This window comes from Pseudorasbora parva, chromosome 18, assembly GCF_024679245.1.
Source record: "Pseudorasbora parva isolate DD20220531a chromosome 18, ASM2467924v1, whole genome shotgun sequence".
NCBI classification, from domain to species: Eukaryota; Metazoa; Chordata; class Actinopteri; order Cypriniformes; family Gobionidae; genus Pseudorasbora; species Pseudorasbora parva.
In genome coordinates, this window is record NC_090189.1 from 33280736 (window position 1) to 33352824 (window position 72089).

Here is a 72089-nt window from a genome sequence, read left to right on the forward strand (position 1 = left end):
TGTGGGTGTGTGAGGTAATAAGGAGTTTGAGATCAAATGAGGATAGAAGGGAGTGAAAATACGTAGCATACGGTTTGTCCTGGTGGATGTTGAAATCTCCAAGGATTACAAGTGGTCTGCCATCCTTGGGGAATGAGGATAGCAGCACATCTAGTTCCTCCACAAAGGTGCCCAATTGGCCTGGAGGGCGGTAAATGACTACAAGATGGATTTTAGCAGGAGCTGTAACTGTAATAGCATGGTATTCAAATGAGTTGTTATTGCATAGAGAGGTGTGGGTTGAGTATTTCCAATTGTTTGTGATGAGAAAACCTGTGCTTCCACCTCTGCCAGTGTGGCGAGGGGTGTGTGAGAAAGAGAAGTTGTTAGAGAGAGCAGCAGGGGTTGCTAAGCCTTCTGGACAGATCCAGTCAGTCAAGGCCAGGATATTCAGAGTGGATTGAGTGGCAAAGGCTGGAATGAAGTCAGCTTTGTTTACAGCTGACTGACAACTCCATATTAGTGCAATTAGTGCAATTCAATAAGCTCTTTTGTTTCAAAGAAAACAAACAACGAGAGTAAGAAATTAATTTATACAAATTAAAGACATTGCAAATTGAACTATTTGCTTATCAGAGTGAAATGGTGATACTCTTTTCTCTAATTAAGAACACTAAATAGAACATATTGCCAAAGTAAAGAAAAATTAGAGTACACAAAATCCCCCAGAACGTTCCCATATATGATTCCCATGTGTTTAACCTAAAGAGAATATTCTATTTACATAAAGAAAACCTACCTGGCTAACCAACATGGAATGTTAGAATGGGAACCAAAAACTGAATGAGCGTGGAATCATGGAATTTGTTCTTAGGAAATCATTTTAATGGACGAGTGAATGTCTTCATGTTTTTTAATCGCAGGGATAGATTAGTGTCACACACATGTGTGCGTCCCGGGTGATATAAAAAAATGAGGACATTTCATTCTACCGAACTACCCGCAAGGGCTGAATTACTACTCATACAGATCAGTTTATTTGACAAATTAAAACTGTGAGTAAACACATTGCTGTTTCACTTGGTCTACACTATCTAAACTGCATTCGAGTTATAATGTTATTCTGTGTGTTAGTTTGTTGGCTGTATGAGACTAGCAGTAAGCTACATCAACATTAGAACATCGTACTGATGATATTCTAATATTTCATCATGTTGAGCTACATAAAATGTATTCGTTTTATGTACATTTGCTCACCTATAGACAAAATGAGAAATCAAAAGAGGACCAGTATTGTCGTGGCATTTTCAAGATGGTGAGAGCTTTGCAACAAACTTCAACTTAACAGAGATGACATTCTTGTGCTTATAGATAAGCACAAGAATGTCATCTCTGTCAAGTTGAAGTTTGTTGCAAAGCTTTCGCGAAAATGCCATAACGAAACTGGTCCTCTTTTAATTTCTCATTTTGTTCCAAAGTATGCTTGCCATGGTCCATAATGTTTGAAAAAAAAACTACAGCAGCTTGCTGCGAGACTTTATGCAGTTGTCCAGGTCTGTTGCCATGGTTACGGGCAGCAGTAATACTGAAATAGAGGGTAACGTGAAAATGGCGTCATTGACACGTGACTTCCTCACATGTCCCTGTTCTTTGGTAAAAAACACAATTTTCTCATGATTTACAAATAGTTGGAAACATTTCGGATATTGTAAGTACTCAACTGAACAAAATATATAACACTGGCATAGTGTTTTTTTGATATTGCAAAAATCCTACATAGTGCACCTTTAACTGGGTCAATAACAACCTACTGTAAAAGCTCTTACCCCCAAAAAAGGTAGCCTCCCATACAATCCCAATTTTTTTACAGTAGTTTCATCTTGTGCATAACAGAAATGCATAACAGAACAGAAATCCTCTAACCCTGATACAACTTACTTAGAACTTTTTGTTGAATAGAATCTAAAGTGACTTCTCTAACTTTATTCACAATAAGGTATTTATGTGGCAATAACCAAACTTTTTTCCAGTCCACAATGTTGACAAAATTGCTCCAACAAGTAATTAACTAGGCTACATAAGGTTTATTCGTCACCTCCTCCCTGTGGCTCAGATATTTGAGCCGAGGGAGGAGTGGTTGAGGAAACACGCCTCTTCTCATTTATACAACACCAACTGGAGAGACTTCAGGTGTCGGTCAGCGGCGCACACAAAGGCTTCGAAAATTTCACACTTTTTTCTTTTCATATCAATGATATTTCTTTTTTAATTTTCTGGACTTACACGACCGCAGAAATGACTCTACCACACTCCCATAGCGTGACGACACTGAAAAGAGTGACCGTCGCGGAACCGAGCCCCCAGAATTTCTTCACAACCTCTCCTGTCGGGGTAAGCGAAGGTTCGACGACTTACCGGACGGTAAACCTCACTGGAGCTCAGATGCAGCCATCCAGTCCTATCGGGATAAGCGACGGCTCGACTACTTACCAAACGGTAACTCTCACTGGAGCTCAGATGCAGCCATCCAGTCCCATCGGGATAAGCGACGGCTCGACTAACGTTACTTACCGAACGGTAAACCTCGCTGGATCGCAAATGCAGCCGGTCCAGTACATTAACAGCCAAGTGGAGGGGAACATGGTGTACGGGGGCGCGCGTTACCTGGTTCCCGTACAACAGCGGCCCGCGGAGCAATACGTTTACCTGAGCCAGGCGCCGCGCGTCATGCAACAAGTGTACGTTCAGCCCGTGAGCGTCAGCAGCGTCGACGAGACCGATGTCTACAGACAAGTAGTGAGTTATTTTTACTTACAACTTTCCCTTTTTCTTTACAGCAGTATTCCAAATGGTTACGTTCATATAATTAATGCCAATAGGCTAGTATGCACTCTCAATGTAACTGTTTATAGGGGTCCATCCAGCTAGTTTGGAAAAGTGAAGAAACTGAAAGAATTTTCCAAAATATGTTGCTGATGCTGTCGTGTTGATGTGTTTAATGTATTAGCACATAGGCTACTGTACTTCAAAAGTTTTAGGTTTCTTTAGCGCCATCTAAGACCAGAAAATGAAAATTGACATCAATATAGACCTACTAAGGTACCCCACCAAGTTTTAATGAAATGTACATTTCGCAGCTTACAAGAACACACACACACACACACACACACACACACACACACACACACACACACACACACACACACACACACACACACACACACACACACACACAATGTAGGGCTATTTATTTTAAAATTCATTGCAATATGACCAGTTTATCAGAATCAGAAAGAGCTTTATTGCCGCCAAGTGTGCTTGCACACATTTTTTTTTTCTTGGTGCTGAAGCTTCCACTGCAAATATACAATGCAAATACAAAAATAACAGAAGAATGAAAATTTTAAGAATACACATGAAAAATAGTATAAACAGTATAAGGTCACATTAATAATAAGTTACATTTAGTCAGAATAGACATTTATAGATTATGAACATTATTTGAATAGTATGAATACATATAAATAAAAGCAGATTTTGGGCCCCACTGACTACCATAGTAGTGAAAAAATACTATGGTAGTCAATGGGGCTCAAAATCTGCTTATATATAAACATTCTTCCAAATATCTTCCTTTTTGTTTAGCAGAAGAAAGAAATTCATGCAGGTTTGGAACAGCTTGAGGAAGAGTAAATGATGACAGAATTAAACATTTTGGGTGAACTAACTCTTTAAAGGGATAGTTCACCCAAAAATGAAAATTATTTACTCACCCTCAAGTTATCCTATGTGTATATGACATTCTTCTTTCAGACAAATACAATCAGATTTATATTAAAACATGTCGGCACAGGTAGTTTTTTGCCTCTTACCTCGATTTCACGCTGCATGTAAACGCATTAGCCTGCTTTCTGTCACTTATTGAAGTGCGCATATGTGATAGGTAACAAAAACGCAAACTTACAGCAGATTTAAATGCATCCAGACAGAGCGAGCTAGCGTTTGCATGAAATAAGGACACATATCACAAACGCAGACTTGTTTAAGACCCAGAAAATTGTAAAGAGGTGTTCTCTTTTCTCATGCAGCAGAAGTAGAAGAGGTTCAGTCAAAACGCTGCATAACTGCATAAGGGATAAAATGAGCCGTAAATCTCCCGCTGACACGGTGCACGCTTTATTTAACATCACAACTGACGTAACATTCGAAAAACTCAGAGTCAGATATATGGACATTATTATTTTTGACGGCACTACAAGGAAATAACCCAGTTTATAAATAGTCATGTTAACTTGCGTTGTCCGTTTACTGGTTTGCATGTAAACGGGGAAAACTTATTTCAATAAGCTGATTTTTTGGAGTTATCAGCTTACTGGTGTGCATGTAAACGCCCCTCTGTTACACATGTGCTTTATTTCTATACTGTTTATGTTCACTGAAGATATAAAAGACTGTTTACTAGAATACGTGCCAACTCTCATGCCTCTTTTTTAAATTTAAATCTTCATACAAGAAATGTGGGTCATAACTTTTTCCACTTCCACAAAGAGACAAGTACCATCCATTATGTCACCTTGTTTATCTAAATTTGAGGTAAAGTGTTTGTCTGGCTATCACCAGACCAAGCTCAATTTAACATTGAACATTGCTCTGGGGAGTTTGCTCTATATTTTCTACTGCGTGATGAAAAAAAGCTTAATTCAGTCCTTCAACCAATCAGACCACAAGAGGTGTGATCAACTGGCAACAACCTATTGCTTCTCTGTCTGTCATCGTGCAAAACCCACTGATAGAAGAGACTATTGCTGAGTTTACACAGTCTAATAAAGTGTAGTTTTACCTTGGGCAAAAAGCCATGTGTTGACTGTGAAACACAGTAGTGTTTACATTTGTATGTTGAAATTACTACAATTTTGTGTCAAACCATGTTTTTTTTTTTTGTTTTTTTTTATGCAAACTTGCACTATTACTTTAAATCAGCGCATACAGCGAAGTGAAAAGGATCACTATACTGCAGTAGTGTTGTCATGATACCAAAATTATGACTTCGATACGATACCAGACTAAAATATCGATATATCGATACTAAATCAAAACCACAGTAAAAAAAAGAAAAGATGCTTAATATGACAACAGAACTTGTTATTATTCATTGTTACTTTTTACTAAAAATTCATGTGGCCAGCATGTTCCTTAGGGTTGGGCATCGTTTTGATTTGAACAATTATTGATCAATTGATCAATAACTATTAAAATTATCTCAATGTATTTTTTACAATGGGGTAATTGTGTTGCAATAGCTTACACACAGCACAAAGCTTGATTTCGAATGGTAAATTGAATTTAAAAAGACGAGTAAACAGTAATAAAATAAGAACAAATAAACAGATTACAAACAATAGCACAAATAGATGCAATAGAATAGAAGATACAAATTAAATAGACTGCTTTTCTTTTTTTCAGGTAGGTGTAACATTCAGATAAGTAACTGAATAAAAAAAATGCATAGTAATTACATTTAAAACAACATTGGATAATGTTCTTTGTAAAAAAAAATCAATAGCGTACAGATTAAACTATTAAAGTTACACAAGTTGATCAGTCAAGAGCAGTTGATCGTTTGTCTTTTTGTAGTTTGAATAACAAATGACTGCGGTCCCTTTAAGACTTAACGGAGTGTGTCAACGTGTGTCAACTCCCTTTCGGTCGGAGAGGAGAGCGCTGCTGGTATCGATACTGTAAAAACTAAGAATCGTATCGTTTCAGATATTCCAGTGTCGATACATATCGAAATATCGATATTTTTGACAACACTATACTGCAGCATACGCTCCTGAAACGCATTCAATTCGCCTACTTATGCTATGCCCTAAACCTAAAAGTATGTATTCTTTTTGTAAAGAAAATGTACATACTTTTGAGTGTGCAGCAGAAGAGTAGGCAAGCTTTGGAACATACTACCTACGTTGTCATAATTGCATCTTTAACTGACAGCTCTGTCTTTTAGTTAAGTGCATCCTATCACCATTTAAACTGCCCTGTCAATCATATTTGTCACAGTTAACCCTCCCCCCAAGGTTTTTGATCATTTTCACAAAAGTTTAATGGCGCCCAGAATATTTTGTTGTGTGAATTTCTGAACATGCCCATGCTGTTTTATTATAGCTTCATGCATTTGTTTTTTATCAACTGATGAATGTTGTTAAGTTTCATAAAATAAAGAAAATGCTGAGAAAAACATGTTTTTGTCAAAGACTAGATCTGGGTCAGATTCAGAACAATGATCAAAACATATATGGAGGCTTGCACAGTCTTATAGTTCGTTGTATATAACATTTCATTCGGTAACACTAGGCAGTTTTGATATGCTGTTTAATGTTGGTGATCGTGTTATTTTACATATGCATATGATTATATAGGATATTGCTTGTTTATTCTTATTCTTCGCCTGTCTTTTGATCAGGATGTGTTTTTGATTGAGTACTATATATACTTGGTTATAACAGTGAAAACACGCAAAGTCGGAAAATAACCGCCAATGGCAGGAAAGCGATTTCTCACAAATTAATTACATTTCCGTCAATGGTGGGGAATGTTAAAATCCTCCACATTCAATTTAATTTAATTTCCTACCATATCAGAGAGAAATGTAGTAGCACGTTGATCTTCCAGTCATGGTCTTTCATACGGAGGCTCTCATGTTTGCAGTTTTCAATAATGATGAATTTTAAATTAAGTTTAAAAGTTTGGCTTGTGGGCAATATTAACCATTAGAGTGTGCACGGATCTGCACTTTAAATTCTAACTGGAAAATTTGACTGATTTCTAAAATGACTCTTATGATGACAAGAAACTTGATCATATCACTCACCAAAATTCATTTTAAAAATTAAATAATTATGATTGATTTTTGCCATAATAGCATCTAATGTCAGTTTTACCAAACCTCTATATATAGAATATAGAATACTGCAGCAATGATATGGTTTGTTGTTGAAGTCAACTTCACCCTGGTTCCCTCAACAAAATAAGATTACGATTAATAAGATTTTCAAACTCCCTCTGCACGCGATAGGATAGCGCTACAACCAACCAGTGCAACGAAGGTGAAACCGAGCTTGTTGATAGATTAAACATTCACCGTATTCGGTCGGCTAAAACTCCGAGACACATCTTCCCTTTTTAAGAATGACTTCAGTGCTGTTCGTTTCTCAGAGAAAAGCTTAACTCTAAGTCTTCCAGAGTCGCGGTCAAAGCTGATTCGAAAGACCGCCGTTCACCAGTTTCTGTGTTTACTAGAACCACGCAAACGTAACTCGGCCGTCGTCATTATGGCCCCGCCCACCAACTCTATACACAATGTGATTGGCCCGGCAAGAGTTTGCCGATTACAGCTCAGAAGGGTATTGAGAGTTGCTGAAGACACTCGCGGGCAGATTAGATTTGCTGCCGCTAGGGTGCGTCTAGATTTCTAGGCTAGGTTCAAGCAGGTCTAGCTAAAACTGTTTTAAGGAGAGAAAAAAAAGTAAATCAGAGCAAGCACAATAGGGTTCCTGCACTTTTGATGCTTGAACCCCTAATAATTACAAGCAGCTCCACAATACATTTTTATATTAGTATATTTAGGTAATTACAATAACTCAAGTAGTTACAGAGTAACATGAACAAACATTCCCCAGGTTTCACAGACAAGGCTTAAATCTAGTCCCAGAATAAAATGCATGTTTTAACTAAAAGTAATTTGCACTGACATATCATAAAATATTGTTTTGTCTGATACACATCAGTATTGTGTTTTTCTAAGGCATAGTTATAAAAGCTGCTTAAATGTCCTAATTCAACTAAAGTCTAATCCTAGCTTAATTTAAACCCTGTCTGTGAAACCGGGCTTGTAATGTAAAGTGTAAAGGACACATAGGTTATGCTATTTCTCAGTAACTATACAATTTTGAGTTGTATGAACATGTTTGTAGGTTATGCTATTTCTCAGTAACTATACTGTTTTGAGTTGTATGCACATGTTTGTTATCTCCATGTTGGTTTTAAACATATAAAATGTTTAATTCTATATACTGCATTTGATCACATGCAATGCTATTGTTCATGTTCATTAAACTGTAACTTTCTTTTTTCAAGTAATGGTGGGAATGTTCAATAGGTTTTTTGTAGTCAACAAAGTTTTTGTTTATTTAATGGAGTAAAAAGTTTGACAACTTGCTCCCCTATGAATAAAACATACACAATTATGAATATTTACTGTATACTGCCTATATTATACTTAAAATAACAAAATAACTTAAATGTTTGTTAATGTTAATAATTTGGTAACACTTTCTTTTTATGGTCCCTTGGTCGGTTGTTGGCTATAAGTAACTTTGCAACTACATGTAAAAAACTTTCATTAGAGTATTAGTAGACTGTCTGTTTAATATCTGCTAACTTTATTTTGATGCTCCCCAACAGACATTCCACCGACTATAAGTTACTTTGCAACTACATGTCAACATATTCTAACCCTAACCTTACTGTCTACTAAAACTCTAAATGTCAGTTAGTGACGACATGTAGGTGCAACGTTACTTATAATCAGTGTTGGGTAAGTTACTCTAAAAAGTATTTCATTACTTTCTAAATCCTATATCAACCTCGACTAGTCGAGTGATTCAAGGATAGACATGAAATGGCTCTTTTACTTAAATTAAATAAATAATATAAAACTACACAAATGATTCTTATTAAATTATACATATCAATTGTATTTTTATGTAACGGAAAAAAATAAGAGTGCTTATTACCCTGTTTAAAGGGAAAAGTAATTAAATTACAGTAACTAATTACTTAGTTACTAGTTACACCCAACACCGCTTAGTGCTTATAGTCAACAGAACGTGTTAAAAGGTCCCATCAAAATGATTTTCCTTCAAATTTTAAGCATAGAGGAAAAAAAAACTTTCATATTTCTTTGACTTTCCAGCACAAGACAAAACATGTCCAAGAAATCTGATTCATTCATGTTTTCTTTTTTTTTATTCAGAACATAAATGGACAAATGTCTGTCTCCAGCCAGATATCCAGTCCAGTCAAGAGCCCTGAACCATCTGAGGTAATGATGTACAACATGTACTGTGTATACAAACTGGAACATATTCACTAACATTTAAGGCTGAATACTGTCTGTATACAATCATATGGTTAGCAACTTAGCACACAAGCACACACACCTAAAGTTACCCATGACCTTTTGACTTTCATGCCTACACGGAATACAAAAGCAATAGGTACTGTATTGCACACACTTTCCTCTAGTTTTGTTCATGCCTCTGGCTTGCTATGAGCTGGGAGAACAAGCTTTAATGTAAGCTAGGCTTTAGTGTGTGTGTAGTTGCACGCACATGCTAATATGACAACAATTTATGCGTTTGATCACAAGCGTAGTACCTGCAGGGTTTAGGGTGTGTCTCACAGAAAGAATGGGCTCGGTAATTCCCAGAGGAGACAGTGTGTTAACGCCCATTTAGATTGGAACCGACAATAGTCATAATATTGCAATATGAAAGTGTTAGAGGGAGTTGCCTTTTATCGTAACTGTTGCTGAACTAGCCTGCAGGTGATAAAGAAGATAACAGGTGAATATTTGGAAGAGCTTAAATGAGCACTACCAAACAAGCACCTTAATTTATATTGTCATTATATATAATAATTTAATATATATAATATATATAAAAATGATATATGTGTATATTATGGATGCAACAATACAGTAAGTCAACGGTTCAATACATACCTTGGTTTTTGGTTCGTTTTTTTGCTATTCTTTTTTTAGGCAACAGGAACAGAAAAAGGTTAAGAAGAAAATGTTTTTATTGTAATTCTCTTTCTTTATTTTACTTAAAAGACTTGAAAAACCTTACTTAAACTTAACTTTACTTTTAAAAAAAACTTGTACACATTCCTGGTGTGTTATATATAATATAAAATAAATATATATAAACATTTAAAGTGGCAGCTCAGAGATCTACAGCAGCATTTAAGTACGAAATTGAATGAATAAATGTAGGCTGAAATTAGGCTGAAAATTACATGGTCTTCAATATGCAATAAACATTGATTGACAGCTACTATATATATTTTATTCAAGCGTGGTGAGTGATTTTTCTCTTTACTTTTTAGTTTTTTTATTTACATCATTTTAGAGGTGAGCTGTCCCTTTAAGGACAAGTGTTCACAATCGCTGTGCTGCTAAGACCTGTTTGCATCTTATATACAAACGCGCAATTTTACTTTCACTTTAGACATAACTAGGGATGCACGATATTATCGGCACGACATCGGAATCGGCCGATAAACGCTTAAAATATAAAAATCGGCATCGGTCGATATGAAAACATTATGCCGATATGCCTTGCCGATATGATAACGTGTTGATATGCGCCTGCAATAACTCACGTGTGCAAGGAGTGCTACAGATGAGACCATGTCAGCACTGCAGTCATTCTTCAAGTGAAAACAAGAAAATACATTGCATGTACAGTGATTTATATTGACTGTTTTTAAATGCTGCCTTGAATTTCTGAATGCACGTACAGAAGGACGTGACCGTCAGCAGCAGATTTGCCACGTTTTCACAACAAAACGAACCCAAAACAAGCCCAATCTCGTCTCCCCACTCTCTAGCGCGTTCGGCAGCCTCCACAGCAGCAGAAGCTCCTCCAGGTCCTAGTGCCCTCCCGCTATACAGCTATATATTTATACATGTAGTGGGTGCGCTGTTGTTACAGTAATACAATGAAAAGTAGAATACAAATAAATTGAAGTTACTTCTTGTTCAGAATAAACAAATCAGTAATTATGTCATAAATCACAAGCATGACACTTGTAAATTAAATACTTTTATACAGTGTATTAATCTGTAATAAAATTTTATGAAATGGATGATGAAAAATAATCCAAGGAGCTCTACAATAATTGTAGAATTAAAAGACAGCATCAATGGATGTCATGCCACCCCCACTTCATGTGCACAAACGTTAAATCCAAAAATACAATATTAAGGTTACAGCTGCATCTGGGGTGAAAAATTACTGACTTTATTATTGTTATTTTCAGAGCTTTTAATATACTCTTATCATAAAAAGAACTTTATTAAAATTTATTGATCTTCAACAAGAATCCTTTTATTAAGGAGACCTCAGAAATCTGAAACCAGAATAAAAAAAAATTGTTTTTGCTCAAAATGGTGTTGTTTCCAAACAAAGGGAAAAAATAAACATATATCGGCATCGGTATCGGCATCGGCCAAAATGAGCGGAAAAATATCGGCATATCGGATATCGGCAAAAATCCAATATCGTGCATCCCTAGACATAACCAATTGTTTAGAGAATTAATTAAATGCAAAACCAAAAAAAAAAAAAACACAATTTACAAACGCGTATTGAACCGTAAATGTTGTACTGAACGGTTCAATATTATATTGAGTATTGTGGCATCCCTAATATATATATTATAATATAATTATTATTATTATTATTACTTTTTATTTAATTTTTTTACATGAAAAAAAGAGCTGTGGTCACTAATGTAATTTTTTTTGTCTCTCCAAAAGTTAGTCAAATCAAGAAAACAATGGTGTCTGTAAAGTTCAGTGAATTGTAATTTACATTTTATGCAAAAATGTCTAAATTATTTTTGAATTGTACGTGAAATGCATTAAATGCTAAATGTAAAATTAGTCTCACCAGGGGTTTTTTTTAGTAAAAAAAAAAAAAAATCAAATAAATAATAATCTTGAAATTTGAATAAATGAACCATCAACTCTACTTTCCTGCAACACTGAAAAATAAGGTATTTTTTTATTTGGAAAAAAATGTTTTCATTCCAGTTAGGCCGCGTGTACAAGCATGATGTGGCAGTTTATCGTTGTGGTATTTGTTCCTGCTTGTTTTTTTAAATATGTGATTCTTCCATGGAAAACAATTGAAAAAAATTCTGGTCTTAGGGGAAATCGCTTTGGTGGACACATACTGACATTTACTCCAGCAATTGTTTTCTCTGTACGAATTTGCAGATCAGAGTTCATTCAACCGTTTACACAAATTTTGGTATCTGGCATCAGAAAAAATTATACTATTAAATTATAAATATTATACTTATAAGTTGTTATCTGTTCTGGGGCCATATTCACAAAACATTTTTCCTTGCATCTAAGTTCTTCTAAATAGCAGTAAAAGATCTAAGTGTTTCGTCTAAAAACGTACAACTTTGCTGAGACCAACTTTTACTAAGGAATAGAGAGAAGTCTTATCTAAGAGTAAGGGCGGGGTTGAACTCGTTGCTGTGTGTGATGTCAACACGCTTACTAACTATGCCCACAGTGATTAGCTGATGGGGGAGAGGTGTCTGTCAGTGATTTAATCATATAAACACTGTGGAATGAGGTGTCATGTTGCCATATTCAAATAAAGATTTTAAAATCAAAATGTTGCCATATTAAACCTGCAGTTCGTAACTTTTTTTTTTGTGTTAAAAATTATGCAAAATAAATTTTTGAGCAAGTAAATAACCAGCCAGTGTTCAAAAATATCTCTGATTCACAACAGTAAGCTTGTAATAATGTGTTATAATTTGAGTGGTACTGGTAGATTTCAGCTGGAAATATGAGCTTCTGCCATTTGTATTTGCGTCGTCATGTCTGTATGAAGGAGCCCGGTCTAGTAGACTTTACTTGAAGATTAGTGTGTGGATGCTGCAGGTGACGGTTCGTTTGTGGCTTCTTCTGGCATGCAATTAAACTTGTCATTTTGATGGCAGCTTGTAATCCAGAAAGTTCAAATAGGAATGACTTATTGTCTATCAGACAATGACTTGCAAAGCAGTGTTTGTGCATGAAACTTCTGAGGCAGTGTAAAACTTTAATGATCTACAGCAAAATAGAGAGAGCTTTGGTGAGAAATAAACATATATTTAATTAGTACATGAGTAATGTGTTGCTTGAAATGACATCAGAAGTGGAAAATGTTGGTCAAAAACGTACATTTACACACAGACTGACCAGTAAATGCAACTTTCGGACGTCATCTTTTTCTTTTTGTTCCTGCTCAACTGTCACTTGATATCCCACAATCCTGTCCTTTCCATTCAAAGTAGACAAGGATGGTGCCTTAAAAAATCCATCAGATAAAGGAAGTGAAGCTAAGATTGAAATCGGACATTCCTTGATGCCTTCCTACCTTGAAATGCTAAGGAGCCGTGCCGATGCACAACCCACGTAGAGAAGGTAACTGCAAATAACTGCAGTTTCAGGGTTCAAACAGAGATGGTGACAAAGAGGTGTCGCCTAATTAAACAAGTATGTTCAGCTAAGTGTTAGCCTCTTACATGTCTGAATCTCGAGAGATTGCAGAATTCAAGTGACAAAAAAAGCTTTGCAAGTTCAAATGGTCTATCTAGTCAGCTTGAGGGGAGGCATGTGTATACACAACCAACCTGCCCTCAACAAATGTTCTGCATCCCTCCACCACCCTGACGACTCCCTCTCGGCTGGGGATTCGGGGGAATATTCTGTGTTTGGGCTAAAGTCCCAGCTCGGAACATGATCCTCTTGGTCATCATTGCAATTAATAGGACATTATTTTCTTATTCATTTATTAAAGATTTTTGCCTTTTTATTAATGATAGAGAGAAAGGGGGGCAGATTTGGCAAAGGTCCACAAGCTGGAACATTGGGGCAGATGATGGGACATTTATTTTAACATGTGTTGTTCTCCATTATTCAATGAATTTTGCCTGTAAATGAATGAACCTTTATGAAATGTTATCGCAGATTAAAATCTATAAATTAAATATTTATTGCAATTACAAAGAAAAGGCTCAGCACCCAAGGCTGTATCGTCTATTGATTCAATGGTGCACAGCGTCTTTGGGCGGATTGCTGAGACAGATTGCCTGTGACAGTCGTTTTAGGATTGTTTGTGATCTGGTCTTAGTGATTTATGAGTTCTCTTGACTACCCCTAACTTTTCACAGATTTATGTGCTGGTTTTAGTGCTAAAATGTTTTGTGAAACACTCTTAGAGTAATTAAGGAGTCCTAAAATTAGGACTGACACGCCCTTTATTTTTAAGGGCCAGATTTACTCTCAGTTTGCACCAGCACAAACCCTCTTTTGGTGTTAAAAAAATACTGTCAGGATTTACTAAAGACAGGCAGTGATAAATTAGCGCTGAAAGGGCATGGACAGGGTTATTTTTGTGGCTGAACTTATTGCATATGCATCTTGTAGGAGTTTCCCTTTCAGACACAATTTATGGGAGGAGAGTATTTAAATGATAATTTACTAGGTTTGCTGATTCGGCTGTATCTTTAATGATACTGATTAATAATTAGGAGCTACTTTTAGCCTTAAGAAGGTCCCAGGTTTCTAGCAGTTTGATTATTAAAAGGGTCTATGTATGGGCACTGCTAGTTAAAGGGGTGGTTGCGTTTTTTTCCTTTTCTAGGCTTGTTTGTGTATATGGGGCGCAGTATAACATGACTTAATACTTCTTCTTTTTTTTTTAAACGCTGTATTTTTCTTATATTTGACTTGTATTCCACACCGCTGTCTCCACTATTTTTTGAACGGCTGGTTTGCTTCCTGCTTCTATGAAGCCCATCCCTCCGAAAAACGCAATGTTCGTAGATTGGGTTGATGGCCAAATGTAGTTTCATGTATTTTTATTGGCTGAAGTGCCAAGCACAGGTTGTCCGGAAACGCCACGCCTCTTCCCATCACGGTCAGAAGTCACATCTAGCAAGGGTTTTATGATGTCACCAACCCGGGAAGAAGCTTGTTGAGTCATCAGTCTTTCATATAGCCTATCCTTAAGTTTGAAGAGCATTACACTCTATGATTTAAAGAGAGCTGTCACAGGGTTGTGCTTGCAGACATGCTAGGACAGGAGTTGAGAGCACATCATCAGCTTCAAGTTTCACACACAAATGAAGTTTAGTTGGACTGGGCGTATTGCACCCAACACCCAACTTAGTTCCCAATTATCTTCTACGACATGAACCGTGTACTGATCACATAAGTGCTGAGTTTAGACTTTGGTTCCGTTATATTAAATGCTTAGAGTACTGAATTGTTACATAACAATCAATGATCCAAAATTTGTGTACATTTGAGTGAGATTTATTAATTGCTCAGAAAATGGGATTTAAAGGGATAGTTCACCCCAAAATGAAAAATTGATGTTTATCTGCTTACCCCAAGGGCATCCAGTATGTAAGTGTGTTTCGTTTTTTCAGTAGAACACAGATTAAGATTTTTTAACTCCAACCGTTGCTCATATAGTGCATGTCAATGTTAATTCTAATTGGACCCCATTGACATGACATTAAAGGAGCAATGGTTGGAGTTAAAAATCTTAATTTGTGTAAGCAGATAAACATCAACTTTTCATTTTTGGGTGGACTATCGCTTTAAGTTGATGAGTAGTGACATTTTTCAGGGAAATATTAAATAGGTACTGTATGGACAAAAAAAACGTATGTGATCAAAGACAAAGCTGTAAACTTAAGGGGATGAAGCTTCAGATACAATAAGCTTGTTTGTCTGGATATTGCATGTACTTACAAATACTGTAAAATTAAAATATGCATTAAGCTGAAAAAAGTACTATCAAATCCACTAAGGTTACATTCAGACTGCTGGCAAATGTGGCACGAGCTCGATCCGCTCTGGTGTAAATGGCGCAAACCACATGGAATCTGATCTTTTCAAATCTGTTTCCATATGTGGTCCTAAATCCCATACTGGTCAGATGTTTTGCAATGTGACCTCAGTCTGAGCAGTTACATTATGTGACTTTTACGTCACTCTAGTCAACATTCGTCACAATTCTGCTTTCAGGGGGTCAGATTTTACATGCCTGAAGTTATCAAGAAAGTTGTGAAAGGTAGTCAGTGAAGGACAGTAGGGAGCCCCGCACATGACATGAAGGGAAAAATTTGTCGGCTATATCGTGCCCATGATTTACTATTTAGTTCCCTCGAATTATAAATCGTGCGCACATTTTAATATTCTGTTCCCTTGATTTGCTAAATTGTGCGCACGGTTAACTATTTCCTTCCCTCGATTTACTAAATCGTGCGCACAATTTATAAATCGAGGGAACAAAATAGTAAATTGTGCTCACTATTTACCTTTTTTTTTCTTACATGTCATGTAGCTCCGTAGGTCAGAGATGTGTCAAGAGACGCAACAGCTTTACAACAAGTGTAAAGACAACGACTGACAAACACTGACTGAAACATGGGGGTATATACACACAAATTCAAGAGGCTTTCAGTTTATTTTCATTTAGAACAATCATCACTTAATGAATAGTTTGGAATGATAATGTTTTACAATGGCAAAGAGATATTATGTTTTTTAATGGTAAAACCACAGTCCCCGGTTCCTTCAAATGTTAAATGTCTCAGTTTCTCCGTATCTCTCTCCACTGCCTTCCTCTGGTCAGATACAGCTTTAGTCTGAAAACCGAGCTGCTCCTTCCTTTCACTGTAGACCAGAGCAATGACCCGCTGTTTTTACGCTGGAACAGAGAAGCTTTTGGCTCACACATTGACCTATTTTTGCACACAGTAAGGTATTGTGGAAAGCAAAAGGCAGAAAGAACATCCCATAGTCGCAGGATTTGTAGTGTCTGCTCATAATTCTTAGGAACTGTCTTATCAAAAGCTTAGATAAGATATGGATGTTTGTTTATGTTTAAAGTAAATCAAAGTAAATGGACATTTTTAAGCTACAGTTACTATTTTTGGGTAATGATTAGGTAAAAAAAGTACATAATTGTCGTTGAAAGAAATACCTTTTATTCAGCAAAGGTGTGTTAAAAATATTTTTATTGTTAGAAAAGATTTCTGTGTTGAAATGTTGTTCTATTTGAACTTTTTATTCATCAAAAAAATCCTAAAAAAGGTATCACTGGTTCCAAATAAATATTAAACAGTGAAATTTTTCATTAAATCATATTAGATTGATTTCTGAAGGATCGTGTGATGCTGAAGACTGGAGTAATGATGCTAAAGATTCAGTTTTGCGTCACAGAAATAAATTATATTTAAAAGTATATTAAAATAGAAAACCATTATTTAAAATTGTAAATATTTCACAACAGTACTGTTTTTTTCTATATTTTTCATCAAATAAAAGCAGGCTTGATGAGCATAAGAGACTTCTTTCAAAAACACTGGACACATTAATTTTAAGCTAGACTGGTATTACATAAACCCTACAGTTTATTTAAAGGCTAAGTATTTTTCAGATCTTTAATAACATGGTTGGATATGTAAAAATATTGTTTATGGACCTATTGTAATGTTAATATTTTAGGATTATATCTTAATGAAGCAGTTCCTGTGCAGAGTTACTCAATCCTGCTGTGGGAATCGGGGGTTACCATACTCCAACTAAATGAAATTTGCATATAAGGGGGATGAGGTGATCTGGAACTACTCCCAGAAATATTTTGTGCATTCACTCTTGACACAACCAATATATAACGTTTTTTTTTTTTTTAATGCACACTCTTAATCATTATGCATAAGTGGCAGTTCGTTGGACTTCTAGTTCTAGTGATACTACCTCTAGTCACTGAGTGAAACTAGAAGAACTTAACTCTTATGAGTCCTTGCTTGCTGTGTGCAGAACCTGCTGCAACTTGTCAGATGGTAAAAGTAACTAATGTCCAAAGTACATTTCAATCATTGATGGTTTCTTATCTTCCTAATCTTGTAAGAACACACCCAGACGCAATCTTTAATTCACGCAACTCTGCATTCACTCATGCACAGTTAATCCTGTAAAAATCACAAGTTTAGTAATATGCGCAACTGTTAACAAGCTCTGCTCTTTGTTGTTGCAGCTTCAAACCGGTTTTGGCACAGCGGTCTCAGTAGTGAGGCCACACACCCAGTTAACGCTGTCACTGCTGGTCTTTCTGTCATAGAATGTGTGGAATGTTCTCAAGGCCTGACACACCCACTGTCAAAAAACACTTTCTATAAGTTTTCTCAAAACAGATGCGGATGCCTGCAAACACCTGGACAAGTGTCTCTTTTATTATATTACTTCTGCTGCATTGCGAAACATGCACTTTTTGCTGAATGCATGGGACAAAGGAGAGATACTTGTAGGATACTTTCTCCATGTTTTCATCTGGTAGAGAGCATGGTGCTGCTAACACTAAGGCCACAAATTTGAATCCCAGGAAACACATATACTAATTAAATGCTTGGCCTTAATGCGCTATAAATAACTTAGGAGAAAAGTATCTGCTAAATATAGCATATTTTATTAAAATGTCATTCACAAACATACTGGCTGCAATTCATAATTATAAAAGAGCAATCAATAGATAATAATAGGGGGGAAAAAAACTTAAAGTAGAAAACCAATGAATGATGAGGACCAGAATCTTGATCATCTTGGTTAATGATGATTCTAATTCAAACCTGAAGATCTTATGATCTTATGTCAGTTCAGTTCATTCTGGATGAAACCAGACTTGAGGGACTTTTTGTGTGATTCTCTCTCACAGATCAGTGGAATCTGGCCCAGCTACTCCGACACACCTTGAGTTCTGGAAGTTAATGGAGAACTGACAAAACTGTTGCATTTTGAAACTACACAAACACTGCTGAAGCTTTTAGAATGCAAAAATATAAATCAATTTAAAACACTATTAACCAGGGATGAAAACGCTATTAATTATGGATGCACCAAAATAGAAAACTTGGCCAATAATTATTTTAAAAAGTAGCTTCCTTTCACAGCCTACACTATTCTGATGTCTCTTTTACAGTGTATATATACACTGATCAGGCATAAAATTGACAGGTGAAGTGAATTACACTGATTATCTCTTCTGCGGCACCTGTAAGTGGGTGGGATATACAGTATTAGGCAGCAAGTGAACATTTTGTCCTCAAAGTTGATGTGTTAGAAGTAGGAAAATGAGCAAGCATAAGGATTTGAGTGATTTTGACAAATTGTGATTATGATTAGAAGACTGGATCAGAGCATCTGCAAAACTAACTTTTGTGGGCTGTTCCTGGGCTACAGTGGTCAGTATCTATCAAAAGCACTCCAGGGAAGGAACAGTGGTGAACCGGTGACAGGGTCATGGGCGGCCAAGGCTCATTAATGCACGTGGGGAGTGCTCAAACAGACGAGCTACTGTAGCTCAAGGAGTTAATGCTGGTTCTATTAGAAAGGAGTCAGAATACGCAGTGCATCACAGTTTGTCGTGTATGGGGCTGCATAGCCGCAGACCAGTCAGGGTGCCCATGCTGACCCAGTCCACTGCCGAAAGCACCAACAGTGGGCACGTGAGCATCATAACTGGACCATGGAGCAATGGAAGAAGGTGGCCTGGTCTAAAGAATCATGTTTTGTTTTACATCACGTGGATGGCCAGATGTGTTTACCTGGTGAACCGGCGGAGGCAGTGTGACGCTTTGGTCAATGTTCTACAGGGAAACCTTGGGTTCTGCCATCCATGTTATTGTTCTTTTGACACGTACCACCTACCTAAGCATTGCTGCAGACCATGTACACCCTTTCATTGAAACGGTATTCCCTGTTGGCTGTGGCCTCTTTCAGCAGGATATTACGCTCTTCCACAAAGCAAAAATGGTTCAGGAATGGTTTGAGGAGCACAATGAGTTTGAGGTGTTGACTTGGCCTCCAAATTCCCCAGATCTCAATCCAATCTGTGGGATGAGCTGAACAAACAAGCACAATCCATGGAGGCCCCACCTCGCAACTTACAGGTCTAAAAGGATCTGCTGCTAACATCTTTGTGCCAGATACCACAGCACACCTTCAGGGGTCTAGCAGAGTCTGTGCCTCCACATACAATATATACTATGCAGCAAACATCAACTACTATTGCTTACCTTTATTATTGTTCAGTTTTAATATTCTAAATTACTATAAGGCATATAGATATTTTCTATGAAGGTGCTTTGGAACAAAGTGTTTTGTGAAAAGTGTTATATAAAAATACATTTGACTTGACTTGAAAAATCAGAGCAATGCCTGTAATTTAAAAAAGGTATTATTGGCCGGTATTATATTGTGCAACTCCACAACTACTAAGATGAGAATGTACAGAATGCAACATTTGCATAAAGGCTGATGAATATTTCCATCAACAGCTTCAGTAGCTGCATGTGCCCCAAAAAAATAAAAAATAAATAAATAAATAATAATCCACCCCACAGGAGGCCTTATACCTTCCTGGTCCACTGAATTCCCAGCATGTAATTTTAGTTTTCTGCCTTGAAGAGTATTGTTAGAGCGGTCACTGAGGAGTGTCTGATCTGGATTGATGCACACATAGGTGTGGTGTTTATCTTACTATTCACTGAGGTGTGGACTGGCTGATGTCTCTTGTAGTATGCATCACTCACAATCTACTTAAAAAAATGTTGCACATACTTGTAAAAGTTCACCATTTATATGCCTACATAGACAGTTTGTTGGCTTCTTTTGAAAAGTTTCCTCCATTTCCTTCATTATGTGAGAATCATGTTTTGCATGTGTCAAGGAAGAGCAGTGTTGATCTGGTAACTGATTTGTTTACTATAAAGCTTGCAGAATAGCATCTAATAGAATTAATATAACTCCCACTACTCCGAGTATCCTCTCTTCACATCCTGTATGCCTCTTTCCAGTCGGAGTTGGTGGAGACATCAAGCATGCGGGAGGAAGTCATGGATTTGAGACAAATAAAGAATGGCTTCTCGACTGAGATTAAGAGCGAAGTATTCGTGGAGGAACCTGTCGCCAAGATGGACAACCGCTTCTTTGGTGAGCTTCTTGCAGAGGTTTACCGCAAGAACTCAGACATTCACACCTGCATCTCCGAGCATGTGGCAAAGATCCGGGGAAGGTAGAGCACGCCCTTCTGCATTTAATGCTTTTTAAAAACGGTTATTTCATAATAAGTACAAGTTAATTCTTGAAATACCATGCTTCAGGTACAGTAATGATATACTGTAGTTGTGCAGTGCTAATTGCATTTCACACATTCTTTCTTAGTTCCTCCCTTTGTCTTAAAAGAGAATTTAAATTGAAGATGTGCATGGAGATAACCCTGTCAACCACTGTCTAGATGATTGATGACTTAACACTTATTCAGAAAACTAATCACAAACCCAAAGGAAATCTCATCTCTTTACTTTTAATCTGCAGTCACTTTCTCAAATGACTCATTAGAGTTATCAAAAACCTGAAACCTCTACGCCTTGCCGTTGTCTAAAGATTAGAGCAATGCTCAATCCAGTGATTCATAGCGAGTTAAGAGGTTCTGTACTTTACACCTTAAAAATGACTGTGAGAACAGCAACAGCTCTGGACGCCTCTGCTGTAAGGCTCTTTTTCTTTTCTCATTTTGACTCATTCATATTGTTCCCTCTCTCTGCAGGAAACACCTTCTGGACCCCACCATTGACTATAAGGTAGGGAGTGTCAAATTGTTCAGTTCCTGTGGAGTTGGCAGAAAGTTTTCCATGTTTCAAACAGGATTTCAAGTTTCATTTATGGTTCATTCTAAAGTATCATTTATATTAATTTGTTCAAAAGTAAATTTAAAGTGCAGTTTTATGCACAGTGAATTTATTCTAACTCTTCTATTATGAGGATGCTTTTTTTTTTTACTTTTTCATTGGGGTATAAAAAAAACAATAATAAAAATAAAAAAAACAACGTCACACAACCACAAATTTCACCAGCTGACTGAACACTAGCTAGATCGCAAAATACACATCACAGAAGCGAACGTTTGGTCTTTAAGTAAAGACTTAAGATTTCAGCATTAATATCTGACCAGATTTACAAATATTTTTTTTACAGTGGCAGTTTTTTATTAATTTGTGTCAGGAGTGCACATCAATCATGCTGAATCAAAATAGTATTTACCATTTCACATAAAAAGAGAACACATACCTAGTTTGAGTTGAACCTGCTTCCATGTATTTGCGATCACAGGAAGGCACAAAATAACTCCATTAAGGCTTTTAAGTCCAAAGGCTTATACATTTAGAAAATTGTTATCCCATATCACATATCCCATCAAGCAATTTGGCGTTTAAAAGATGTCTTATAGCCGTCCAAACACAGCCCTGACGTCTAGGCTAAAGCAAGGCAAAATTTGGGCTGTCTGTGAAAATGTAATAGACATAACCATAGTCCAAGAACATCAACACACACAACACGTCAAAGAAATGAAACCAAACACCTTGTAATCATTTTTGACTTACATGATAGAATATCATACATCTCACAAGTTTTTTAAGCAAAAAACAACAACGAAGAAGTGGGTTACTCATAGTCAGACTATACCGGGTCTATAGTTAACCAAGATGGTGAAATGACGACTATTGCTTGCTGGGCATGTGTTTACGACACATTTCTAGTGAGCATTTATATTCATTTTCCACGGAAACTATGCAATCGGTTATCCTTTCAGCCAGAGCAACAGAGGAAGCTCACGAGAAGAAAACATAAGTTATCAGTTATATACAGTTATAGAAAAGTTAACCAGAGTGTTTTTTATGACATGCAGATTAATTATTCCAGTATCAACCAAGGCACAGGGAAAACACAAAACTGAATAAATACACGATTATATTCATATATCATTTATCTACATTCTTCAGGAAGTCTCTGGTATTTTCCATAAATGTATGTGTATTTATTATCGCAATGGTTAGCTTAAGTAGCCTTTAGCATCGCATATAAATATATTTCTGCCTCATACGGGGATCCCCATCAGATCGCAAGAAACATGTTTCAAACACTCGCTGGTGTCTGAAAGTGAGTTTTGAGCTGAAAATTGTTTAAATATCCTAAATGTTGAAGTTTTGATATAATGACATGGGAAATGAGTAGTGGTGTCTCCTGACTCAGGTAAACTCTGCCTTTGTTCATGACCACACCTCAAGCCCCATTTGGGTTTCAGCAGGCCAAAAATTCCTGGCTGTTGGCCCTGATGAGGCCCTGGAAGTAACAGTGGAAACCGAATGGCCTTGGCACGCACTAGAACACTCACTTTTAGCCCGACAGTGGAAACACGGCTATTGTCCACCCTAAGGGACAAGGGTTGCAAATGAATATGTGTAAAATATGTAAAAATATAAAATATTTTATAATATAATCAAAATCAATAAATATTATGTTTTTGGGAAGTTGCATTATATTATATTATATTATATTATATTATATTATATTATATTATATTATATTATATTATATTATATTATATTATATTATATTATATTATATTGTATTGTATTGTATTGTATTGTATTGTATTGTATTGTATTATATATATTGGGGGGGGGGGCTTTTTGTGGCTCTTGGTCCAGGAACATATATACAATAAAATTGTTAAACACGTGTTTGTCTGTATGTGTGTTTGCAGATGGAAAAAGAAGAAATAGAGAGTCTTATTCCTAAAGGTGTGTCCGAACTGACTAAGCAACAGATCCGCTACCTGCTGCAGGTGAGCGCACATTATGAACCTCTGCCCTGCCCGCTTTCTCAGACGCCTCTCCTGACAGCAGCAGATTATTGGCTCATAAACTTTTCCCAGGAACACATGTTCCTTTAGGCACAATGGGGCCTCACAGTCTTTCTGTTTATTTCACAAGGGACTGTGAGTCCGATAAAAAGAGATATTCACTTCAGCTCAGTCAACATTAGATATTTGGTCAACTTTAATGAGAAAGTGTTCTTTCGAAAAAACCCTAAATTCAGTTGGGAGCTTTTCTCCCCCCCCAAAAAAAACATTAAAAAAAACATTTATATGCTGATGAATAATAATTATTTTTATTATTATTCATCAGCATATAAAGTTATTTTTTAAATATTTTAATTAACAAGCCTACATATATTATCATATTATTTTATTTTATATTAAGTATATTATATTATTGTAGACACATATGAAGTACTTTATTTGGGAGTTAGTTTCAGATACAAAGTAGCTGTCTTTCTCTCTCCCTCAACTAGACTCGTGTGACGGCTGATAAGACCATGCGTCTGTTGATGGCCACGTTCAGCAGTCTGCGAGAGGAGCTAGTGCATATGCAGGAGGATCTGAGGGTGAGTGCGATTATTCTACCACTAAACCAGCCTACAACCTCCTGTCCTGCAGAAACTGTCCCCCCTTTCCACTGTAGATATGATGATGAAACATCAGGTTTGGCCTCGGGCGTGGGCGTGCATTCGCTCTACAGCCAAACTTTCAGCTGACCTTGTCCTTTTCAAAGTTTGATGTTTGTATAAACACATTCAAGGGTATTATGTAACAGCTACACTACAGCCCTCAGCACTTACCCAAAACGGGTAACACGATTTTATTAAACTATTTTAAACAAATGTTTCCAGTTTTTCAATTATACATGAAAATTACAAACGTTCATGTCAAATATAACGAACAGGCATATTGCTTTGAGTACAAATTCAAATTTTTGTGGATGCAGTATACCAAAAAAAATCACAAAAAGCCATCTTGCTTTGTTAGTATAGCAATGGGTAATTTCCTGTTTGACTGAATTAAGCTTTTGCTCAGTTAAACAAACCATCACAGACTCACCACAAAAATATGCAGCAATATTTTCAATTGGTAAGCCAACATGGAGCAACTACGTCAGTGTCAGGGTTTGAAATTGTTCAATAATTATCCACTCACCTAAATGATAAGCTTATAATTAAGCTTTGTGTGCAGTCTCTTTTGAAGCTAGAAGTATTGCAAACATGATTGAGAAGTGTGTGTGTGTGTGTGTGTGTGTTTGTGTGTGTTTGTGTGTGTTTGTGTGTGTTTGTGTGTGTTTGTGTGTGTGTGTGTGTGTGTGTGTGTGTGTGTGTGTGTGTGTGTGTGTGTGTGTGTGTGTGTGTGTGTGTGTGTCATCTGATTGGTCAGTTGTAGCATTCATCACATTCTATTCATTCCTATGGAGGTCAAATTGACTTTTTACTTTTTTATTACTATCACATAAACTCCTTAAATCCATAAAAAAAAGTGTGTGTATTCGAAGTTCAAATACGACCAAAGTCCTAAGTTATTGACCACTCAGATGAGCACATTTTTTAAAATGTATTTTTTAATTAATTTTGGATCAAAATGACTTTAAAAGAGGATGAGGCTTAGTTTTTATTTTTATTGAAAACCGCAGGGAACCCTTAACGCTTCTCTTTTTTTGAAAACAGCTGGTTTATACATCAAGTGCTTCTCATTTCAAGTTTGGGAAGATGGTTGGCGTGTGTTGTCTTACCAAATGCATGTTATGAGTGACACAAACTCAGAACACATGCAGAGATTATTTCATGTGGAGATGCAACTGAAAACACCAGATTGCATTAAGCTATATTGCAATTTCAGTTTCAGCAAAATAATTTGTACTGTCCTAGTTAAGACCACTAAAGTATATATTTAATCTTTGTCCTTGGCAGACTTTCTTACAAATGTTTTAATAAAAAATGTAAGCACTTAAATCAATATTTTATTTGGTAATTAGCTCTAAACGGTGGGGTAATGTGCAGTCAAATGGGTATTATTGCAAAAATAAATAAATTAGTAAAAGTAAGAGGATAAGAGTCATAGTTTTGTAGTTTATGGTTTTTGAAGATATCACCCTGTTGGCATATTATTTGACTAGCTTCTACAGCATTTACCAATCTATAGGCCTAAATTAAATGTAATTTATATTTTTTACTTCCCTAACCATGCACAATGATGTGGTTAGTTGCATTTGGATTTATTGTGTGTGTTTGCAGCGCCTGGAGAGTGAAAAGGAGGAACTGGAGAGAGATCTGAACTTTAAGGCAGATCAGGCTCTGCAATATGACAGACTACTGGAGACCGTACGTGAGCACAACAGACAACTGCAGGTACCACTTCACTTCATCAGCCATGATGAATGCAACACCAATAACACCAAATCATGGCATTATAGGATTATATAATGAATTAAATGGTCAGTTTAAAGAGATCACAGTGTGAGAAATCAAATTTGCCTTGATCTTTTCTCTACATTTAAAAGGTCTCTGCACAATTAAAATATCCCGCAAGTTTCATAGCTTAAATTGTCCTCTTTATTATATATTTTTAAAAAAAACTTTTATTTACTCAAGCTGAAAACAGCTTGTTTGGATATTGCAGGATCTGTGACGTCACACGTCAAATACATTTGCATATGCCAGTCTCCAGAGCAAGACATCGATAACGCTTTATATCACGCACCATAGCACCAGCATTAATTTGCCTACACCAGATGTGAACCCATTAAAATCACTGATGCTGTCTACACATGATACATTATATATACTGTATATATATATATTATACATTTGTCATGACCTCTTTATTAATGAAAACGAATAACCTGTGCAAATTATTAAATATACATCTCAGATCTTTGTTTACTTTTTTATCTCAGGTATCTGTGAAGGAAAGTAACAATTCTCAGCGTATTCTAGAAAGTCAGCTAATGAACTTCCAGAGCAAAGACCCCAGCAAAGACTTCCGCATCAAAGAGCTGGAGGGCGGCAAGAGGGCCCTTGAGCAGGAGAATGAGCTGCTCAGGAAGAAGGTGGGCAAACCTCAGGGTCGTCATCAAAATGCAATATAATCTGGATTTCAGTTGCATATGGTTAATAAATGACCAAACTGAATCTGCAAATATTTACTATAATATGGAATTACACCATCTTGCATGATTCTAGGGTCTTATTTTTGTCTTCCCTTCCCTCACGTGTGTTTCTTTTTATGTTTGTGTGCATTTACGTGTGTCTCTTCCGCAGTTGGCAGGGCAGTGCAGTAGTTCCACTGTCCAAATCAAAACACAGGAGCTGTCTAGAGAGTATGAACAGATGCTCAAGGATCTACGGGAGGAAAAGGACAAAGAACTCAAGAGCCTGCGGGTAAATTAAATAAACTAGTATATAAAGAAGAAACTGATGAATTTTGTGTTGATGAATTTGTACTTGATGTACAGGGTTCCCACGCTTCTTAAAAGTACTTGAATTTCAGACACATAGTTTCAAGGACTGGAAGCTATGTGAAAAACATGAGTGCTTGAAAGTGCTTGCTTGAATTATAATTGGACCCAATTTTGTTAGAGTAGCATGGTGCAATTACAAAAAATGGCCTTTATACACTGCCAACGTGTTTATAAAGTAAACACTGATCTCCCCCCAATTAATAAAACAAAAACCTGCTTATAACCTGTAGAGGTGCTTAATGCCTAACAATTACCTTGTACATATAATTTTTTAAATTTTTTAATCAAGTAATTATTCATAACTGCATCAAAATCATCTCATTCTCTCTCTCTCTCTCTCTCTCTCTCTCTCTCTCTCTCTCTCTCTCTCTCTCTCTCTCTCTCTCTCTCTCTCTCTCTCTCTCTCTCTCTCTCTCTCTCTCTCTCTCTCTCTCTCTCTCTCTCTCTCTCTCTCTCTCTCTCTCTCTCTCTCTCTCTCTCTGATTTCAGTTGTCAGTATATACTTTAATATTATGGCAGTAATGGTACACTTAAAAGTCCTTGAATATGGTGTTCATGAAAGAGTGTTCATTTTATTCATTTTTTTTAATATTTCATTTTATTCAGTGATATAGTTCATTTTCCAAAAATATTGTATTGTTTTCTGTTTTAATAAAATATTTTTTAATACATTTATAAAAAATGCATATCAAATATATTAAATGCATTTGTGTATTTCTTCTTTTCTAGACTCAGCTTATAAAAATCCAGACCGAGCGCACCATAACACACAGCTCTGACAGCACCTTGGAACTGCGCATCAATGAGCTCCTGTCCAAACTGGAGCAACGTGAAATCCTCATCAAACACCAGGAGGAGGTACGTCAACATACGCCCTCATACAGACATAAAATGCTTTGTCAGTGTTGCGTTTAACCCTCTGGGGTTCTTCGGTCATTTCTGACCCGAATTTTTTTTTGAAAGAAATGTTAAAAATCGTAGCTTCATCTGAATGGTACGAAACTTGGTGAGGGTATTGGTACTTGGTATATGGACAGAAAAAAAAATTGGGGACAGGATTGGAAAAGTCTAAGTGGTCGTAAAAAAAATAGTCACACTCGGGGCCTTCGGGTCAAAAAAGACCCCCATAGGAAATGAATGGGAAATTGGCAAAAATATGAAAATACAGAGTTTTTTGTGCATATAATCTACAAATCAGCCAGGATGCAGAAAAAAAGGACTCAACAGTGAAGGGGTGAATCTCTAAAACATCAAGAGTGCAAAACAGACAAACAAAAACTCACACACACACACACACACAGGTTCTGTAATGCACTCTAGTGGTAAAAATGTGCTATTGCGTGATAAAAATGCTCACTGTGTCCACCAGATGGCACCAATCAAATAAAAAAAAATGCTTTCATGAGGCCTAGGCTTGACTCTAAAATGAAATACAGCTTTAATAAAAAAAGGAAAAAAATAAAAATAAAATTCTATTATATTCAATGGGAAAAAATGGGTCATAATTATTGCATAAATATTATTTATAAATCATAAAATTATCTCAAAACACCAAAAAAGAAAAGAAAAAATATTATTGAACAAAAATATATTTCATTGATTTTACTCAATTGTTTTTTTTTTTTATTCCCGACCTCCGGGTCCTTTTAGACCCGAAGGTCCTGAGTGTGACCCATAAATGAAGAACCCCAGAGGGTTAACAAGCACACAATGGCCCTCATTTATCAAAAGTGCGTACACCAAATTTCCAGCGTACACCTTGCGTACACCCAAACCCACGGTGGCTTTGAGATTTATCAATATGGACGTTGGCGTACGGCACGCTCAAATCCTACGCCAGCTCAGGAGGTGGTGTACGCACGTTTGAGTTAGTGGGAAAATGCGCAGAAAAACAATTCCTAACACCACAAAACGCACTGACAAGATATGCTATATGACCCACTGTTAAAAGCCACAATGACAACATTCAGTGTTTATTTTTGTGCAACATGAACGTCAATGTTTAATTTGTGTGACTTTACCAAAACGTTTGATTTGTAGGCATATGTATTCCTCCAGTCGCGAGCCTGTGCGCTTAATCTGACGTTTCAGGCCCGTCTGGCCGGCAGCTGCGCACGGACTGGGACTAAAATAGTTCAGACTGACAAAATAATAAAAATGACCTTCTTCTTTAAAATAATAATAAAATCAATAAAAACGACATTCTTCTTCTGAATAACAAGCGTCATTAAGAATAATAATCATAATAATAATAATAATAAGAAGAAGAATCTTACAAATTGTCATGTAATTATTAATGTGAATGAATGGTACCACTTTGTGTTGGTCTATCATATAAAATCCGAATAAATTTTTTTGTTTGTGGTTGTAACATGTCAAAATGTGGAGAAGTTCAGTGAGTATGAATACTTTTGCAAGGCACTGCATTTCTAAACAAATCACTAAATTAAATCACATGGTTCTTATTATAAGGAGCGGCAATTGGCATCATAGTTGACATTCCTTTAGTTACTTTTGTCTCTGAGTTACCTCAGCCTCATTAACCTTGTGGAATGTGAATTCACAGTAAAATACTGATGTACTTCATTCTGACCTTTGACTCTTCACCCTCAGGAGATCAAGCGACTCAAACAGCAGAAGATTGACAGCTCCAGCAGTGCGACAAAGACTGTCGTTACCAAGAGGTGTGTGTGTGTGTGTGTGTGTGTGTGTTTGTTTTTAATTGCTTATGAATTGTGTTATGTGAAATATATGAGTGATGTGAAGTTCTAATGGTCATTTTGAATTGTTTCTTATCATGGAACAGATACGCGACCCAGTACCCTATACTGGGCCTTCTGAGTGATGATTACAAGTACACACCACCTATTAAAGAGGACCGGACCATCATCTTCGAGACGACGGGGAATGTCACCACACGACGAATTTAGATTGTAAGACTTTAAATAGCTTGGAATGGTGTAGTGTAGAAATTGCTTTTTATTATGGTCACTTAAAATGGGTCATGTAAATGAATAAATGTTCTATGATATTAAAATATATATATATATATATATATATATATATATATATATATATATATATATATATATATATATATATATATATATAAATAAAGCTTTTAGAGGGAGTTTACATAGAGGTCTTAAAGGTACATGATACTAAATTCTGTTTTTTTTTTTTTAGATAATTTATTATTTAATATTACATACATACCTTACATTTTTAATTGATACTTTATTTAGCAAAGAAGCTTTATTTAGAAGATTTCTACTTAATACTTTCTATTTATTACAATGTGAAAAAAACACTTCACATTTCATTAAGTATAGCACAACTATTTTTAGCTAATAGTAATACAAAGAAATATTAGTATATTTGAAAGATTGCTGCCTAATATGCCATTGGTCCTCTGCGTGCTGCCAAAACAGCCCTGACCCCTGGAGGCATGAACTCAGCAAGACCCCTGGTGGTTCCCTGTGGTATTTGGCACCAGGATGTTAGCAGCAGATCCTTCAAGTCCTCTAGGTTGGGAAGTGGTGCCGCTGTGGATTGAATTTGTTGGTCCAGCAATTGGATTGAGATCTAGGGAATTTGGAGAGGAGAACCGCCTTAAACTCTTAATGTTCCTCAAACCATTTCCAAACAATGTGTGCAGTGTGGCAGGGTCCATTATCCTGCTGAAAGAGCCCACTTTCTTCTGGGAACAATATTGTCATGAAGGGCTGTACCTGGTCTGCAACTGTTTAAGTAGGTGGCAAATGTCAAATTGACATCCACATGAATGGCAGGACCCAGGGTTTCCCAGCAGAACATTGCCCAGAGCATCACACTCCCTCCAACGGCTTGTCGCCGTCCCATAGTGTATAACTGGGTGTAAACCCAGGTTCCCAAGATGTCATAGGCGCTCTAATTTGTCTGCAGCCAATATCCATAACCATTGAGTTGTATGTGACTTGTGCCACAGTATACCTTCTACGCAGTGTATGTAGGTAGAAATGGCTCATTCTAAGGTAATAAAAACATAACGGTTCATTGTGTAAGGTCTTTATACACCACTGAAAACATCATCCTCATTAATATCACAAACTGCACCTTTAAATTGTGACCTTTAAACAACCTCAAACCTTTTAACAGTAGTAGGGTATAACAATCATGGACTTCGGATAGAGTTTTCTGGGTACATGTATATTTTCATGAAAAAAGAAAACACTACAGAAAGAGGAAAAGTGTTTTCTTTAGTTGCACTAGCAGTTTCACATCAATTCCATCATTTCACACCTTGTCAAGAGCATTTATCTTAAGCATGTGTTTGTCTGGGAACAGAACACTGAAGTACACTGTTCACTAGTTAATAATAGATCGCTCCCTGGCGTAGAGGGCCAATGCTAAATTCTACTTCTGGCTTAAATGAATGATGTCATTGAACTCCTTTTTTGCCAGTGATCTCATTATTGTATACATAAAAACAGATGATGCAATAAAGCAGTATACATATTTAATCACAGTTCTGCTTAGACAAATTACCAGTAAGCACCACAAAGACTGCAGAAAACAGAGGTGCTGTGTTCGTGCACCAGTCATAATTTCTACGATAAAACTGTATGTTGCTGCATCAGCCCAGTGAATGTTTACATCGACGGCAGCGGTGCCAGAACGTCTTTACACAATGTGTTGAGTTGACAAATCCTGCAGTCACATTTTCAGAATAAATGAAGCAATTTTTCAAAGTCTCATCGCTGGGCGTACTTTCTGGGAAGGAAGCCAGTGTGTCGGAATCAGTTGAGTTTCCAACAAAGATTTTGGTTGCTACGAAGAATGTCAGAGCGGTTTGCCAGCAACATTTTATCACTCAGAAACTGTAGTATAGTAATTATAGTAGTAACTGTACTATGCTATTCAAAGCAAATCCAGAAATCTGAAAAACTGCCAAGCATTGAAATGAATGCTGACAGGGTAATAGTTAGATAAGATATTTATCAGGTGGTTAGTGAATATAAAATGTTTTCCCATTAAAATACAACATAGAAAAGCAGCTGTCTAGTGAATTTGTCCATCTGTGTTCATTTATTACCAATCCTAAAATAACTGTTTCTTTCTGACAGGAATGAACAGGACGAAGATTCAGAGGCCTCGCCGTTTTCCCCGTCCGAATCGCATTCCCTCCTTCTCTCCCTGCATGCTGCGCTCTTCCCAGCGGCTCCTATTGGTGGCGGTGGCACTGACTTTTAGTCTTTTAGGCTTTGGATTTGGATAATGCCGTATGAAGTATGAACCAACCACAGCATTTAATGACACAAAATCTTCTAGAAGCATCTTGTTTATTACAATATAGCATGACTACTGATAGATATTTTTATATTTGTGTCATCTCTTCATATGATCTCTAGTCAACACTACTGTAAGGATGTAAATATTTGGAGAGAAATTACTTGCAAGGACAAATACTTTGACTGGAATGTATGTCAGTAATGAAAAAGGTGATTGCTGGTTTTCTTATTCATTTGGGTACATGAATTATGCTAATTGTATTTAATTTGATGCTTTATATAGGAAATGATGCATATGGGTAATAGTGGTCGACCGATACATGTTTTTTAAAGGCAGATATGGCGAGCAGGAGGACCCACTAAATACAAAAAGTTTGGGGTCAGTAGCATTTCTGGTAACACTTTATTGTACAATGTCCTTGTTATATATGTTACATGTACTTGCCATAATAATAACAATACATTATGCATAATTACATGCAACTAGCCCTCAACCTATCCCTATAGTAAGTACATGTTGTTAATAAATATTACTCAGTACTTAAATAATTGTTAAATAATCAATGAAACCTTAAGTGTAAACACATTTTCTAATGTTTTTGAAAGAAATCTCGACAAGAATGCAAAGCATATATATTTTTTAAATTTATTAAAAATAATTTGTGAAATAATAATATTACTTTTTCAAATACCTGTGGTGGCATAGCTGAGTTTTCTCAGTTGATCCTGGTCACATGATCCTTCTGAAATCATTCTATCATGATGATTTGATGCTTAAGAAACATTTCTTTTCAATGTTGAAAACACTTGTGCTGCTTAATATTGTTGTGGAAACCATCCTTTTCCAGGATTCTTTGGCGAATATAAAAGTCCATTTATTTTTTTGTAGCAATGTAAATGTTTTTACTCTCTTATGATTAAAAGAGCATCCTTACTAAATAAAAAATCTGAATAAACATCTTACTGACCCCAAACTTTTGAATAGTAGTTACATAGAAAACGTACATGAGAAACACAAAAATGTAAACATAAATAAAAAAAATAAAAAAAATCACATTATTTGTTTACAAAGCTGTCGGATATCATAACTGACACAAGGGGGCACCAACACACAGATAACCGTTTTTATTTATTTTTTTATTTTTATTTTTTTAACAATCACTAGGACCCATTTACTTGGATCACTTTTTCAAAACTCTTCACACAGTCATCACAACATCAGCCTATCATTTATGATTGCTTTGGCACAAAGTGCATTCAGTGACTAGATCTCTCAAAAAACAGACAAAACTTAGAAATAATGTTTACTGTAATGTAAACATGGATCATGTAGCAAACTGCAGTACATTTTAGACAGCAGAGAGTGTCACTTTTGTTTGTAAAGATATTATGCAAAAGAAAACCTTTATAATGCTGCTTTTTAGCGTTCAATGAGTTATATTGTTGGGTATATAAAAAAAGTATTTTGCATTTTGAGTGTGATATTAACTTCTGTGCCAAGCTGAAATTTGGTTTGGGGAACTGTGTAAAGATGTATTGAGAAATGTGACCTAGCGATTGTAAAAAAATAAAAAAAACTATTAAAACACCTGTAATAACTGGCTGATACATCGGTAGACCACTAATATGTAATGTAAGCTGGTGAGGGGTTTTACTGCTCTAAAGTGGTTGATAGCGCATGGGGTAACAGTGACTATCTGTCTAAATACTCACAGCTATAGGCTACTGTATGTAACATTTAAAAATAATGTCTGTTTGAATGGTCACTTTTAGCCTATGTAAACATTGGTTGTTTTTAAATAAAGTTAATAAACATAAAAAAAACGCATTTCCGTTTCTGTAGTCTGACACTGCTTAGATGTTTTTATCCATTTCTTCGGAATTTAAAATTCTTCATAAGACACTTAAAGGGAAATTATTTTTGAATGTGGAGTTTTATAGGTTTACTTTGAATGTTTGATCCTGACTAAAGCATATTTTTATCATTTGAAATGTGTTGGATTGCTCTTTCAAATTCTTTAACTTTACATTCACAGTGTTGCATCTGCAGCATTTATCTCTTTTGGATGAAACTTTACATCTTGTAACTGTTTGTGCTTGAAATAAAGAAAAGGTTGACCGCTTGACATCTGATGGTGTTTATTTTTCTTCTAAAATGAACCTGTAGTTTGTTCAGAGTATTCTGATTTAAAAATAATAATATTTGCATTGTCATATTAAGGGTTAGTTCACCCAAAAATGAAATTTCTTCCATTAATAACTCACCCTAATGTCGTTCAAAACTCGTAAGACCTCCCTTTCATCCTAGGAACACAGTGTAAGATATTTTAGATTTAGTCTGAGGCCTTTCTGTCCTTTGAATGTAAGTGTTCGCCGTAGTTTTTGTTATTTACTTTGATTATGTTTTCATTACCTTTCTGGACATGGACAGTGTAGTGTGCATGCACTTACATTCAACAGACAGAAAGCCCTCGGACTACATCTAAAATATCTTAAACTGTGTTCCGAGAATGAACGGAGGTCTTACGGGTGTGGAACGACATTAGGGTGAGTCATTAATGAAAGAAATTTAATTTTTTGTGAACTAACCCTTTAAGTGCATTTTTGTCTGTATTGGTTAATTTAGTGTCACTGATATATCAAATATTAGTTTATTTTAGCAATTAAAAGGCTTTGAAAGAGTTTATAAAATATCTAATCATCAAAAGAAGACAATCTTTAACCCTGGGTCATTCTAAAAAACGGGTAAACGTAATCCTGGGATATCACACTGATCATAATTTACCCGGGGTTAAGAATTAATCCTGGGAATCCTAAACTGACCTTTTAACTCGTTTTGCTGCATGGAAAAATAGGCAAGCCTAAGGATTTGAGCAAGTTTGACAAGGGCCAAATTGTGATGGCTAGATGACTGGATCAGAGCATCTCCAAAACTGCAGCTCCTGTGGGCTGTTCTTGGTCTGCTGTGGTCAGTATCTATCAAAGTGGCTCAAGGAAGAAACAGTGGTGAACCGTGACAGGGTCATGGCGACCAAGGCTCATTGATGCACGTGTGATGCAAACAAGTCCGATCCTTGGACGTCCCACCTCGCAACTTCCAGGATTTAAAGGATCTGTTGCTAACATCTTGGTGCCAGATACCACAGCACACCTTCAGGGGTCTAGTGGAGTCCGTGTGTGTTTGTGCATCCCTTGGAACATATATTATATTGGAATTTATATATTGGAACATTATAGCCAATATATACAGTATATTTAACGAAAATAAGAAATGTTACCTTGGCAACTGAGTAGTCTATTCACCAGAGGGCGCTAAACAACAACTTTTCCCTTCTATCACAGGACAGCTATTAACATTCTCTCCATCTACACAATGAGGTCATTATGTTTGAATGGGCTTGAATACCATTTTGGTTCATTCATATCTTCGATAAAATGGTCAAATTAAAGTAATTGCCGCTTAAATGCTACCTATGATAATTCTGAAGTTAATTTCAGAATGCAAACAATATGACTGCATTTTTTTTTTTCATTTAGGTTATTTCAGTGATGTGCATATTAGCCTACTATAAAAAAATATTTTTAAAAGTAATAACACATAAGATCACACATATTGCTTTGAAAGATTGTTTTCACCTTAATGCAGCATTTACAAAGTTGAGATGCAGTAACTGATAATGACATAATCTGAGATAAAAAAAAATACTGCCAGATATTCAGCTAAAATTATACAGACCCTGTCAAAAATATCAGTCCACACCCATCAGCAAGACCCTAAAGCCAACGGTAAATGTCCAACCCAATGCAAGGTGTCCCACAGCACCCGCAAAGACTTTAAGAACAGGCATCACCCCAGACTAATGACATTTGCCTCGTTTTTTTCTCTCTTTCTCTCTCCGGATGATCCCACGGCCCTGTTGTGCTGTACAGTGCAGTGGGAGAGCAGGGGCAGTAATGCAAAGGCATTGATTATGGCTGATAATTCAGAGCTTTGATGTGGATAATGCAGCCCATCTCTTCCTGCACTGGCCGTTCACTCCCAGCCCCTGGGGCCACAGAGGATATTGGGTTTACAGACACTGCTCTCTCTCTCTCTCTCTCTCTCTCTCTCTCTCTCTCTCTCTCTCTCTCTCTCTCTCTCTCTCTCTCTCTCTCTCTCTCTCTCTCTCTCTCTCTCTCTCTCTCTCTCTCTCTCTCTCTCTCTCTCTAATATTACCCAGTCCATCTCTCGCACTGTCACATTTGTATGGACCTTGGACTTTGGCAAATTACAGTATTTTATTAAAAAGCTTTTATGAACTATTAATCTAATTATCAAGAGGAAACATTGAGGGTTTTTTCTACCTTGGTTGATTCGTGTGTGTGTGTGTGTGTGTGTGTGTGTGTGTGTGTGTGTGTGTGTGTGTGTGTGTGTGTGTGTGTGTGTGTGTGTGTGTGTGTGTGTGTGTGTGTGTGTGTGTGTGTGTGTGTGTGTGTGTGTGTGTGTGTGTGTGTGCGTGTGCGTGTGCGTGTGCGTGTGCGTGTGCGTGTGCGTGAGTGCGTGCATGCATTTTTGTGATTTATGAGAACACAAAATTGTATAATTACATGGGTAGGCCTATTACACTGGTATTTCGATGTAAACATGAAATATGAGGACATTTCATCTGTTCTGAGGGTGGGACTGGTATTCCCTATATTCTAAGGACAATGTCCCCTCAAGGATATTGGAAATGTTTGATCTTGTGGAGACAGCTTATAAATCATACTAAACTATGTTTGTTTCTTTGACAATGTAAAATGCAGAACGTTTTCTGTTATGGGTACTTTTATAGGGTTAGGGGACATAACATACAGTTTATGATGTCTATGTGCACATAAAACATGAAAATCCAACACGTTTGTGTTTGTGTGTGTCTGTGTGTGCTTGATTGTAACATTTATGAAGACACAAATGTGCATAATGACATTGATATTAAAATGTAAACATTGTTCACTTCCTGTGTCCAGGGTCATAGAATATACAGTTTGTACAGTATGAAAACCATTACGCTTCATGGAAAGTCCCTGCAAAACCACATATACAAGTATGTGTGTGTGTGAGTGCAACGTGTGTGTGTGGGAATACCTGCGCTGCATCCTCTGAGGATGCGTGTGTGTGTGTCAGGATGTGTCTCTCTTGTGTAAATCATGTGTTCCATGATCTTTTTTCCTCTGTTTCTCCAGTGTGTCTCCACTGTATTTATTTAGTTGTGTCTGTTTGTGTCTGGAATCCTTTGCATGCTTGCTTTTTTTTCACTGACTGTTTTTCCCATTTCCCGTAGACACTGATTCATGTGAATAGACGCACACTCGTTTAACAAAAGAAAGGGACCAACTTATTTTTTTGTTAACATTAAGCTGTGGTTGACTTAGACCACAAATTTCATGCAAAACATGTTTGTTTTTTTTAGTTTATTGAAATTAAAAATTTGAGATGATACAATGAAGGAAATTGGTTTAATAAATAGAAACTCAAAATATGATTGTATCTTAACCACATAAAAAATGTGATAAATCATTTGACATGTTTATCATCACAATTAAATCACACACAATTACCCAATATGCCTCTTTAGAAAAATACAATCTTTTAATAATATTTGAATTAAGGTTCGATTCTCAAAAATGTTTATTGTATTTACTCAAATTTTTTATTTCAATGAACTGAAAATTTAAGGCAACCAGGTTACTTATTTAAAAACAATATTTTACAGTGTATTTAATTTGAAGACATGACGACCTCTGTTATTTTCATGAGTCATGAATTGTCATCTCCACTACATCTCAAATAATGTATTGTGTCTAATATAATTAATTAAATGGTGGAAATGACAGTTTAAACATTTCAGGAAACATATGTACAGTATACATGACATTTTTATAATGTAATTGTTCATCGCATGATTATGTCAAAATCGTTTATGACATATGATTACATGAATTGAACTGGGGTTGCAAACTGCTTAAGGAAGCAGAAACTCAAAAAAATAGATAAACAAAAACATGCAGTTATGACACATTACAGAAATTGCAATATGCTCATCAAATATAACATAACACTGCATAGTGTTATTGAGCAATCCACAATAGACGACCCTACATTACACCGGGTGCAAACAAGTCGTGGGGAGGAGGAGACTATGCATGGTTCTGCTGGGCCTGGAGAATCCAAAGGCAGGGAAATTGACGGTCGAGACAGGGCCCACAGGCAGAGTAAGGTGCGGGTCTGATGGCCTGAGGCGTTGGAGCGTCCTGCTCCATTGTGGGAGTGGCCTGTGTGCCTTGTGCAATTGCTGTACATGGTTTTTGCACTTTACAAAGACGGTTCGACTGCCAGCGGGTGCCGTCGGGTGCCGTCGTTCAAAATGTAAGATGTCAGGCCAAGCCAAAGGGGAATTCTCAAAGGAGGGGACCAGAATGATGCCAGTTTGTTCCCCCTGTGAGGACTGTGAACCCTAATCCAGTCATTGACTGCAATGTCCGGTGCTCTGGCATGCTTTAGTCTGTCAAACCACATTTTACTCCAGCACTGTTGACAACAGCTTTTACTCCTGGGAGAGGTTTAACGGGTAAGTATTAAGTTGAGCTCCGTACTTAAAATAAGAAAGGGGGAAAACGCCCGTGGTGCAATGATGTGAGGCCCTGTAGTACTGCAGGGTGATGCCTTGAATGTCCTTGCTTTCCAGGTAAGACGTGAAGTCACCTGAGAAGAACTAAGGACCATTGTCTACTGTGTTTTTTTTTTTTTTTTTTTTGTCGAAATTCCCAAGATAAGAACAAAGAGTCCATCAAATCCACAATGACCTGCGCGCCACACCGGTCTCGTCTCAGGGCGGAGGGATGGGAACATAAAAGGAGGAGCGACGATGGTGGAAGAGGAGAGAGGACCAGGCCTGGACTTTATGTTATGTTTTGTTTAACATAACATTTTATTATGTGTGTGCAGGCAGTCGTCTGTGAGGGGCTTCCCACGTTACTTTTTTTACATTTTTTATTTTTTATTTGATTACAAGTATTTGAATGTTCACCGGTTCCCGCCTCCTTCCTTCCGTCTACGAACCCCGTTACAATCACCAAAACAAACATGCCCCTACCCCGAAAAGGGTCTCGGCCCTATTTCGATAGCTCCGCCCCACACAGACGTAACCCAGGTAAGGATTATGGCAGTGTGTTACTAATCCAGGTCGAATATTCAATGAAAAGCTCACCCCTTCCATCATAAAAACACAAACCGTTCTCATGAACAACTCGACAGAACACGAGCAAGACAGTCCAGCTAATGACGTTACAATTATGACCAGATTAGAGTTATAGAGATCACAAAAACACAAACTGTTTTAATGAACAACTCGATAGTACACGAGCACGACAGTACAAATAATGGGCACCAGGATACTTCCGGGTGGCAGAACGCGAACGGCTTCTATTGACAAACTGAAGAGATCCATGCAGCCGGCTACTGTAAACAGTTACATAATTAATAACGTTGTTGTTGATAAAAGTTGAAACTATGATGAAAACGTGTTGTATTTGGGGTTACGCCGTCAGATATACAGCAAGAGGTGTAGGATTGTATCGATTTCCTTCAGAAAAAAGTAAATATATCCAGCAAAACCTGTGGGTGAGGAGGTTAAAGCGAGTGGACGTCGTCAAATGTGGCGCTACAGAGAAGTATTCTCAAAACGGTCCATCTACGGTCCTACAGTCCTAGTCCATCTAATTCAGGACTAATATTAGTAAACTTTAGATCTCTTTTAAAGATCGAACTCATTGCCAGTCACTGCCTGAAGTAAAAGTAGGAAGAGACCAAACTTCTAGTGTCATGTAGGCTACTGATCGAAAGTCAATGGAAGAAATAGGAAACGCAAAACATAGTTGTAGGCTGTTGGATGATTGATGCGTGTACCATACTGGCTTTATCTTCACCGCGAGTTTAGTTTGCGTGAATGCCTAACGTTAGCGGAGTAGCGCTAGTCTACAGCATATCCTACTATATCCTTTTGACTGTCAGAAGCTCACGTCTTTGCCATTTGATCCGATCCCGACCGAGCAAGAGAAAACGATCATAGCCTTTTTTAGTTAGATAACAGGGAAATAGACCATCTACGATAGCCTAACATTTGTAAGTCAAACAGCAACAGTCACTAAAATAACTACTCAATGTAGGTTGAGGCCCATTTAAAAATGATGGTAGTAGACTAGCGCTATTTTAAATGGGCGTATTGCTATCTCCTGAATTAGTTAATCAGTCCCTCAATAATCATGTTAACTTTGTCTGAATCCCAAGCAATTTACTAGCCTTGCCATAGGAACGCTTCGGCTATTGCCACCTGGAAAAGCGTTTATTGCTGTTGTGACGTCATGGTGAATTGTCGTATTATTATAGCAATCACAAAAACACAAACCGTTCCCATGGCAACTCGATAGTACAAAAGCACAACAGTCCAGCTAATGACATATTACAATTATGACCAGATAAGGGTTATATATAGATAATGAAAAGAAGAAACAATTATATATTAGGAGTATAGTCTTACTTGTTGGACACATTTTGTGAGCTGATGCGTGAAACAGACAGTAAGGAGATTTAGATGCTCCACACGATGTGGAAATGAACGGGTCTTTATCATCGCTGAGGTGAGCGACAATACAATCGCAAATGAACAACATGACACACTAGCATATTCAAGCAAAAGCCAGCATATATTAGTTCTCGGCTAATGTCCGTCATGTGTGACTCGTGTGTTTTGAATAAAGACTTGCACTGAGCTCGCTCTCTTCTCACTATAGACAAGCCCCTTACCTACTGATTGGCTACAAGTTTGTTATTCCACTCAGCCCATGTCCGTTTTGTAAATGGTTTTGAAATAACACTTACCCCACCTTTAACCTTTTGATAAGATATAGCTTTTCTTGTCAATTTAGTTTGGCATTATACAACAAGTGAATATGTCACAGATCCACTTTCACTGGACTGGACATTCTGCTTAGCATCTTAGTTTGTAAAGAATATAGTCCAGGGTTAGAACAAAATGAGAGTAAATTAATGATATAATTTAAATTTTGGGGTGAACCATCCCTTACAGCGCATATAAATTGCTCAACACCAGTGTTTGGAGACTGCAGCAAAAGATTTGAGTATGTTTTTCTAGATGTGCTATTAGGCCCTGTCCACTCTACACTCAGCAGGGAGAGAGACTGATTCAGACAGAAGTGCTTCCGTCCCAGGTTCATATTTCCTCACTTCTTGCTGCACTTCAATAATTAATATTCATAATCGCATATCATGTCAGCAGAACACCCTCAGCTTCCTCTGCGGAATGACTGATCCCTTCACCAACATCATTTTCCATTGTCAGATCAGCATATATGAATAGTTTTATTCTGCATTGCACATTGGGCAGCCTCCGTCCACACAATGCCAGTGGGCGGTCACTTAATACAATTTAAGTGCAGTGACACAAATATGAAGTAAAAAGGCTAAGAAGTGAACTTTGTGCAATATTATTTCTGTTTTTCTTTTCTTTTCTTTTTTTGGCTGATCAGATTGCAGTGGGCTGTGGAGGACTTGAAATGAAATTCACCACTGGATTTGGTCCAATAGCTATAATTGTAGCTGAGTTTCATTACAGTATACATCCTTTTTGATACTCACTATCAACAAGGAAAAATACTGTAATATTAATAACATTAAACTGTAATGTTTATATTAATGCATAATTTATTAAAACTATATTGCATCAAAGTTTCATAAACTTTTATGCATTTTAAACATTTTTACATCGATTCAAATATAATAAATTAAATAAAACATTATCAAGCGTGTGTCTTATATTTGTTGCAGTAACTGTTATTTGGTTATGTTAACTGTTCTATTATAAACTAGACTGCTTTCAAATGTGTGATTTTCCAGTTTGTTGTCCATTTAGATTTTTGGACTGTTTACAGACCTGTTGCAGACTTGAGAGGTGTAGGCTACATAGACTGGGTAATCAGCCTATTCTGTTCTTTAAAAAAAAAAAAAAAAAGTTTCCATTTTTTGTTGTTGTCACACACACACACACGCACGCACACACGCACGCACGCACGCACGCACGCACGCACACACACACACACACACACACACATTTATTTTTGTGAATTGTGGGGACATTCCATAGGCATAATGGTTTATACCAATGGTTTAACCAAGATGGTTGTAGTGTACAAAAACTTGTTATTTTTCTTATTATTTGCAATGTTTCAGCACCTTTTTTCACCCTCTGACTGAACGTTCTGTTTTAGACAGAAGTAGGTACTTATTTTGAAGTAACTACTGCACAACTGCCAAAATGTATGTTCTACATAGAATGAATGTGTGCAGTATGAATGTAATCCGGATTTAGTACATTTGTCATGTTGTCATTATCATGTGACCTACCAGTGTTATTGGCATTACTTCATTGCCATTCACAAATGCTCTCCTGTGGCCTTCTGGGAGGTGTGTCCATTGTATGCACACTTCAGAATCTTGCCGGAAGTAGTAAGTCATCCCTGTACTTTTTTTCTACACTTTTATGAGTAGGACTTCTTTTGTCACGTTTTGTTTCTTGCCTGCTAAATAGTAGGCACATGATTTTGGATACTTTTCAGAAGAGTTTCGAAAAAACAGAGTTCCAGAAAAGCTCTTTATGGCATCAGTTTTGCTGTCCAAGTGTCTTAGTTCATGTGGCAATGGGAAGTACATGTGAACGGATCTCGTCTTTAGTACACGGAATAAATAAACATGAATGAACATCAGAAGGTATGTTGCAATATGCAGAACATGTATCATGCCAATGTTTCAACTTCACATGTTCTCTTGTAAACAATGCCACTTAATGTAATATTTATCTCAGGAAAGCCATTCAGTGCTGATGACATCTCAGTTACTGTTGTAACTTTTATTCCCTGATGGAGGGAATGAGAGATGGAGAGATTGAATGCTGACACCAGGGGTCGCACTTTGGAGCCCCAAACACCACTGATACTTCAATAAAGCTAGTGAGAATTGGCGAGCGGATTTTACATGTGCCACTCTTCCATACTTACCAGTACATATGGGTATAAAAAGAGCTAGTGTGCATCCACTCATTCAGGTTTCTGCTGAGGAGCCGAGTGTGTCTCGGCAATCCAGCGGGTAGTTCAGTGCTGTGGCAGGAAGGACACCACATCTTGTTCCCTCCATCAGGGAACAAAGGTTACAACAGTCCCTAACTGTCAGTTACTTCAACGTGGTGTCAAATACTGACACTAGGGGTCACTATGGAAAACGCCACTGTGCGCCGGATAACAAGTGCACTCGCAACATTAAGCTGTGTAGTCCATTCTACTGAACTGGCAGTATTTACAGTGGGAATAGGTTGGGTCTATATATGGAAAACCTACCTCCGTGAACGCCATCTAAAACCAATCAGTCTGCTTCTTTACTGCCATGAACAAAGTCCTTGACAGTGTGACCAAACCTATGAGATGAGGGAGTTAAGAAAGCGCATTTTGTCGATCTCCCTCATCAAGGTTCAGCCAGAGGTTGCATCGCGTTCCTGGACATCGTAACTGAGAGACCTTGCGTAACTTTCGTCACTCCGAAAGCGAAGTTAGATGCTGAAGTTCCTGCATCAATCCTGCATCAGTTCCTGCATCAATCCACGGTGACCATGGCATGCAGGGCGGAGGCTGCATATCCAACAGCACTATAAGCCTGTGCCATCAGAAACTAAGTGAACTTACAGGCCCTGGGCGGACGCCTAGGATGATTCCAGCAGATGGCAGTGTTTTGCAGGCATAAATGCACCACAATTGCCTGGTCCACCTGCATGCTACTGGCAGTAAAAGGTGCCTTCCATGACTTTGTCCCTGTCCCAAATGGCCCACTTTATGTGCACTTTTGGTCTTGTGGACTTACAATGGCCGCTGCGTGCGCGTGTCCGTTAAGCCCACAAGACTGTAGGGTGTCCCATTCGTCATTTAAGTTTAAAGAGGGGAGCTCGTGAGCGCCCCCTTTTGCGACTGCTATGCACCCTCGATTCGCACTTCAGCTGAGCCCGCAAGTTTGCAAGCAGTGGACTTCTACTCGGCTGTCAAAGCGGCATTACGTTGTGAAAGTGTGGACTCTGAGGGTGACCGTGAGGGTTTAAGGTGCCATTTGGGACAAGGCCTTTTGAGCACCTCATGAACTTCCTGGAAGAAGGGCACAGTATCAGGGCACGGCTGAATTCCCGCTTCAAGCCCAGAGAGTGCTCTCGGCTGGATGCCTGATTCTCTCAGCGGCTCGGGCAAGCATGGCCACCAACTCTACGTCACACTCAGATTGAGCCACTGCACCCAAGGATGGGAGTAGTCCAGACAAGTCCTCCACGTCATAAGACACTGGCTTACCCTCCAATGCTGCTGTTGACAGATCAGCCTCATCCGGAGCCCTGAAAGAGAAATGGTAAATGGTAAATGGACTGCATTTATATAGCGCTTTTAACAGACCCTATGGCCATCCAAAGCGCTTTACATTTTGCCTCACATTCACCCATTCATACACCGACGGCGGTGTCAGCCATGTAAGGCACCATCCAGCTCGTCGGGAGCAACTGGGGTCAGGCGTCTTGCTCATAGACACTTTGACACTAGGTCAGGTGGAACCGGGGATTGAACCACCAACCTTTCAGTTTGTAGACAATCTACATGAACCACTGAGCCGCCCCAGAAGTCAGGTGAATAGCCTACTAATATTGTAATATGAAATATACGTATAGTTCCTGTCCCTGTAGTCCCTGTAGTTTATAGCTAAATGGGAGATTTTTTGCTTTAAAAATTTGACCACATTCTACCCCTGATATATATCCAAATGAATCAATATTGAATCAAGATTGAAATCAAATCTAATCAAGAGCTTGTAAATTGGAATCGGAATCGAATCGTGAAATCTTTGTCAATGTCCAGCCCGTCAACAATGACAGAATTTCTATATTTGCATGAACCATTCCTTTAAAACTCAGCGTATCTACTTCATATGACCTGCCAACCCTTGCTCCTGTAACTGGAGCTCCTGTCAAGGGTCACCGGAATCCCCCTTCAAGCTCGGCCCTCACATACACAAATTCTCCTGACACTAAGACCTCTTTAGGATGGGCAAGTACCTTCGTCTTGTCCAATTGGCTGTCACTTTCCCTCAGCCACTTGACCTTTCTTCCTCTGTACTGGTGAAGTTTATTAAGGAATGGGCTTGTCCATCAAGTCTTTGTTTTGACAGGGGGTGTGGTCAACCTAGACATTTCCTTTCCATCATCTGTTGAATCTTTATCTCCAGTCATAATCCTCCTGACCTCTCCAGGGGAAAGGTGACTGACTGCTTTCATTTGTTATCTCTTCACATGTTCTCTCTATCTGTCTCCTTTCACTCTATTTTGGAGCCCCTCTACATAGTGTTCCCCTAAATGTTGACATTATGAACTATACAGCAGTCTCTCGAACCCCAAATAAGAGTATTTATTAGGAAGAACTGGTGTGCTTTCTATGGGATGTGCTTTCTTTCTATGCCTCTCATTCATCAAGTCTTGTCTTTCATTTTATCTTGCCATTTCTTCCTCTGTTTTCTCTTTATCTGTTTATGAGACAACGAACAGACACTTACGGCAGGTCTGCACTGTCTTAAAGATGTTCTTAAAAGGGCATTCTGGAAACTCTCCTTCTTCTTCCCTTCCTCTATCAGAGCTCAGTCATACTTAATGCTGTCTTTCCCCTCACTCCATCCATCTCTGTCATTCTCTCTCTCTTTCTCCTTCGCTGAGCCTTTGCTGATGCACTCCTGGCCATTAATAAAAATTTTATACAAAGTCAGGAAGTGCATTTGCAGCGGGAGCGGCTGGAGGCTCTCAGGCCGGCAGGAAATGAGCCTCTGGCTGGCGGCCAGCTCGGCTATTCCAAGGGGCCGTCGGCTCAGCCAATCAGAGAGCTCGGTTCACTTAATGGAATATGGATACTTCACCCCCAAACTATTAGCGACAATTACGTGGTGCGAAGGGGGGACAGGGAAAGTGTGTTTTTGTGTTATGAGAGGAGTTTGGGGTGTGTTTTGATGGGCTGTAGATATGTGTGTGTGTTCATATCTTCGCCCATGTCCATGTAATGGGGTGATGATGTGTAAGTATCTCCATGTGTGTAGGACCAGGCGGCGAAAGGGGCAGCAGGGAAGGATGTAGAAATTGGAGGGGGGTGGGCATTAATTCTGATCAGATACAGATGGTGGTGTTTACGTAGCTCAATGGTACAGAGCAGGAGGATGAGAGGGCTTGACTAGTTGTTTGGAAGAATAAGCTCTGCTTGAGTGTGTGGTTACGACCACTTTAAAAATGATACTTCAAGGAATCGAGAAGAATGGCTCACTTTGCTTTTTGGGGTGTAGTTTAAATGGACAATTGCCGCAAAAAAAACTTTATTTGAAACATAAAAGGACAACTTAGATTTTTTCTGTACCAGCCACTCTTTCCCAAGAGGGTTTCAAGCTTTAAAAAAAACGATGCCAAATGAACCAAATGTAAATAATAAAATGTAAGAGATTCAGGTGAATCTTTTTGTTGATGTTTTTTGTTGTTGTAAATAACTGCTTAAATTTCTGTCTGTTCCTCACACAAAACTATCGTTTGACTAATCTTTTTACTGTTGTTCTTATCTTTGGTTATTGTTATTTTATCTATACATCATAATTAGGGCCGGGACTCGATAAAAAAATGAATCTAATTAATTAGAGACTTTGTAATTAATTAATCGAAATTAATCGCATTTTAATTGCATATAAATATTTGACCTGAGAACAATGAGAAGTAATTTTTCACATGGATTTTTAGTATACCATTGAATAATGACTGAATACATAAGCTTAATCAACAAAATATTGTTTATTTATTTCAGTCCAGCAGTGAAATGTTTGCCATTAAGTGTAGCAAAAGCATATTTGTGATATTTGAGGCTCGATGTGCTGCGGTGAAACGCATATTCCTTGTTGTATAGCTTGCACACAACCATGCTCTTGTCGACGAGTCCATCCTTTCGTTTTTCTAAAACAAAATTTCCTATCCACGGGGCCAAGCAAAGCGGTCTCATCAGCTTCTTCGTTCATGTTCACTATGGTTTGTTGTTGTTGTGACTCGTGAGCGCTAGATGGTGTTTCAGTATAATCGGTCCGTCAAAACTCATTCATTGAAAAACGTTCCGCGGTGCAAAAATAAGTGTGGTTAAAATTATGTTATTTATTGTTTTGTGTAATTAATTAACACGTTAAAGTCCCAGACCTAATCATAATTTTATTCTTTTTCAATATCTTTATGACTGTATATTTCTATTTCTTCTGCATCTGTTGATTAATATTTTTGGTTAGGGCTGTCTGACTGGAAAAGAAAAGCAGTGTTCTTCGCTTCATTCTGCTTGTGGTAGCAGACAGTGCAAAGAAGCGGACTCAAAAAAAATGGGAGGCCCTGCGGGGCAAAGGTAACCCCCTACAGGAGTCCATCTTGGACTGACTTGTAAGGTCCAGGAGACACTGCAAACCTACTCCATCTCTTCCATCTCAGATAGGGGTACCTGAATTTAGAATCAGGAAGATAGGGATCTTTTTATTGCCATTTTATTTTTATTTGCTCTTTACAACTATTTTAATTATCCTTGTTTTATTTTAATTCTTACACATGGTATTCTTATTTCTTATGCATATGTTATCACTATTTTAATTAATTTCTATGTAAAGCACTTTGAATTGCCACTTTGTATGAAATGTGCTATCTAAATAAACTTGCCTTGCCTTGCCTAATCCACCTGATTGTTAATGTAACACTTTAATGTGTTCTTGCTGTCAGCAGCTTCCAGGTATTTAGCGGTACAAAAATGTTTTTTATGCTGCTTGATATTACAAACTGGCATTTGTTATCATATGTGATCCGTGCAGGCAAAAAAAGAGTCGCAATTAGCAAATTTTCAAAAATGAGGTATTGTTATTTTCATACAGTTATACATTCTCTATTAAAGGGGGGTGAAACACTCAAAGTTTCAGTCCATCTCATGTCAATCTTGATTACCTATAGAGTAGTATTGCATCCTTCATATCTCCGAAAAGTCTTTAGTTTTATTATATATTTATAAAAGAAATATAGGCTGTACCGAGTCTTTCCGGAAAAAACAGAGCGCCTGGAGGCGTATCGTGTGGGCGGAGCTAAAGAATGACGAGCGCGCAAAGGGGTGACGTCCTCAAGCGTGGAGAAACTCATGGCTATCGATCTCAGCTAATACATATATGATCCAGAATCAGATTCGGAGGCTGAAATAAATTGAACAGGAGAAACAGCAACAGCAGGATGTCCGTCTCTGTGGTATGTACTGTATTTAGTGGCCTGTCAACATTTGTGTTTACTCGCAGTTTATGAGGACATGATTCGGTTTATGGACTATTGTATGCGACTAAACCTTAGCAGTAGCAAGCAAAACGGTTTTGCACGTCAGACTAGTGTAACGTTATACATAGAACAACAATGGAGTAACCGTTCGAACCGCACGCGATCGTGTCGTTTACTGATGTTTACTCATGCGACGAGCCAACAGCACAGACATTTGAAGCAGTTTTACTCACCGGCTGCTTCCAAAGCAGGACCGAACCTTTATCGCTAGGACCGCTCCATCGAAAACACACTTCTTTGGTATGATTTGGTTAAGTCCTGTGACAGCAGTGGCCGTGGAGATCCGCTATGTTGTGAAGCTGCTTCCCGTCATTTCTGCGTTCAAATCGGTTCAAATGCAGCGCTGCCTTCCCAGAATGCTGTGCTGAAGCGTTGAAGCCTCTTGATGTCACCCATAGGAATAAAGTGGAGCGCGGCGCGGACTATAATGGCATAAGTGTTTACGGACGAGTGGATCTGCAGCTGAGAGCATTGTTGATGGGGCGTGCATTTCGCTCTCTCGCTCTAGTCACGCGCGCGCACCCTACCGGGAGAAGAGCCCGTACGGCCCATACAAGGACCTTTCGCTCTATCGACGTCAAGCTGAGCCATACTCGAAAAAAACTCTCTGAAACTTGTGAGAAACCGGAAGGAGTATTTTTGACACAGAAATACTCCATCAAACGTCCAACATTAGTTTTTGAATGTTTGTCTATGTTTAGGATGGGAATCCAAGTCTTTAACAGTGTAAAAAGCTCAGTATGCATGAAACAGCGTTTCACCCCCCCTTTAAAAAACCTTCAAAGTGATGTATGATTTGTCGGACCAAAAAATTACTTTTATTTTAGTTCATTTTAAGAAGAATCGACTTTAAGTTTTCTGAACGTTCCAAAACAAAATAACCTTAGTAACCATATTTAAAAATCCCTGGTAATAAAACCAAATTTGACACACACCAATTCAACGCCGATATCTATAGAAAAAAATATATATTTCAAAAAGATTTCCTCCATGATATCACAGTTGTTTGATTAACATGAACGAAACAGACAGCATCGGCTTATATTAAGACTGGCTGTACCTCATGGATCAGATGTTTTTCCCCAACATTTAACCAAATGTTCACATAAGACAATGTTTGTATGAATACTCGCCAAGACAGATATTTTGAAACACTATAATTCTGTGTATATGTGTATATTGAGATAATGTGCTGTGAGAGGCGTCAGATCTGTCAGTCAGCACGAGTACGCTTGTTTACATGGACAGGGAATGGTACTCTTCTCTGAAATCATACACATAAAATACTTTTCCATGTTTAATTGCTATTTGGAGCACTGGGATCGCTAGACAAGAATAAATCAACACATTTTTGTGCAAAACCCTCAAAATAGACCAAAATCTTAATTTTTCACTTGTTTTGTCACATATTATTGTAATCATAAACACTGATTTGTAGCACAAATAGTTGTACTGTTTGGTGCACTTTGCTATTCTTATAGTTATCTATCTACTTATAGCAGCTCAATTATTTTATGTGCACTATCCCTTTAAACGATCTAAGAGGCAGGGCCGTGAGTGAGGAGTGTTTTGTAACTCAATATTACAGCTTTATCTGCAGTGGTGCTTTGACATGGGAAGTGATCTTTACACTAACACTGTCATAACAGAACACACACGCACATTGACACAAACACTCTTTGTTTCTCTATTTATCAAACCCCATCAGCAGCTTTTGTTTGTTTTTCTGGCCTGTTTCTCTTTTTCTGCTTTTCATTTTTTTCATTCTCTTTTTCATATTTGAGAAACACACAAACGGGCAAATCCCCCTTGTTTACAGACACACACAGAATACATAGTGCCGGCAGAAATGAATGACTTTGTCAGCTGTGTGCCGGTCATTAACCAGGCCATTTAACATTGATCCTTGTATGGCCCAGTACTGCATGCCTCTCTCTCTCTCTCTCTCTCTCTCTCTCTCTCTCTCTCTCTCTCTCTCTCTCTCTCTCTCTCTCTCTCTCTCTCTCTCTCTCTCTCTCTGATAAAGTGAGATGGATACATACTATTGCATCATACAGATGGGTAAAGATAAAAAGGAACTGAGTAATTGTACGTCATATCTATAAATGTATTATTCTATGCAGGAAATGTATACTTTTTCAGTGCTATTGAAACAGATCCTCAAACTCAATTACATTTAGATGGATACATTTAAAGCTGCAGAACGTTTTGTGTGTGTGTGTGTGTGTGTGTGTGTGTGTGTGTGTGTGTGTGTGTGTGTGTGTGTGTGTGTGTGTGTGTGTGTGTGTGTGTGTGTGTGTGTGTGTGTGTGTGTGTGTGTGTGTGTGTGTGTGTGTGTGTGCGCGCGCGTATGCGTGTGTGTGTGTGTGTGTGTGTGTGTGTGTGTGTGTGTGTGTGTGTGAGATATTATACAGAGATCATACTAATAGTGATATTAAAACACATAGGCTCAATATTAAGAAATATATTATGCAAAAAAGAAGTACCCTAAATAGAGTTTAATTAAAATATTTATTTCAGTAAGCCTCAAGCGATATGTCAGTAAATGTTAATGGCTTTGTAGTATATGACATAACTGTATTTTAAATACATTCTGGTATAGGTTTTTTTCACTATAGGGTGGCCTTTACCCAATATAGCCATTAGGGCTTGTCTTTTACAGCCACCCGTTAAAAAAATAGGGCTCAAATATGAACAACATTAACACTCAGCATGCAAAAAAAACATGTAAATGCACTGTAAACACTAACACTCAAAATAATGAATTGGTTTGAGTAGAGCCAACTCAAATGAAACAAATAAGTTCAAACAAATTCACTTAGTATAGAACTTACTTTTTCTTTTGAATTCTCAAAACTGGCACATTTTAAGTAATCTGAACCGTTTCATTTTTTTTAGATTTATGGAAACTTGCAATGACACCTAGAAGGGACAGCCATGCTGTCATCGTTCAGCAAGTGCTATGCTATGCTAATGCTGCTACAAAGCATTGTGTAACCAATTACCAAGGTGGCATTTATTGAATTAGCTAGTTAAAGCTATTCAAGTTTCTACTAGCCTACTAAAAATGTGAATTACATTTAAAGGACAACTCCGGTGAGAAATGACCCTAGGGGTAATTAACAGATGGTTACCGAGTAGATCGTTCTCTGGGATGCGTTTTCTTGAAAATCGAATGTAAAGAGTTTTATCTTTAAAAACAGATTAGCTTATAACACTAGTCTATGGGGCACAGGGTAGACACAGGGTGGTAAAATTAAATCGCTAGTTAATACCACTAACAAGGCTCAAAATAGCCTCACACTAACACGGTAGCATAATGAGGGTCCCTACATGCAAACCGAAGCATTGAGAACTTTGCAAGTGTACAAATAGTTTAATAAGAAGATACGTTGTAAACATAGTGCCTTACGCGTTCACGGACAGGCGCCATCTTGGAAAACAGTCTCGACTAATCGATCCACGAGCGCTGTTCTAAGTGAGCTGGTCGATAGTAATTAAGTTTGTGAAATGTGATAACATGGACATTTTTATTTTTATTTATTTATTTTCTCTGTTGTGTTCAGTGTTTTCTTCCGGAAACAACGGACCATATGAGATTCCAAGTCACAGTTCATCACTTAGCAGAGCGCTCGTGGATCGATTCGTCGAGACTGTTTTCCAAGATGGCTGCTGTCTGTGAACACGTAATGCACTATGTTTATAAAGTGTCTTCTTATTAAACTGTTCTCAATGCTTCGGTTTGCATGTAGGGACCCTCATTATGCTACCGTTTTGGTGTGAGGCTATTTTTAGCCTTGTTAGTGGTATTAACTAGCGATTTAATTTCACTACTCTGTGCCCCATAGACAAGTTTTATAAGCTAATCTGTTTTTAAAGATAAAACTCTTTACATTCGATTTCCATGTAAACACATCCCAGAGAACGATCTACTCTGTAACCATCTGTTAATTACCCCTAGGTTCATTTCTCACCGGAGTTGTCCTTTAAGTTAAATGTTAGTTAAATTAGCTCAGTACAAAATAAAAATCTGCAAGTTTTGCTAACTTAAATCTTAAATGTCTTAAAGGCCCACTGAAATCAATTATTTATTTATTTTAGCTTTTAGTACACTCTAAATAATGCTGGGTTGTTTTTTAACCCAAAATGCTGGGTTACGGCTGTTTTGTAATTTTTGTTGGTTTATTTGATCACATTTTAAACACCATTGGGTAGTTTCAAATTTCCAGTCGTTGGGTTAAACCTGCTGGGTCACAATGCTTGGTTGATTCTACCCAGCGCTTGGTTGTTTCACGTGCTTCCCGCCTCGATTCGTTTAAATTCGCTCCCAAACTGTCATTTTGAAAGGACAATGCAAAAGAAAAAGCCACTGGTTGCAGATGTTTTAAGATAAGTTCATGTTTTTATTAATAATCATTTTAATTAGCATAATTTGTATTTTATCTTCTTTGTGGCAACAATTCTTAAGCTTACGTAACGTTAAGACGACAAAAGTTTATACGACAAAATAAAAGTTCGATTTAAACGTGAATAAATTGACAGAATATATTAGGTTTGTAGTTGTCATTGTTGCTAATTTTAACACATTTGTGTGCTGTACCATTTGTCAAGCAATAAAAATGATTGTTTTAACAGTCTTAACATGCATTCTTCATTTGTTCTTTCATGATTGTCTAGTTTTACAGCTAATGCACAGGAGAAATTATAAGAACAACCCAGCAAGAATAACCCAGAATAGCAAATCCATTAACGGTAAAAATTGACTACATTTTGGGTTTTCTCAACAGCCCAGCCCGCTGGGTTAAAATGCCACTGGGTTAATTTAACCCAGCATGTGTTCTGTCCAATATTTAACGCTGAGTTGCCAACTGGGTTGTTTTTAACCCAGCCATTTTTAGAGTGTATGACTGTGTTGGCCTTAAAGTTATGAATAAGCTGGGATGTAAATAAAATGCAAAATTTGCATTTAGGAGGTATAAGCATTCAAAATTTACAGTCTTTCACTTCCGTTAAAACGAAACTCAGATTTTGATGACATCATCGCAGACTTCTTCTCGTCAAATCTTCTCGTCAAATCTTCTGTCCAATCAAAATTCTCTCTAGAATCTAAAGCCTGCCCCCACTGCTGAAGCTGCGGCTGAAATCGGTCAGTTGTTAACACACATTTACTAATTTCTACATGGTGAAAGGCACATAGCACACTATATATGCGATAGGAAATGATTCAGTGTAAATATGCTTTCATTTGAGGCAAATTAAGTCTGTTTTCACGTTAGTTTCACGCACCGCAGCAGCGCACACACACCTCAACGGCTCTGGTCTAAATTTAGACTGCAGACACGAGAGCGCAGCGCGGATCATTTGCGCGAGTCCGCGCAGACAACAAACATATCGACCCATTTGAATTCTGTTCAGAATGCTCCTCCAGCGATATGGAGGAGATTATGATGCAGTGTTAGAAGAAACTGGCTTTACCAAACAGAGAAGGTCTGCTCTAGTCAAACTGTATATTAACGAAATGCTATTGGCTGTTTCAAAAAAAGGAAGGAGCTGCTAACAGCTGAAGCCGTTTCAGGGGAAATCACGTCAACACACTGAATAATGCGGCATGTTTCAAGACACTTAGTGGGCCTTGTGGAGGCAACTGATCGCCTCAATCGTTTTGAATTTTGTCAGTTTATTCAGGTTTACAGTGGGATCAAATATCTAATGCAAGCCAAATAAATCATTTAAAAGTTGTTTATGCATGTTAAATTTATTAACATACTTAAAGGTGGGGTAAGTCTTATTTCAAAACCGTTTTAGAAAAAGGACATGGGCCGAGTGGAATAACAAACTTGTTATTGTAGCCAATCAGCAGGTAAGGGGCGTGTCTACTATTGATGGTGAGAAGAGCGCTCTCTCTCGCTCTGTGCACGTCATTATTCAAAACACACCAGTCACACATGACGGACATTAGCCAAGAACTAGCCTAATATATGCTGCTTGACTATGCTCAAGTGTCATGTTCACTTGTTAGTCCATTTGCGATCGTATTGTGGCTCACTTCAGCGATGATAAAGACCCGTTCAGTTCCACACCGTATGGAGCATCTAAATCTCCTCACTGTGTGCTTCAAGCATCAGCTCACACAATGTCTCCGACAAGTAAGATACTATACTCCTAATATATGTTTGCTTACTCTCTTCAAGATCTATATAACCCGTATCCGGTCATAATTGTAATATGTCGTTAGCTGGACTGTCGTGCTTGTGTTCTATAGAGTTGTTCATGAGAACAGTTTGATCGCTATCTCTAATCTTGTCATAATTGTAATATGTCGTTAGCTGGACTGTCGGCTCGTGCTATAGAGTTGTTCATGAGAACAGTTTGTGATTTTGTGATCGCTATGACTAATCTTGTCATAATTGTAATATGTCGATAGCTGGACTGTGTGCTTGTGTACTATCGAGTTGTTCAAGAGAACGGTTTGTGTGTGTTTTTGTGATTGCTGTAACTCTAATCTTGTCATTATTGTAATATGTTCGTTAGTTGGACTGTCTTGCTCGTGTACTATCGAGTTGTTCACAAGAACGGTTTGTGTTTTTGTGATAGAAGGGATGACTTTTTCATTGAATATTCGACCTGGATTAGATACACAGAGATTCTGCATAGCTGTTGATGCCTCTGGGTTACGTAAGTGTGGGGCGGAGCTATTAAAATAGGGCCGAGACTCTTTTGGGGGTAGGGGCGTATTTGTTTTGGTGATTTGAAATATCAACAACGGTTACCAGATAGCACTTACCCCACCTTTAAATATGGTATGTTTCAATAATAGCTGAATATTATGAGACAACAAATGATGGTCAAAAGTACAATCAAATGCCAAACAGAACTGTTGCAGCAATTTCTGCAGTAAATTACCACAGCTCTCATAAAACTTTATTTATGTTTTAGAGAGATCTTAAATTATACTGGTTACATTATGAACATAGTTTAGGTAGATAAACAGAATAAGTTTGGGGGCTGAAGCTGTTCTGTCATGCATTTTGAACGTGTTTAGTATAGAGAAACCTGATTCACTCTCCTCTCTCTGCACTGTTTGGCCATCCTAGCTATTTCCCTCTACAGGAAGCCAGGAAGCACCCCTCTTCCTGCCCCATTATGCACACACGCATACACATATATACACTCACATACACACAAAATGTGTCCTGTTACCTTGGAGATACCTTCCCTGTGCTATCAATAGGCTGACATGGACACATGCGAATATCCTGTAGATTTTTTGCTTCAGCCAGTGCATTCGCATAATCTTTTTGTTTTTCCATCATCATTTACATTTGTTCAAACTTTATCATTTCACTGTGATTATGACAAGGCAGCTTGTTGTCTGTTGGCAAAGACTGAAGTGAAGTGAAAAGGAAGATGGGCTGTGATCCAATCTGTCATGCACTCATTTGAGACACTGAATTATTCACTGTTCTTGGATGTAACCTGCTCTAGGACAGCTGCTAGCTGAGACAAACACATCAGAATGGGTCAGTAAGTTCCTAAATGTTGAGTCTACAACCACATGAAGCTCTCAGAAAGTTAAAAAAGGGCACCTCAACGTTCTGTTCATGTTCACCAACTGTGACGTTCTCTGAAATATCAAAGTCTTCCTTTTTATTGGCTCCAAAATGTTCTTGGACACTTAAGAAGCATTATCAAACTAAGTGGTATTTGCAAACAAACAAACAAACACTAACTTTCTGAGCCATTTTTGCAATGACTTTTAATCAACTGGTGTCAAAGTGATTTTAGGATGTATAAAGACAGTTCTCCTTACACCGTGTCTACCCCAAATGCAAGTGGCGCGATGCAACACGACAAAAGAGAATATCATCCATTGTAATCAGTGATGCTGTCTACACTGAATGTGGCAGAAACTGTGGTAAACTGATGCCTCATCATCCAACCACTCGTGATACTTCTCATAGCAAAAACAAATGGATTTGCAACAGTGTACTGTAGAGACAGCTTTGGCTGTTGAGGCACAACACAACACATCAACGTTCGCATCTGGTGTGGACACAATGTAACACTTTTTACCCAGTCTGCTGGGTTCTGTGTGTTGGGTCATTTTGTTGTGGAGTTTTGTGTGTAACCATCTGGGTTAAATTTCACTGACAGTAAAAATGATGCACCCCCTCATAGCCTGCTGGGTAACCAACAGCTGGTTTGCCAAACTGAAAATAAACTGGGTTGGTAATGGTCATTTTGAGAGAAAACTTCCAGAGGAGATCTTCCTGAATAACTTTAAGGTTCGTACTCACTTGTGTATGAAATAATTACTGTCCAGTAAAAAAACGTATGTAGTTTTCAATTTTTTTACAGTGACATTTACCCTTGTTTGCTCCGCTAAAATAATTTCACGTCTGCTAGGTTCGCTTGTGTTGCAGACCGAGTGAGAGAGAAAACGCAACCATAATGAAGTAACCTATCATCTCCCGTTAAGGCTGGCCAAATTTGAAGACGATTTTGATTTTGATCCGTTTTGCAATCAGGGGTGTCGCCCAATTCAAGGCTTGTTGCAAACAACTTTTTGTACAATAAATAAAAAAAATCCTCAGTTGTGTGGTGTCATTACCACAATCCCAAATTGTAAATATTAAACATGTTTGATATTTACAACTGTTAATCAGGCTGCCTCTGACATGAAACCAGCAAAAGCCATTGAAGGCGAGCAAGCGTCACCTACCGGATGTTTGTGTGCTTCTCTAGCTGAAACTTGGCAGCTGCAAACATGCCACGGAAGTGGAGCATTGAGAAAGAAGATCACCCATCATTCTTTTTTTCTACTTAAGTTTTTCACTGTTAAACAGAACGTGCTCCAGGAGAGCTAGCTGACAACGTCAATTGTCCTCCATTTGTTTTTATTCTCAAGTCACGTTTGACCACACCAGTCTCCATGAGATCTCGTGTCACTGTGAAATCGTTCCTGCAATCAACAAGTGTGTGGTCTTTCAGACTGTCTGAATAATCTAGTGTGTGTTCAGATAATACTAAAAATTTTTAATAAAATTCTGTTCAAATCAGTTAAAATGTGAAAATCACGACAATGGCTGCGAAACGTTTCAACACAACGTGTTAAAATCAGCTACCACTGCTATACTTATATCTTTGTTGATTATTATGAGACCTATGCGTTGAGACTGTAATGTCTGACAGAGGAGACATAAAGCGTTTTTTTATCACAGCAAACACAAATATTGTAATCTGTTGAACAGACAGTTCAAACCATACTGATAGTTCTTTTTTTTCCCACAGAAACCAGAGAAGCACAATTTTTTACTCCTTTTCCTTGTCACTTTCTAAACATTTTATGAAGTTTGTTAATGAACTTGCCATTAAATAAAATTCATACTCTTTAATGCACATTCCTTTCCTATATATATATATATATATATATATATATATATATATATATATATATATATATATATATATATATATATCCCAAAATTTCTATCTAAAAAAATTAGCATATTTCATCCGACCAAAAAACGAAAAGTGTTTTTAATACAAAAAAAGTCAAACTTCAAATAATTATGTTCAATTATGCACTCAATACTTGGTCGGGAATTCTTTTGCAGAAATGACTGCTTCAATGCGGCGTGGCATGGAGGCGATCAGCTTGTGGCACTGCTGAGGTGTTATGGAGGCCCAGGATGCTTCGATAGCGGCCTTAAGCTCATCCAGAGTGTTGGGTCTTACGTCTCTCAACTTTCTCTTCACAATATCCCACAGATTCTCTATGGGGTTCAGGTCAGGAGAGTTGGCAGGCCAATTGAGCACAGTAATACCATGGTCAGTAAACCATTTACCAGTGGTTTTGGCACTGTGAGCAGGTGTCAGGTCATGATAAAAAACTAAATCTTCATCTCCATAAAGCTTTTCAGCAGATGGAAGCATGAAGTGCTTCGAAATCTCCTGATAGCTAGCTGCATTGACCCTACCCTTGATAAAACACAGTGGACTAACACCAGCAGCTGACATGGCACCCCAGACCATCACTGACTGTGGGTACTTGACACTGGACTTCAGGCATTTTGGCATTTCCTTCTCCCCAGTTTTCCTCCAGACTCTGGCACCTTGATTTCCGAATGACATGCAAAATTTAACCAACAGTCCAGTGCTGCTTCTCTGTAGCCCAGGTCAGGCGCTTCGGCCGCTGTTTCTGGTTCAAAGGTTGCTTGACCTGGGGATTGTGGCACCTGTAGCCCATTTCCTGCACACGCCTGTGCACGGTGGCTCTGGATGTTTCTACTCCAGACTCAGTCCACTGCTTCCGCAGGTCCCCCAAGGTCTGGAATCAGTCCTTCTCCACAATCTTCCTCAGGGTCCGGTCACCTCTTCTCTTTGTGCAGCGTTTTTTGCCACACTTTTTCCTTCCCACAGACTTCCCACTGAGGTTCCTTGATACAGCACTCTGGGAACAGCCCTATTCGTTCAGAAATTTCTTTCTGTGTCTTACCCTCTCGCTTGAGGGTGTCAATGATGGCCTTCTGGACAGCAGTCAGGTCGGCAGTCTTACCCATGATTGCGGTTTTGAGTAATGAACCAGGCTGGGAGTTTTTAAAAGCCTCAGGAATCTTTGATTAGGTTAGGTTATGGTTAGGGATGATTAGGTTAATAGCTTGTTTAGAGAACCTTTACATGATATGCTAATTTTTTGAGATTTTTTGAGAATTTTGGGGTTTTCATGAGCTGTATGCCAAAATCATCAGTATTAAAACAATAAGTGAAGTTAATAAACGTAATTTCGGGAGGAGTACGCCCATCTAATCTTTCAATTAATACCAAGGTATAAAACCAGCAGCTTACCTCTTCCCCTTTTTGGTTCCTGAAGCATCCCTCCTCCTCCCCTGCTCCTCCTTTTGTACACCACATTGGTGGTGGTTAAGGAGAGATCCCTGACACGAGTGTAAAGCGCTTTGGGTGTACAGTAGTACATATGAAAGCTAGGGATGGGACGAAATATCGTTTAACAAAATATCGCGATACAAAACGTGACGAAACGCATCGAGGTCGAAAAAAATGTATTGCGAAATAAAGATAGATGGCACTGCTGCATGATTTGCGGGTGGGGTGCAGCAGCAAACATTAATAGGGAAAGAAAAGGGTTGACATTAGCATTAATATTCTTAACCAAAAATGCAGTTATTGCCTACATAAACTACCATATTTTCTGTTTAACTTGTATTAGACTCCAGAAAGAAAAGGGCGTTTTTTCACTGAGCACATTCTCTGCAGTCTGAGCGCGATGTACTGAAGCTCACTCTCGCTCATGTCTGAGGTAAATCATTAACACCATCACCGCTTACAGTACACCTGTTTTATTGAACTAAATACATTACAATCGGCTAAAACGAATGCACAGGTTACTTTCCTGAACAAGCGCGCTCCCGAGTCCATGTTCTTCACACTGTCCACGTGAATCGCGGGCAAGTTCCCCAGTTCGGCGCGCACGCGCAAAATACCGGCAGTTAGTTCAACAGGAAACGGATCTCTTAAAGGGGTCGCACTATATTCCTACTCGTGTAATATGGACCTCCTCCAGGTATGGTGTGGTTCTGGAGCACTCACTGGTACACATTAACAATTTTTCATACGAACTTTGCCCTGTTCTGAATTAAACTGCCAGTGTAAAAACTGCCTTTATATTCTTAAAATGAGAGAAATCACTAACAGTTACTTACTCATTATTTTTAAGTTTAGGCTTAAGAGAACAATTACTTAGATAAACATATCTATGACCTTTGATATGTCTAGTCTTTATACTGTATTGATTATTATTGAATAAGTATGGTTTCACTAATAATAAATGTACATTTCCATAAAGCATGCATATTTGTCCATACCTATGTTGATTAGAGTATTAAAAACTTAATTTAAACTTCATTTAAGATACATTTACAATTGCTAAAAAGGTGCGATTTAAAATCGAGTTAACTCATGACAATCATGCAGTTAATTGCGATTCAATATTTTAATCGATTGACAGCCCTATAGTGCCCTCCACAATTATTGGCACCCCTGTTTAAGATGTGGTCGCGGACTTCTAAAAATTCTTCTTTTTTTTTAAACAACATAGAACCAAAATGCAAAAAAAGAGAAAACTCCTACCTTTCGTTTAAGCACATTACTTTGGTGGTAAAAAAAAATCACAGATTTGAAAAAAATAAAAATAAAATTTGATATCGTGTCGTGACGTATCGTATCGTAACCCTGGCATATCGAGGTGCATCGTATCGTGAGTTTAAGTGTATCGTCCCATCCCTAATGAAAGCGCTATATAAATGACTCATTCATTCATTATTTTATTCATTCAATTTGCCTGTTATAGGGGGGCAATCGGAGCTCGGGTAGAATATCCTCTCCGAGCCCCTCTATAGCAGACAGCAAGCCAAATCTGTTTACCACTTTCACTAAGATTATATGGGCACACAAACTCGTGAAAAGACCTGAAATATTTCAGTTGGTGTGCAATGAATCTAAAATATATGAAAGTAAAATATCTATCAGTACATTATGGAAAATAATGAACTTTTATCACAATATGCTAATTTTTTGAGAAGGACCTGTATGTATATATATATATATATATATATATATATATATATATATATATATATATATATATATATATATATATATATATATATATATATATATATATATATATATATCTTAAATTGAATATATAAATAACTTTAGCTGCAAGGAAATGGAAACAATAGCTATTAATGAAGTAACATTAGCCCAGCGTTTACTCAATATGAGCAGAAGTTGGGTTGAAGTGTGCAACCCATGAAATGTGTAATTCAAATTGCTGAGTTACTTTAGTCAGACACGTGTTCTGTTCAGTATTTACCCAGCGCTGGGTTGCCAAATAGATTGTTTTTATCCCAGCCATTTTGTGTCCTAACTTTACCAAAAATACGTTTTTTTCAGGTGTGCTATTAGTATACTTATTTTAAACTAAAAATAAGAAAGTGTACTTTCATTCTACTTTTTATGTACTTCTCAGAAATTGACATAATCCACTTAAAATTGCATGTAAGTATACTTGACTTGTATTGTCAGAAAAGCATATTTGGCCAATACTTAAATTTAAGTATCGGCCGGTACTACATTTTTGATCAAGATATAGGCTACTTTTACATGTCTTATCAACTTACATTGTTTGGAATTATTGATTTATAATGAAAACGTATATATGTTACTTATTCTGAGTATCTGAGTGTGTGTGTGTGTGTGTGTGTGTGTGTGTGTGTGTGTGTGTGTGTGTGTGTGTGTGTGTGTGTGTGTGTGTGTGTGTGTGTGTGTGTGTGTCTGTGTGTGTGTAGGCTAGTCTACTGGTAATGTACAATCTACTTTACTCTTTTCCTGCCATTGACTGAATTTACCAGCTATCCATGTTTTCACTGTTATACGGTAGGGGCTAGTACACAATACAGTCTCCGGATCAACACATGTGAAGAAGAAGCAGAAACAATCAATAGAAGATAGTAAATGTAAAATAATGTAAACATTAAACAGCATATAAATCAAAACTGCCTAACGTTATTGAATGAAATGTCGAACCCATGAATTGGAAATGACTATGAAGCTTTAGGGGTGTTGATGGACGCGATCTGCTCTCTATCTGTGTTTTGATCATCGTTCTGATTCCCATCTGGACAAAATCTTTGACAAAAATTAGATTTTTATTTAAAATGTTGTTTTTAAAAAAATATAAATAAATGGAACTGTTAAAATTACAAGTATTAAAATAGTAAACTACTAGTAATATAGTAAACTACTAAGTGCTCTTGTAGTAGAGATGCAGTACAAATTAGAAACGTAGTTGTGAATTAGTTGTGAACATAAAGTTTACTACTGTTACACTTATAGTACACTTAAATAGTAAATGGACTGCATTTATATAGTGTTTTTAACAGACCCTATGGCCATCCAAAGCACTTTACATTTTGCCTCACATTCACCCATTCATACACCAACGGCGATGTCAGCCACCATCCAGATCATCGGGAGCAGCTGGGGTTAGACGTCTTGCTCATGGACACTTGGTCAGGTGGAACCAGGGATTGAACCACCAACCTTTTCGGTTTGTAGACAAGCTACATGAACCACTGAGCAACTATATAAAAGAAATGTATAATGCCAATTTACCCCCAAGCAGTATTGAAATAGTACACTTACAAGTATACTTCTACATTAATATTAGTATAATTACTGTGTAAAGTATACTTACAAATATACTTGAACATTACTTGAGTATACTTTAAAAAAAAAAGAACTTAAAGTAAGGGTAGTCATCACACATGTTTCTAGATACTTTTAACTGTAACTTATGTGCCCAAATATTTGGTCCTAGGAAAGATCAGCAATAATGAAATTGTCGATATGTCTTTAGAATGCTGACAGGACTGTTTGTCTCTTTATGGTTCCATGAACAGAAACATATTCCTCAATAAAGTTCTTGTCAGTTATCGTGTTTCTCATTATCGTTTCTCTCTCTCTCTCTCTCTCTCTCTCTCTCTCTCTCTCTCTCTCTCTCTCTCTCTCTCTCTCTCTTTCCCTTCCTTTCTCTGTCCATCTTGTTTGGCTTAGCTCAGGGAATCATATAGAACAGTTCCTGAGGGGGAGAAAATGAGAGATTGGGTTTCAGCCCGATGATGCCACTTAGCCATTAACTATCTCCAGCAAAACCAAGTACCCCCCACCCCCCTCCTCAGCCCGGCCCTCCTTCCTTCTACCATTCATATCCAACCACTCCTCCTCCTCCCCATCCCATCTCCCTCCCTCTCTCCCTCACTGTTTCCCACCCTCCATCTCTCTCTCTCTCTCTCTCTCTCTCTCTCTCTCACACACACACACACACACACACACACACACACACACACACACACACACACACACACATATACACACACTCTGGGAGTGAGTGGATGATCGCATGAGCAGGAAGCGCTGACCATACACAGATAGAGAGAGAAAAAGAGAGAGAGAGATAGACAGTCTGAGAGAGACAATCCAGCACTCACACTTTCAGCTCATACTGAGAGACGACAAACTACAGAGCTGCTGCTGTGGTCTTTCCACACTGTTTTGTGGAAGTACTTTTGAAAAGCTAAGCTCCTCTCAGTTACTTTGCCCTGGGGACATTTTTGTTTCTTATTCAAATAAATTGGGATATTTCGTGAGACATGTTGCCCTCGTTTCCACGAGAATCGTGTCTTTCTTCTGAGTGCTCTTTGAACGTGCAGTGCTCTGGCTGTTCTCTGATAAAGGCTGTTGGGGTTCTTCAGAGGGAATGACTGAGCGCTGAGGAACCAGGATTGCTTGCACGTGTGGGACACTTGTAAAGAAGCATCAGGAGGCAGAAGAGAGAAAACTGCTCAAGAAAACATAAAGGAGAGAAAGAAAACAAACAAACTTAAAACACAGTTTTGCCCCAAAATGGATCTCCCTGATTTTAGGGGTAAGCGATTCTTTATTTACATTTCTTTTAGGTTGGGGTTTTAATCTGTTTTTTAAAAAAAATCGCTCATACGGTATTCCCTTGAGATTCTCTAGATCTAGTTGTAGATGTGTTCTGAATGAAATATAATCTAGTTGACATATAATGGGAGTAGAATAACATCCGAGGGAGAGATGATGTCTGTGTGTCGTGTAGTGCCCTAAACTGAAGTCCTACCCTGACCCAGCCAATGCACTGGGCTTCAGGCGTACAGGCATGGAATTGATTGTCCTCAAGGTTGGCGATGTCAATACTACCCAGTTTGAGCTGGCAGAGGCTGTTGGAGAGGTTGGAAGTGGAGTGGGAGAGTACATGGGACAGCGCTGCACATATGTGCTCACAGTGGTATATGGGGATGTTTCTGTGAATTTGGAATTGCTTTATGATAAAGTTCCTCAAAGTAGAGGCTGGCAAAAGGAATGTGAATTTTGTGAATGTGCAGGTTAACAATGAAAGTTAACACATTTTCGAACTGTGTCAGTTAATTTGTTTCATATTAATCTGTTAATATTTAGAGCTGCAGTTTTAGATTTACATCTTTTCAGTCTTTTTGTGTTTCTCTCACTAATGCTATCTTTATCTTATATATTCCTCCTTTCTATAAGTGACCCTCCCCCCGTTCTCTTCTTAGTCTCTCTCTGTCTCTCTCTCACCCAAACTTGCTGGTTTGCAGTGTCTATTTCAGTCCTTCCTGGGGGTCGGATTCGGCACATCCGGAATCTCATACAGTTTATTGTCATTCAATCCCACTGTGTTCCCAGAGGGGCCTGTAGGGCAGATCCCAGGGTCCTGGTGCCTGACAACTCAAGTCCAGCCGCAGTTAAGCCTGGCCCCTAGGAGCATATATATGCCCTCTGCAAGGCCCCTGGCCCCTACCCCCTGCGACTACCAGCTAATCAACCCTCAGTCAGCAATTGCCAATCTGCCACTCTATCTGAGTCAGAGAGAAAGCAGAAATGGAAAATGGATATCTCTAATGACAGTTAGCCTGCAGGAAGTCAGACTGGCCTGATGGCTGGCTGCAGAACTGCTGGATGCTTATCAGTGGCAGCAGGGGTCAATGAAAGGAGACTGGAGGCTTTAAAAATAGCACCACAGTATGATGTCATTGGCACATCCCATCAGCGCCCAAACAAGCGGACAGCATCAGCACCTCATTCACCTGATGGCCACACCCACCAATAGATAAACAGGCTGAACAATCTTCAGCTCTTCCAATGTTGTCCAACGACCCTTTACGGGACGACTGTTTTGCCTTTTCTCATTTGCCTGTTCTCTCCTCCCTGTTTGGAGGTTTAAAGTTTCTCCCAGTCAGTGGAGTGTGGTGACTGTTATGAATAATATGCGCTTCTCATCCTCTTCCTGGCCTGGATTGGATTACCCTGGCCAAGGATGTGTGCAAGGTAACGGGTGCAAGGAGCCCCAGGGCAGAGCCGCGAGGTACAGCTCACTCAGCACTGATACTCCCAGAGCGCAGGGGCCTGTCTTCAGGTTACCCCTCATGGCAGGCAGGGCTGAGTAAACACGGCCCTCTCTCCCTTCTTTTTCTCTCTCTGGCTCACCAGATGCAGCTGTCTCTCACTTGCTCTGAACTGTGTGCACAGTTCTGGGACTTAAAGTGTGCCTTAACCTGGGACAGGTGTTGTCTTTGAATACGTTATCTTCTTTTGCACTCACAGTCTTCCTTTTACTTTTTTAGATCAGATGTCTGTTGCATGTCTATTCCCATTCCCTATAGTACAGTGGTTTAAATGTGATACAAAGTTGGATGAGTGTGACCTGAAAAAAAAAGAAATACAGACAGCCATTAGTGGTGAATGGTTATGGATTTGCTTTACTTTATCCAATGTATGAAATGCTATCAAATTTGGATAGCCAGATACAGTGTATCCTTTTAAATGATAAAACCATCCAGCAAAAAAATAAATAAAAAAAAATTGCTGATGGAGTCTTCAGATGTGGGCCTGGGAAAAAACAATACTTTGGATGAATGCTAGATTGCAGAAACAGATTCTGAACTCTGGTCTAAACCAATCCATTCAAGCGCTATGCTGAGTGTAAGTAGTGTAGTTTAACCTTCCTATTTCCCTAATTCCCAGTCATCACAGTTTTATAACATTTTATAAAATCTGTTTCAGCAAAGTTCTTGCTCATTTAATGTAATGTTTTTCGAGTTCATGGTTAGTTCTTACAAATGAGAAGGCTTAACCTGAACAGCATAATCAATATCTCAGTATACACTCACAGTGCAAGTAGACTTGAATCAACATGTCCAACATCTATTGAATTTTCCCTAAACAACAGCCAGTAGCACTTTGGAAGGCACTTAAGTAGCAGTTTTCTACAAAATTTGTTTAAGAGAAAACAACTGTGCAAGCTCCACTTTAGAGACACAATAGACCAGTCCCAGCACCAGTATGGCCTCAGCCTGGTGTGCATCCTGGGGCAGGTGTAGCTAAAGAGTACTCCGGGACTCTGTAGGGACTGGTAGTGTGCTCTTTGTTGGGGGTTTAAGTGTTGGGGTGATCTGCAGGACTTCCTGATATCAGCACCTTACCAGCTATGCTTCCGGAGTGTGGCTTATCGATCCTCTGGCACCCTGATTGCTGCTGTTGGGTGCGGTGGAAGAATGTTTCAGGGGCTGTTATATAGCAGCTTTTGCTTCTTAGTCTTGTTCTTCACAGCTTATTTTACAAATACACTATACTCATTGACTGAGCATGGAAGTGGTAGGTGAACACTAGTGGTGGGAGGCAGTTTACAGTTAATGGATGGTGGCTTTCCAAACGGTCTGGTTCAAGGGAAGTAACTCATGGGATAAATGGATATTTCATTGATGAAAACTTGAGAGGAACTTTTGCGGATGAATTAATGGTGAGCGGGCAGTTAATTGGAAAGTGGTAGTTTAGAACTTTTCTTTGTAACGTTTCTCAGAACCCAGGAAATGCATCGTTTTGAGGAGTAATTTGCGTCTGCTTTTACACAAGATCACTGCAAGTCAGTGGAAAGTTCCAAATAAACTCCAGTGTAGCCGCGAGTGATAAATGCTCCCAAGTGCCGACACACTTGAGGAAAACCACATGGAGAGGACATGTGCAAATGCTCAAACAAATATGCAACCAAAGTGCCTGACATGACACAGATGAGCTAACCCAAAACTTCCTCTCTGGCTTGCCTGCAGATGCGAGACTAAAAGTCCAATGTTGTTTTCGAACTCAAGCCCCAAATAATGAGCTCATGGAAATGAACAGCAGACCCCTTTCAACAATTAGATGGACTGATAGGACCTGACTACAGCTCTCTGCTAGGTTTGATGTAATTACTCTCCAGGACTTCTCTTTCCTCCTCTGTGTAATTTGCAAATGCATTTTGTGCTTCCGACCTGGGCCTCCTTATCTTGAGTTTCTGGCCGGGCAGTGGGAGCGGGGGAGGATGCTATCTTACTTTTTTTTCTTTCTTTTTTGCGAGAGCATTCAGGGTTCTTGCCAGGAATTCAGCTGACTTGGCCCCGGATGCTTGGGGGACTGGGAGCAGACACTGCTTCTTCTAATCACTGCTGTTGTGTATGGATTTCCGTTGCTTGTTATGTCAGAGGCAGCTCTCTTCTCATGTCCAATCTCTTCCGAGGCAGCCTAAAATGTTTGCTTTTTTCCCTATCATGCATTGACTTTAAGAACAGTCTGAGAGTCTGACAAACATCAAAAAGTGACCTTCTATCTCTACTTTTATCAACGGAAGGAAACAAAACCCATCGCTATCTAATCCAATGCAATCCAAGGTCTTGTTTGCCTATGACATCCAATAATGCAAGCAGCATGTTTCTCAATTCCAGGATGCTGATTTTTTCCATGCACATTCCAATAGCAATGTTGTTCCTGTTTATGAAGGATAAGGCTTAACAAAAGAAGGGCTGCAGGGAGGGGCAAAATTCCACCAAGCTGCCGAGGAAGAGATACCTCAGGACACTAACACTAATTCTTTTGGGTTCCCCAGTTTCTCACAATTTATTGCTGTCAAATTCTTTGCTCTGGTTCCCTTCCCTTGTGTCAACAGCTGTGCTCTCCAGATGCTAAATTACAGTGTGATGTCAATGGTGTTATCTCTCCATCCTCTGTGTCTAATAATAACCATAGCTTTAGCTATAGACCATCTGAACTTCAACCTTTTAATTTGATTCTGAATATAACATTGATGCATTTATTTTATTTTTTCACACTACAGGTTTATCCGATGTACCCTGATATTGGTCAGCCTTGCAGTTCAGCCCCTTCCCTGGTGGCCCTGAAAGAATGGATCCAATACCACCTTTTCGGATGGACCCTGAAAGCCTGGATCTTCAGCAGGTCCCTGTATTGTCCATTGACCAGATCCATGCTATAAGGGCTAATAATGACTATGTGGAACGCCCTGTGGCGCTGGAGCCTGCCTCTCAGGTTGGTGTCTTCTACGTGCATGATGAGCGACATCCTCAGATGTCTCGCAGTCAAAGTCAGCACCAACATTCCCACTTGGCCTACTTGAGTCGCTCCAGTACTGTGAGCTCCATGTCCCGCGGCAGTGCTGCTTCGGACCAGAGACTTCTTACAGGACTAACGCCTTCCCATTCTGGTCTGGCCACTGTGGTGCGGTCCCAGCCCAAAGGTGACTTAAAACCTGACTCGCTAGGCAAAGGACTGGCTGACAGAGAGGACTTGGGCCTGCATCTCTTCATTTGTGAACGCTGTGGCCACTGTAAGTGCCAGGAGTGCTGTGCCCCTCGTAATTTGCCCTCCTGCTGGACCTGTGGCCAGCGCTGCTTGTGCTCAGCTGAAAACGTCTTGGAGTACGGCACTTGCCTCTGCTGTGTGAAGGGTCTGTTCTACCATTGCTCGGCAGATAAGGAGGACAACTGTGCCGACCGGCCGTGCTCCTGCACCCCGGCTCACGCCTGCTCCCGTTGGAGTGCCATGGCCTTCCTGGCACTCTGCCTGCCTTGCCTGTGCTGCTACCCTCCTGCCAAGCTGTGCCTCACTCTATGCCAGCGTGGCTACGATCGCGCCACCCGTCCAGGCTGCCGATGTAGCAACACCAACACTGTGTGCCGCAAGATCTCTGCCACCAACCCTGCACCCTTTCGTAAAACCCTGGAGAAGCCTGTATGACAGCCAGAATGAGCCTCTCACAATTCTCCTTTGAGGAGACACCTCTAATGCTGAAGCAGCTGGGAAATTCTGCTAAATGAACACTGACCTACTCTAAACCAATCAGGCCTCCCTGCATCATGTTCATCATCATGTATCCTACACCCCCCCTTTTTTTTGTAAACCCTTGTCTATTTATTTATTTATTAGACTTTCCAAGATAGAGTTGAGTTATGTGAACCACATGTAACACATGGAGTATGCTATCAGAATAAATGCAGAGGTTGTACTGAGTAAAATGGATCATCTAGGCATCGCTTTCAACAGAAAGTCAGTGCGGAGTGTGTCTTCTACAACCTTACTAAATGGAAAAACTGTGAGCAAGCTGGCTCACTCTAGACTCTACGTGGATACAGGGCACTGGTTAGGGAGGAGAGCCCAACCAAAAATCTAACTATGTAAGTCAATTCTGTTTGACACCAAAAACAGGACCATTTAAAATCAGAATATTAAGCTTACCTAAGAGGGATGTGTTTCAAGAGAGACAGAAAATAGAGACATTTTGTGCGAATGAGTGTGCAAGGAAGAAGAAGGAAAATATTTGTGTATGTGCATGTGTGTATGTGTGTGCAGTCTCAGGCCGGCATCTGCTGTCAGCAGAAGCCTCTCTTTTTATTTTTAGAGGAGCTACTCTGAAAGATAAAGTGTCTGGTCATGTTTCCAGCCCAGGGCAGCCTGACGCCAACCTCTCCCAAGCACTCTTACATCCTCAACTCGTTTTTCCTCAGCTGCCCATTGTACTTTCCAACTGCTGAACAACATCGATGAGATCCTTGAACGTTTCTGAATCCAACTACACTGTGGGACCAAACATCATAAAGGACTGTCTCTCCACCTTTGACAGTCAGGATGAGATACAAGCCATTACTTTGGACAAATTGGCCAGTGGGACCGTGCTTTAGGTTATCATCAGATCTGAGCAGTATCAGCAAAAATAAGCCATTGTGGTTTCTCAGTTCTGCTATACATGAGACATGAGTATCTCTTAAGACTTTGGCCTTTCCTGAGCTTCTCTGATGTGCCCTGAATGCTTCGCAGAAAGTGAGGTTAATTACGACTTTTATGTCATCTAACAAGAAGAAGGGATTGTATTGAGACAAGAGCTTAGTCACCTGGCCAGAATGAGGTAGAAAACCACACTTGGGAACAAGGTGAAACACTGACATTCAAAACTGGGAAGCATGATAAATGAAATATGTTTCAAGTGTGTGTGTTCTTCCCCAATGATGCACATCCTTGTGAGTTCCTTTGCTATATTTTTGTATGTACATAGAATTCTTATTGTATTTGTATTTTTATTCCATTTGTTTTAATCTGGTTATTATTATTACCATTACTTTCTATTACTGTTGGACATTAACCTTGTCAGAGACCTGGCTAATACTTAAGACTAACCATAAGGCTGATTTTGTATTGTGGAGGAGAGGTCCCTTGTCCACAACACTTTGCAGTATAGTAAATTGCCATAACAAATTGAGAATTCTCTCTTTTTGGTTACATTTATCTGTCATACATTAATCAATCATTCATTGATTTTGTCCTAAGAACAATCCTTCTGAACTAAATTAATATATTTTGTGAGCGAGACCTAATCAGCCTGAAATATATTTTTCCACAAAAAAAAAATTATTGGTTAAGGTCACACACGCTTCATGTTTTTCTACCTACATAATATATACTGGCATGAGAGTAAATAACAAGCATTACTTTCAGAGTCTGTGGCAAACACGTTCACAAGTATAAAATAGTGAGAAGAAACCTCTCCTCCACAGTCGCATTCCCATAAGAATGGCTTCTCTAAGAAGGATCCATGATGTGGGGTTTCAGTGTGTAGGTACATACAAATTACAAGAATGCCTAACTGGTGCTTTGCGCAGTCTCTAAGTTAACCACTAAAAGTTCACCATGTTGTATTAGTAAGTATTGCTTTGGTACAATTGGCATCTTGTAAGTTGTAAAAGAATTAAAGGAGAATATATATATATATATATATATATATATATATATATATATATATATATATATATATATATATATATATATATATATATAAATCTATACAAATGACTCTATTATATATATATATATACATTTTTGTTGCTGATATTATCATAAAGCCACAGATATTTATTTAAATGGTTGCAAGAAAAGCTATGTATTTATTTTGGGTGAATGATAAAAAGAAATTGAATGAAAATACCCATGTGATGATTTCAGCTTTTTTCAAAGTGGATTGGTGGGTATGGCCATAAGGCCGTGGATAATAAATAAAACGTTTTTAAATATGCTGTGTTCAAAACTTGTTTTTAAATCTGATCGAATTGCTTTTGATTCGAGATGTTTAGGGAAGATAAAATCCTAAACAAGGCTTTCAAAGTGTCCTTATAAGTCCAGAGTCTACGTGGTTGCATTAGTAGTTTTGCGGTGTGGTGTTTGACAATAGTGCAAAAACAATATTCTGCAGATCCCTGAAGGAGTTATTAAGTGCATAAGTGATCTGTGCATAAGAAAATGCTGTGAAGTAGAAAATACTGTAAATTCGTGGACACTTGTGTTGGCTTCAGTGCCGAGGGGTTCC

The 72089-nt window shown here is 38.3% G+C and overlaps 2 protein-coding genes across 2 annotated transcripts; both read left to right on the forward strand.

Moving 5' to 3' along the window:
* The first annotated feature begins 2143 nt into the window (after window positions 1–2143).
* pof1b (POF1B actin binding protein) lies at window positions 2144–34432 on the forward strand. Its single transcript, XM_067423950.1, has 13 exons — window positions 2144–2775; window positions 9014–9082; window positions 20704–20921; window positions 21456–21489; window positions 23454–23534; window positions 24044–24136; window positions 25811–25924; window positions 26473–26625; window positions 26837–26956; window positions 27766–27894; window positions 29650–29720; window positions 29843–29969; window positions 32142–34432. Exons 1-12 carry the CDS (start codon window positions 2275–2277, stop codon window positions 29964–29966), a joined length of 1707 nt encoding a protein of 568 aa, XP_067280051.1. The 5' UTR covers window positions 2144–2274; the 3' UTR covers window positions 29967–29969; window positions 32142–34432.
* A 29387-nt stretch (window positions 34433–63819) lies between these two features.
* On the forward strand, window positions 63820–71480 carry LOC137046543 (protein sprouty homolog 2). The gene is made up of 2 exons (XM_067423798.1): window positions 63820–64292; window positions 68553–71480. The coding sequence occupies exon 2, from the start codon at window positions 68621–68623 to the stop codon at window positions 69470–69472; it is 852 nt and encodes a 283-aa protein (XP_067279899.1). The 5' UTR covers window positions 63820–64292; window positions 68553–68620; the 3' UTR covers window positions 69473–71480.
* Window positions 71481–72089: the final 609 nt, after the last annotated feature.

Coding starts and splice junctions, on each gene's coding strand:
- pof1b (XM_067423950.1), top strand. CDS start 2,275: ATGACTCTACCACACTCCCATAGCGTGACGACACTGAAAAGAGTGACC. Junction 21,490..23,453: donor ACCCCACCATTGACTATAAG/GTAGGGAGTGTC, acceptor GTGTGTTTGCAG/ATGGAAAAAGAAGAAATAGA. Junction 23,535..24,043: donor AGATCCGCTACCTGCTGCAG/GTGAGCGCACAT, acceptor TCCCTCAACTAG/ACTCGTGTGACGGCTGATAA.
- LOC137046543 (XM_067423798.1), top strand. CDS start 68,621: ATGGATCCAATACCACCTTTTCGGATGGACCCTGAAAGCCTGGATCTT.